Source organism: Fukomys damarensis, unplaced genomic scaffold (genome assembly GCF_012274545.1).
Source record: "Fukomys damarensis isolate Sample0158 unplaced genomic scaffold, DMR_v1.0_HiC HiC_scaffold_23, whole genome shotgun sequence".
In the NCBI taxonomy this organism is placed as follows: Eukaryota; Metazoa; Chordata; class Mammalia; order Rodentia; family Bathyergidae; genus Fukomys; species Fukomys damarensis.
The window spans coordinates 3,355,635-3,421,348 of record NW_022900935.1 but is presented as its reverse complement, the minus strand read 5'-3'; the positions used below and the strand labels follow the sequence as shown (position 1 = coordinate 3,421,348).

Below are 65,714 nucleotides of genomic sequence, written 5' to 3'. Positions count from 1 at the left end.
AAAAAAAAAAAAAAAAAAACCAAAAAAAAAATTCTGCTTGCTTGAGAAATATTCGGGTGTACAATACATTTTTATTAACTATCGTCACCATTGTACAGAGATCTTGTGACTGTATTTGATTTGCATCTCTTCCTGGCCCCGGCCCCCAGTCCCTGAGTTCAACTTTTCTAGCCCCCTCGTGTTAGCGGGAACACGTGGTGATCTTCGTTCTGTGCCTGGCTTCCTTCTCAGCATGTCGTCCTCCAGGTTCATCTGTGTTAACGCAAAGGACAAGATTCTGCCCCTTTTTCATGGCTGAATGGTATTCCATGGCGTAGATGTACTGCAGAGTCGTTCTCCATTTATCAGCTGGCGGACACTTAGGCTGTGCTCATTTTTTGGCACTGGGAATGGTGTTGCAAGGAACACGGGGTGCGGAAGTCTCTGGACATCTGGTTCTATTTCCTTCGGATCTGTACCCAGCAGTGGCCTTGCTGGGACTCACGGCGGTTTTCAGTTTCTAGTAATTCTCTGAGTTTCCCAGAGCAGGAGCCCCATCCTGTCCCCCTGCGCCCCTGGCCTTGAAGTAGGGCCTTGAGAGCGTTCCTACCCACAGTCTAACTACTGTCACCGCCTTTCAGGAATAAGTACCTTAGGGAAACTGAGGCCCGTTCCCTCCTGTCCCATAGGCCTGGTCTAGTTGCCACCTGTGTATATGCTGGGCCCTGAAGGAGGGTACAGGAGAGGAATCTGGAGGGGCTCAGGGGGCTCCGAATTTTCACACCTTGTTACCCTCCAACCAAGCCCTAAGCAGAAGCCTGGAGCCAGGAAAGGATACAGAGGTCTGACTCTGGGGACACCATCACACCCCTCCCACCAAGACCTGTTCGCAGACCCTGAGACTCCAGGGATAGGAAGCTGAGGCCCCCAACACTGGAGTGGCAAAGCAGTGCCTGGGCTGGCGGAACAAGCCAACACCTCAGGGCCTTTGCACAGCCCATTCCCTCCTGGTTGGCCTTGCTATTCATTGTCCACAGCAGGCATTTTGTAGGCTACCCATCCTTTTCCAGGGTCGCAGAGGGCCCTGGGGGTCAAGGTCCTGGCCCCACAGGCCCTTTAGCTGGCCATGACCTTGTCCTCCCAGAAGGCACAGGGGAAGACGAGGGGCTCCATAGGTGTGGGTGGGCGGAGGCCGGTGGACACCACTCTGCTGGCCTTGGAAGGCGTCAGTTCCCCGCATGTCCCAGGCAGGGTGTGGCATCCCTGGCAGGGCCAGGGAAGGAGCCTGTTCTGAGCTCGGGCTGAGTCACAGCAGTGCCTCTCCCAGGCTGTGGTGGAGTCGAACCTGGCTTCCCTGGGGCTCACAGGAAGCTGTGCGACGTCTGGGTCCCCACAAGCACACGGCCCTGATGACTGCGCCCAACTGCGATGAGGCTGGGTGGGGAGCAGCCCTCACCCCCAGGTGCGCCCTGGCACGCGTGCCTGCTGACTGGGGACTTGGCCTTCCCTGGGGCTGGCTTCCTCCCGCGAGGCTCGATGCGCTGGGCCACCGGTTTAAGAGGGGACGCCTGTCCTGGGTCCTGATTCGGATTTGCGAGGGACAGTGAGGCAGAGTGCTGACCCCGTAAAACACACAGGCAAGCCCACAGCGTGCTGGTCCCAGTCTAAGGGAGAGGCCGCCTGACTTCCAGGGCAAGTGAGCCTCGGCCCCAGGATGTCTGCCCAGACTGGGCACTCTGAGGCCCACAGGCCTGGGCGTCCTTCGAAGGGGGTCAGAGGTGAGGTGAATCCTTTCAAGCCAAATCACCCCAGAAAGGCAGCAGAGTCCCGCGGGGCTGGCGGAGGAGGTGTGTGCACAGGGTCTGGCCTGGACAGCCAGCCCCAAATGTGGCTCTGGCCTGTGACGCCTGGTATCGAATGCTGTGGGCTTGGGTCAGCTCTCTCTCCCTGTGGCCTGAGCCCTCAAGCTGCTGACTATAAAAAGAGTTTCTGGATCCTCACCTGAAAGGACTGGCGGAGTTGTGAACTCACCTAGTTTAACAAGGGCTTTACAAACTCTGTAGTTTACGGTGCTATTAAAAAGCAAGCTGATGCCGGGGATTTCGCTCAGCGGTTTGGTGGCCTGCCTTGCAAGAGCAAGGACCGCAGTTCAGTCCCTGGTACAATGGAAAAAAAAAAAAAAAAAAAAAGCAAGCTGTTTTTATTGTCTGCCACAGGCAGGCAGGCTTTCCCAAACCCTGAGTCCCCAGGAGTCCTGTGGGCCCTGTTATGCCCGGAGCTGGCGGGGCAGAGGGGCTGGTTGGCAGCCCTGGGAGGGCTATGAGGGCAACTCCACCCAGTCCTGGGGCACCTTCCTCCATCCCATGGTGCTCCAGCTGGGGAAATCACTCCGCAGCCATTGGGGGGTCACTCCTGGGACTGTTTTCTTATTGTGGTAGTGGGGATTGAACCCATGCTAGGCAAACTTTACAATGAGCTATGTACCCGCCCCCCTTTTTAAATTAAACTTTGTGTTATCGATGTGGTCCTGGGGTTTGAGCCCAGGGTCTTCCCTTTGCACTAAGCCACACACACACACACACACACACACACGCTCCCTTTGTTATTTTTTTATTTTCTGACATAGAGTCTCACTAATCATTAAATTGCCTGGACTGAGCTTGAACTCTGGACCTTCCTTCCTGCCTCAGCCTCCTGAGGCTCGGGGATTACAGCGCACCACCCTGCCCGGCCCAGCATCCTTGGGATGTCTTTAGGGAATGTCTGATGGAAGCCCTGAATCAGTCGGGCCTGGGTTGGCTTTGTGGCTCGGCCACCTGCTAGCTCCCATGAGCAAGGTGTCTGTGACAGTAGAAATGGCCCAGAGCAGTGAGAGCCCTGGTCGTGGGAGAGGCTGACCAGGTGGAGGGGCAGCGTGGCCTGGGGCCGGAGCCCGCGTGGGAAGGGGAGGTTCTTGGTGTGTGTGGGGGGTGGGGGTGGGGGTGCCGATTACATTGGTAAAACATTAAAGATGAGGGCGGTCAGGACCCACATCAGAGAAGGGAGTTCAATACAGAATGAAACTCAGTATAAGTGAAAGGAGTAAATACGGGTATGGCTAGGTGTGTTCGGTGCTTACCACACCCACACTGCACTCCAGGATCCCCTTGGTTTCCCACCCCTGCAGATGCTCAAGACCTCATGGTGTAGAGTATCTTCGTGAAAGCACGCATGTCCTCCTGGGTACTTTATCTTCACGTTGTTTAATGCACAAGGTAAATGCTCCACAAATGGTTGTTATGCTATATTCTTTGGGGAGTAGTAACAGGAAAAGTCTGTGCCCGGTCAGTGTGGATGGAATTGTTTTCCTCCCTATTTTCTGCGTGATGTTGATTGGTAGGGCGGGGACCCGCGGAGACAGAGGACCCTAATGTACGTGGCCCTACTTCCTGTCCTACCCCCGCCCTCTGCCTTCCCGGAGGGTCTCACAGAGCAACCTCCCCATATCCTAGCACAGGCTTTGGCTTCTAAACTCCATTCTCCACCAAAGGGACCGGGGATGCTGGGAGCTATGGCTGATGCTTGGGCACGGAAAGGACGGCATGGGCCTGGCATACACTTTGGTGGCAGAAGGTGGGGAGATACTAAAGAAATAATAGAGCCACGTCAGTATGCCCCAGGAGCCACCAGAGGGGCACCCACTGGTACCTCTGGGTCACAGCTGTCAATCTGAAAACAATGACAGCTTGCCGAATGCAATTAAAAAAATCACAAGTCCGCATTGCTGTAAAAAAACAGGTGAACGAATTGGAAGTTTGACAAGGGCTGGGCCATTTATGTAGTCTCAAATATTATACAGTGACAGAGGTAGAATAACTTTACAGTGGAGAAAGCTGGCAGCCACCGATCATCGTGACCAAGTCCCCGACAGGGCCACTATTGTGCAAGTTACGCAAAACAGCTGGTGCCACCTGGAACAGGAATCTTGCCACAAATGCATGAGGAGAATCTGGCTATGGGAAAACATCAGCCAAAACCACATTTCACGGAACAACCGTCCTGTAGTCTTCAAGGGTGTCAAGGCCAGAAAGTGTGAGCGCTTTGGCTGTGAAGGGCACTTTGGGGGCAGCTGGCAAAGCTGGTGTGAGGTCTGCGGAGTGGAAGGGAGTAAAACATCAGCGACTTCCCGCCTTGATGATTTCCCTGTGGCTGTGTAGGGCAACATCCTTGTTTGAAGAACATAAGCACCACAGTGTTGGAGTGTGGTAGGGCAGTAAGTTTGATTGTTCCAGAGTGGAAATCCTTACTACTGTATGCATACATTTTTTGTAGATTTGCGATTGCTTCAGAATTTCACACACAAAAATATATTGCTAGTATAAAAAAATAAATAAAATGAACAGCAACTAAAGAATTCCCTGAACAAGAGAATCTGAGTGTGGCGCTTGGGCAAGTCCAGACACAGTGTGTGCTCATCTAAAGTCATCTAACTATGTGGGTGACTGCCAAGCTCCTCAGATCTGCTGGCCTTGTCTCCTCTTTCTGCTGGCCTCTGCCATTTTCCTCAGAGCTGTAAGGAACCGCCTCAGAGAAGTCCTCATGAAAAAGTCCTGCGCGTCAGTGGCTCTAGTCACCCAGCGTCTTCCAGGTGCTGGGTCTGCAGCTTTAATTCACAAGCGCCGTGGCACAGGAAGCAAAGGAGAGCGCTGAACTGGACGATGCTCCTCCTGCTCTAACTTCCTGGCACCCTCTGATCTGGGTGTGCCCCCCTTTCCCCAGAGCAGGTGCCTTCTCAGAAACCACCGCCCCAGGCCGAGTGCGTCCAGAATCACAGCAGGGCTCGGCATTGGACACAGGCCCTGCTTCTCGGCTGGGCTTGGCGAGAGCGGCCTGGGCTTCCTCCTGCGTTTCCAGGGTACAGCGTTTCGAAAGCCATCCTTGCAGGCTGGGCTGCCTGCTCACACAGCTCGAGGAGGAGCAGCTGCGCTGCCGTCCACCGTGCGGACAGCAGACAGCGGCGCTCGCTCGGCACTGCCGGCTCCGCGTCCGCTTCGCAGGGTCTGCCCGTGCCGGTGTGGCTCACTTAACCTCGCAGTGGCTGTGAGATCCACGTGATTCTCCTTTTTTTTTAGGGGAGTTTAGAAATTTGGAGAAGGGAGCTCTTAAAGAAAAGGATACCCCCCCCAAAAAATATATATATATATATCTGGGCCAGGGCCTGCCTTGCAAGCGCAAGGACCCGAGTTCGATCCCCGGTACAAAAAAAAAAAAATCTTACTTTTCATATTGTACAAAAACACTTAGCAAGTAGGCACATTGTGAGACCCCTCTGAGAGCCCAGCAGAGTTCTTGCAGTTAAGCATCCACCCAACCTAATCCCCCTGTGTTCAGAGAGGTAATAGTAACCCGGCCTGGGTCCCTCAGATTGCCATATGTGGCCCCATTTCTGGGGTGAAACTTCCTCACCCTGAAAGCAGTGCTGCTGCCTATCTTGGACCCAAGTTGAGCCAGCATGGGGTTGGGGCTGAGACCCTCGGCCTGGGCTGGTGTTCCAAATCTCTGCAGCGTGTCAAGAACACCTGTTGTGCTAGGCGTGGTGGTCCACACTTGTAATCCTGGCGCTTGGGAGGCTGAGGCAGGACAACTGCAGCAAGTTCGAGGCCAGCCTGGGCTACATAGTGAGTTCAAGGCCAACCTGAACTACAGGGTGAGACTAAAACCAAAACCAAAACAACAACAACAAAAAGAAGAACTCGGTTGCTCAGAAATCAAAGATGAAAAGGCAACCCCAGGGACATTTAGCCCTCTGATCTTTGACAAAGAAGCCAAAACCAGACACTAGAGGAAAGTCAGCTTCTTTAACAAAAGGTGCCAGGAAAACTAGTTACACACATGCAGAAGATTCAATCTGTCACCCAGCACCAAAATAAAATCAAAATGATCAAATATACATTAAACTGGGTGTAGTGGTGCACGCCTATAATCCCAACTCTCGGGAGGTTGAAGCAGGAGGATCGCTGTGAGTTGGAGATCAGCCTGGGCTACACAGTGAGTTCCAGGTCTGTCTCAACTACACAGTGAGATCCTGTCTCAAAAAACTCCTGGGCTACACAGTGAGTTCCAGGTCAGCCTCAACTACACAGTGAGATCCTGTCTCAAAAAACACAAAACAAAACAAAACAAAACAAAACAAAAGACATATACATTGAAACAGAAACAATCTGCTGGAAGACAAAATAGGTAAAACTCTTCAAGAAATAAGCAAGAAAAGGTCTTTCTAAACAGAACCCCAGTGGCACAAAAAATAGCATCAAGAATCAATAAATGGGATCATATTAAATTAAAAACATCAGGGGCCGGGATTTAGCTCAGCGGTTCGGTAGCCTGCCTTGCAAGCACAAGGACCTGAGTTCAATCCCCGGTACAAAAAAAAAAAAAAAAATAAAAACATCAGCACAGCAGTCACTAGAGTGGAGAGGTAACCGACAGAGTGGAAAAATCTTTTTGCCAGCTACACCTGTGACAGAGGTCTAATATCTAGAATTCACAAAGAATTTAAAATCCAAGCACATAAAATAAAAGACACAAAAAAGGGGCTTCTGAAATGAACACACACTTCCCAGAGGAAGTACCAATAGCCAATAAATCCGTGCAAAACGTTCAGCAGCTCTGGCCATCAGGGAAATGTGAATTCAAACAACACTGAGTACCTTACTCCAGAAAGATTGGCTACCATTAAAAAACAAATAGCACCTGCCTTGCAAGTGCAAGGACCCGAATTCAATCTCCAGTACCCCCAAAAACAACAAAAACAACAACAAAAAAACCAAATAGCACAGGATTGCTGATAAGACTGCAGGGAAACATTAAAAAAAAAAAAAAAAAAAGACTTCAGGGGAAAAGGAACCCTTCTGTATTGTAAGTGGAAATGCTTCAAAAAACTAAACCTAGACATGCCTTTCGATGCAGCTGTTTCCTTTATTGGTATCTTCTCGGAACTGAGTTAAGGACGTTGCATTACGGCGATACATGCAGACCCGTGTTTACAGCAGCCCAATTCATGGTAACTAAATCTTGGAGGGAGCCTGTATGTTCATCACCAGATGCGTGGGTCAGACAACGCAGTATTTACACACAGTGGAGCAGTGCTGTGCCTTAAAGAAGGGCAAACTTGAACCCTTTGGAGGAGAACGGATGCATCCCGAGACCATATGTTAAGCAAAATAAATTAGACACAGAAGCATAAGTTACTGCATAGCTTCTGTGATATGAGAAATTTAAAGTATAAACAATTTTTAAAAAATAGCTGGGCAATAGGAAACAGGGAGACGGGTCTTTGGGGGATGGCGAGGGGATCCAGAGACAGAGGAAGGGTTAGGGAGGGAAGGGAAGGAGAAGAAACCAAAGTTAAGCTGTGTCAGTCACGTGTACCTTCCCCGAGAGGATGTAAGCATTGTGTACTGCAAACATGTTAATAATGGGTTGAAGACAGAAAGAAAGAGAAAGAGAAAGAGAAAGAATGTGTGTTCCTGGCACTCAGTGCCCCAGGTATGCAGTGGGGCTGGGGCAGGGTCTCCAGGCCCCCTTCCGGTCTCGGCTTTGACAAGGCTCCTGCAGCCCCAGCGCTTCCAGCCTCTAAGCTGTCAGTCTCCCTCCCGGGCTGGGCCTGGCCCTGCGGACAGAGTGTGCCTCCAGAACCAGCGCCTCACTCCTTAGGCATGCAATTAGCAGCCCCAGAACAATGCCCTTGTGTTAATCACTGCCTGGCAGGTAATTTGTTGCCTCTTTCACTGGAGCAACAAGCTCCAGCTTGGGAGCAGGGGAGGAGCTCTTGTCTCTCCCGGGGCGTTCTGAAACGCCTGCCCAGCTGGGGCTACAGGGGCCGAGGGAGCCGGGAGAGACGCCTGAGGTGACCTGGTGAGATCCTGAAAGACTTCCTGGAGCAGGTGTCTGCTGGCGAGACCAGAAGGGCTGGAATCAGGCCAGCTGCTGGGGCGCAGAGGTGTTCAGCACGGATCCCATCCCTGCCCTCGTGGGACCCAGAGTCTGTTGGAGACCAATAAATGGAGAAGCCACTGCACCCTGGGAGAGCCACGGGTGGCAGTAGACTTCCCGGCAGTGACGTGTCCACCGAGCACTGAGAAGTGAGCAGGAGTAGTGAAGGGACACAGCAGAAGGGAGGGACGGCACCGAGAAGAGAGGCCGAGGAGTAGGTGGGGATCCCGGCCCCCATCGGAAGGGTGACGTGTGGCAGGTTTGCTTTTCTGTGGGCGGCTGCAACACCATCTCCCCTCCGACTTGCTCTCCCTTCAGGGTGGCCTGGATCTATCCCCATCTGGTGCTGGGGCCTGTGTCCCCTGCCCTTGAATCAGCTGGAGCTTTGTCTGCATTTGATGCTGAGAGAGGGACACAGAGATGACAGAGATGTTTTGGGGCCTCCAAGCTCAGCGCAGAAGAATGACTTTCCTCCCGTCTCGTCAACTTGACATGGGCACCTTGGAACCTGCCCGCCATGCTGTCAGGAAGCCCAGATTCGCCTAAGAGTGACCTCAGTGTGTTCATCCATCAGCCCCGCTGGGACCTGCTGAGGGCCACATGGGAGCCAAGGCTTCTCCAGGATACTTGGGCTCTGGCTTCCCCGGTCACCAGTGTGCCCTGTCTGAGCTCCTGACCCCAGGCTGGGCACGGTCCAGTGGCTGTTTTATGCCACTGAGTTGGGGACGGTCCGGTAACCAGCAATGTATCCGCAGGGACAGCACAGAGGGAGGGGAGGAGTGCTTCAGGAAGAGGGTAGGAGGAGCCAAGACTGCAGCTCGTGTGTGTGTGTGTGTGTGTGTGTGTGTGTGTGTGTGTGTGTGTGTGTGTATGTGTGTGTGTGAAACACACCAATTTCAGAACCACAGCATCTCAGGGACAAAAGGGAGCCTCCAGCCCATTCATCCAGCAGTCCAGAGATCCTTGCTACATTGTTCAAAATAGTCTGGCAACAGAACTTTCAGGTCACACCTCCGGGCTGCCCTGGCCTTTGACCCACAGCTTCCAGCGTCCAGTGGGAATCTGCTCCTGGAAGCATCCCCAGGGGAGATATTTTCTGGCCTCCGAGTCCCATGGATCCTTCTGTCCCATTCCGTCCTGCAAGCCTCCATGGCCTCTCTCCCAGTGCCGTGGGCTTGGAGCTGCACTCAAGTTGGTGGTGGATCCCAGCTCTATCACTTGTGGCCGCAGGTGCCCTTGTGAGAGGGAGGGCGGGGACAACCATGCCCACCTTGCCCTAGCTGAGGACGAGACGCGTTAACACAGGCAGCCTTGAACACGAGGTCCGCTCACACGGCGGCGTGGTCCTCCCCGCTCGTGCCTTTCCTGGAGGTCGTGAGTCAGGGAGACCAGGGGCCGGGATGCTTTACTCGCTCTAAACTGCCAGAGCCACACGTGGGCACTATCCTATTATTAATTTGAAACAACTCAGTACCGGCCTCAACTGATCCGGGGACCAGTCAGTGACTAAGGGGACGAGGGCCAGCCTTCGGGGACACTGTGAGGGCATCGTTCCCTAGAGTCAAAGGCGGCTCTGCCATTCTGTCTCCCCCAGCCCGGCTCCTGGCCAAGTGGCCCACAGCAGCAACGACCCCCAACAGGTTCCCCTCAGGTTGAGGCCATGACAAGTGGCAGGGGCTACCTGACAGGGCTGAGGGTGCTGAGGGGCTGGGGAGAGGATGGGATCTGCGAAGTCCCCTCGATCTCCTCTGTAACAAGGCCTCAGTTGATACTCGATGTTGGGTTCCTTGGACATTACCTGCTCGGGGCAGAATCGTGTGCCAAGCACTGCTTAGGGCTCCACGCTCTCTCAGGTGACCCGCCCCTGCCAGACACAGAGGGGAAATGGAGGGTCGTGGGGCCCCTCAGAGAGGGGACAGGATCAGGGCCATCACCCCCAGTTCAGCCACAGCATCTTCCTCTTGAGTCTAATTTACATCTCAGAGTTGATGTAGTACCTCAAGCCTGAGAGAGGGCAAAACTGCCCATGTCACATAGCCAGGCAGTGGCAGACATGGAACCAAGGCTTGGTGGAATGAACGTTTATTTACTCTTTGTCTTCCCAGAGCACCAACCTGTTCTTTCCAGGGTCTCCATTCCCAGGTGGTGGGAGCAGGTAGAGCATGTGATCTAAACTCAGCCAATCAGTGTACACCATTCATCCAGACACAGGGATTGGCTCAACAGTGGCCATGTGACCAACGTGGGACTAATCCCAGTGAGGTTAGGACCTGGGCTGGGCATGCTGGGACAAAGCTGCTTTTCTTTTTTGCTGGAGGCGGAAGGGGTACTTATAGCCCCAGGAGCTACCTCGGTGTCCTGATGGGGAAGGCACCTCTCTGTTGCAGTTTCAGGAAGGTGGAGACAAATGTGGACGGTTGGTGATTTGTAACAACTGAATCCAGCTCAAGCCAAAACTGCTTATGGACTTTTTAAATAGAAAAATCTCTTTGTTACTGGGGTTAGTTTGAATCAGGTTTTTAGTTTATTGGAGTGGAATGCACCCTCCTGCTGACTAACAGGTCCAACCCCCAGACCTGGCTATTGCTGACTGGGTACTTCCAGGTTCTCAGTCCTTTGACCTTTGAGTCCCTCTCCCTCTTCTTTAATCCCCCACCCTCTAGAGATGCCATCACTGGGACCCCGTGGCCTGGCCTTGCAACTGCCTTTGACATTGGGGCCACCCACCACCCCAGAGTCATGAGCCCCAGGCTCCACAGCCCCTGAGTCACTCACCTTCAGAAGCTTCTGCACCTGTGCAACAAGGAAGATGCCTTTTGCACCAAATTCCCCTTAGCTCTGGCTTGGGCGGCATAGAGAAAGCTCAGAAGGGGCTGCCCCCTAGTTGGTCAGGACCCAGCTGTGCTGCAGGATTTGGAAGTCACCCAGGGGCTCTTATCACATCTCCTCTTGCTTCAGTCAAGCGCGGCAGCAAGGATTTACTGCATTCCTCTCGTAGTGTCAAACTTTCAGGAAGCCCTTCACTTATGCTTTGTGGCCACCCCGGGCTACCATTGTGGACCTGGGGTTTGAGTCCCAGATGTGCCGCACAATAGCTGTGCGACCTTGGCTAAGTTACTTCGCAGTATTTCAACTCTGTCCCCTATAAAGTGGAACACTGAGGCCGGGGATTTAGCTCAGTGGTTCCGCCGTCTGCCTCGCAAGCACAAGGACCCGAGTTCGATCCCCGGCACAAAAAACAAAACAAAACAAAAAATAAATAAATTGGAAAACTGAATGGTAGACTTTCTCCCCCCCTTGTGGTACTGAGGAATAAACTGAGGGCATTCACAGTGAGATACATTTCCAGCCCTATTTTTATTTTTTGTTTTGAGACAGGGTGTCATGAAGACAATGAGATGCCTAGCCTGAACTCAAACTTGGGATCCTTTACAGAGCGCTGGAATTACAAGCATGTGCCGCTACAACAGACCCCAGACTGAGGAGTTAATACACACGGAAGGCCGGGAACTGCACACCTGACCCCGAGTAAGTGCATTATAATGTTAACTCTTATTGTTTCCAACTTACAGGTGAGGAAACTGAGACTCACAAAGCATGAACAAGCTGCCTAGAACCCACAGCTAAGTAAGCCAGGTACGTTGGATTCTGGAATCAGTGACACATTGTATTACCATTTGAAGTGATTTCCCACACGTGCCGCCTGGCTGGGGCCAGACAGGGCCCAGGTATGACAGGAGTCAGACAGACGAGGGAATCCAGTTGTGAAATTTTAGGGGAAGCTCTAGAGATTGTCCAGTTTCTCTGTCTATCTAGAGATTGTCCAGAGGCTCTATGCTGTCCAGTTTGGTGGCCCCTGACCGCAGATGGCTTTTGAGCTGGGGATGTGTCACGAATCTAAACAGATTGTGGTGTCGAAGACGCTCTGATGTTCAGAGACTTGGTATGAAAAAAGAATGTAGATCTCAATAATATTTATACGCTGGTTAACACTGATAATATTCTGGACGTCTGGGTTAAACACTGTATCGTTAAAATCAACTACACTTGTTTTTGCCTTTGTATGTGGCTGCTAGGAGATGTACGACCTGCTTCGTATTTCTGTTGCACACGCTCACTTAAGCCATTGTTCCATTTTATGAATGAGACGTCAGGGGGAATGGGATGGGCCCCCAGAGTCCTCCCGGGGGCTCCCCCAGGCTGTCTGCGGCTGCGGGACATGAGGGGACTTGGCACGTGGAGTAGGAGGTGTGTGTCAGAGAGCTCCAGGCCTCGGTGGCTCTGTCCTGGCTCCTGCTGGGGGCTCCTCCCTCACACCTCCTCACTCTCACCCACACGGTCCTCTGCCCAGATCCAGCATCGGAGTGACCCGGGGATTTCTGAGGCCACCTGATACTGCAAGTCACTGCTCCACTTAAGGGAATCCCCGCCAGACACTAGACAGAAAGCCCAGTCCTGCTCGCAGAGACCTCTCGGCACTCGGGTGCCATCTTCCCTGTCACTTGGCACACGCCTGGCTCCAGCGCGCTCTTATTCGAGTCTTCCCGGTGTCTTAACCCTCGTCCATCCCACTGCTGCGTGGGCCTCCTTCTGGTTGGCTGGCTCCCCAGGGTTTTCTCAAGAACTGGCTGGGTGTGGAGGTTGTTTACCAACAACACGGAACCTTCTGGAAGGAGCTGCAGCTCACCGGTCTGGAGGAGTGATTGAGTAGGGCCGCCCTCACCCCGGGGTCTCCAGAGCCCTGGCTTCCAGGTGCTCCATCCAGTCCCCGGGGAGAGAGGAGCCGCTTTCTAAGAGCACCTTGGAGATGACGGTGGAGGCCGTTCTTTAAAATGCTTTCTGTGCCTCGTTTCTGCCCGTGAGATGCACGATCCTCGGCGTGTGGGGCTGTTTGTGAGTGGGGAACGGCGGCAGGAAAGCTCCTGGGCCAGGACGGGCACCGGGAAGGGCAGCTGCCGTTACTGCTGCACGGATGCATCCATGGAGGGGGGACAGCCCCTCTGAGGAATGACAGGGCGACACCTTCTTCTGCCCAGCAGGACCTCAGGGTCACTGTAGACCTTCAGACCTTTGCCCCGAGCGTTGGTCACTTGTGCAGCCCCTCATATGTGGTGCCTCTTGTCGGAGGATGACTTGGGTCCCCAGGAGTGAGGACTAATACGTTTGTCTGAGGGGGGGGACACTTGGGGGAAAAATGCAGATGCTGAGGAGTTGGTGGGAGACTGGGGGAGGTCTCTGTGGATGCCTGAAGATGACCCCTGGATAGGGCCACTGGCCGTGGGCCGAGCCCCCTCTCTGCCACAACCAGCCTGAGGCGCTAAGTCCCCCTCTACCGCGTGGGCTGCACGGGCTTGGTTGTACCTGTTCCTTCTCTGAGCCTCAGTTTCCCCATCTGCAATACTGTAATTGCATTCCGTCTCACTGGGCCAAGAGTGAAAGACTTCAAAGAAACAGTACACATGGAGTTTCAAAAACCATTGCTGGCACCAACCCAAAGCGTTTGAGTCTCCCTCCCAACACATGTCCTCTGCCTGCACACTACCTAAAAACCAGCGTTTTGGGAAACATCTGCCTTTGTGGTAGTGAGTTCCCCGTCTACTGTAAGTATTCAGGAAAAAGCTGAAAAAAACCCAACAGATTATGAAGCCGATTTCAGGCATGGATAGGTGCTTTATGCATGTCTGTTGAGTGAATAAATAACCATGGTTTCTGTACACAGGAGGTCGTTCTAGAACATGGCTGAAACTTGGCAAAACATTAGAATCATCCGGGAAGTAAAAACTATAGCTGCCTGCCTCCCACTCCCTGGAATCCAATTTAGGCAGTGTGAAGGCAACCAGAACATGGAATTTTTTTTTTTTTCCCGAGACAGGGTTTCACTATGTAGTCCAGGGTATCGCTGAACTCATGGTGATACTCCTGCCTCAGCCTCCCAAGTGCTGAGATTACAGGTGTGCGTCACCACCCAGCTTGAACACTGATATATATATTTTTTTGTTTTTGCTTTTGGTCCAGGGATCGAACTCAGGACCTTGCGCTTGTGAGGCAGGCAGTGGCACCACTGAGCTAAATATCTGGCCCAACACTGATATTTTTAAAGTTTGCCGGGTACTCGCTGTTGGCCGAGTTTGAGAACCCAGAGCACTAGATTTTTTTCTAACTTTGAGATAAGATCTTGTTACAGTGCAACGTGGTGACTGTAGTCAATAACAGTGTATCTTGGATACACTAAGAGATATACACACACAAAATAAATCTGCAGGATAATACACAGGGGAATTACCTCGATTTAACCACCCTGTGTATACCCCCTGTGTATGCGTAGACCCAAACATCGTACTGTACACCATAAAAACAGACCTTGTGAAGTTGTCTACACTTCAGCGTGCAGTTGCACGGAAGTCCCTCACACACTAAATGGCAGTTAATAAATGGCTAAATAGCGTGGCCTCAGATGTCAGGTTCAGAGAGGGTTTTCTCTGTACCAGGCAGTGTTCAGGAGTGTCAGCCCGGCCGTGACACCTCAGGCGGATGATCTGTCAGTACCCACATTAAGTGGGGCAAGAGGGTGCCTCAGGCACACCCTGGGTCCAGAACTTTTGGGACCACAGCATGAAGGCAGGAGCCTCCAATGTGATGGAGGTGGTCTGGCCCCCTGGTGCGTGGAGCTCCTGGTCAGATGGGGAGGCAACTTCCTCAGCAGGGTGACTATCTCTGCGTGCAAGCTCCCCGCCTCACCCAGTGTTTCCAGCTCACGGCGAGCTTTTGTACCCCCATGGGCATTGGGGAATTGGTCTAAAGAGGGGAGGTGTGGCCTAGCATGCACAAACTCACTTGGGCCCGTCTCGCGGAACTGTCTGGAGAAGCCCTCTCCCTGGGGTTTTGCGGGGAGATGGAAGAGGCGCCACTACAGAGCCTCTTCAGGGAGGCCTTCCTCTGACCCTTCCGGGGCCCCCACCCTCCAGTGCCTGGGTGGGGACAGGGAAGCTTGGTCCCCGTTCCCTGGGGACCTCCTGGGCTACTGTGAGGGTCTACAGGGCCTTTAGCGCGCCGTCATAGTCACGGCTTGAGCTGTCCGTCTCTTCTCTACAGTGAGCACGCCTGGGTGGGCTGACTCTGTTTTACTCTTCCGTGGCTCCCCAGAAGGTGTCTTGACTGACTGTCACACCACCCAAGTGAGTGGCAGGGGAGGAGGTGCCGCATAACACACGCGTGAAGCCGCGTGCTCGTTCCCCCAGACAGCCTGGAAGCTCTCCTGCCCGCCTTCCGCAGTCCCCACGCCCCCAGGAGGACAGCAGGCCCTGGTCCAGGTGTGGCCTGCCATCAGCCTTGTGACAGTGCCTGGAGACTAGGGGGAGCCCTGAAGCCTGCAAGAGCTCAGTGGGAGTCTTGTGGGGCAGAGGATGGCGTTTCCGGGGTGTCCTCTCCTCTCCCCTCTGCAGAAAGCCACACCTGGCCAGAGCTGGGAGGAAACGCACCCGGGTAGAACCGCAGTTACCTCGGAAAAGGGGGAGGAAGTGGCATGTTTTTGCTTCGTTACTCTTTCCCAAATTCCCAGGCATGACCTTGGCAGTGAAGCAAACCGGAGCACTTGGAGTCCTGCGCACTCTCCTGTGATGCCCCTCGAGGCCCTGCCCATTCTGTCTGGCTTAGCTTAGTGTCTTGAGACTCCGTGGACCTTGTTCCGGGCCCTGCCAGCAAGCAGCCTCTGCTTTCCTGTTGGTTTGAGCGTTGCTGGGGGGTCAGGGTGCAAGCGCAATGCCTGTTGCTTCCCCTGGGTGCTAACACAGAAGTTACGCGGTGTCACTGTCTGACTCTGTCCCCAGAGTTCTGCGTGGTGCCAATCGCTGAAATCCCAGACTGGCAGAGGGCGGAAGCTGCCGCTCACCTGCAGCCTGCAGGCCTCTCACCACTGCCGGAAGGACTCTGAGCTCGTGTCTCCACTGGGTGCCAATTCTTTCTTTGCTTCATGAGTCCATTCGTTCCTTTCTCCATCCGTGTGCCTGACCTCTGCTGTGCCCCTCAGGCCGACGGTAACAGCCCAATGCAGCCATTGCCATCTCCTGCCTGGCCCTCTCCCTGCTTTTCCAGTTTACTTTGTGGCCTTCCCAGAGTGCTGCCCTCCCCAGAAGATTTGGTCCACACCTCTTCCACTGTGACTGGGGCCGAACATTAAATCAGAAAGGCTGTAGCCGGGCTCATGCCTGTCATCCCAGCACTCGGGAGGCTGAGGCAGGAGGATCGCTGTGAGTTCGAGACCAGCCTGGGCTACATAGTGAGTTTCAGGTCAGTCTCAACTACAAGTGAGACCCTGTCTCAAAAAAAAAGGCTCTGGGCTGAAGGGACACATCACCTGGCCCAGGAGGAAGATGGGGAACAGGTTATCCTGGTAAAATGTGCAGCACCTCTTTAAGGAAGAGAGCAAGAACACGGACGGGGTTGTCCTAGCCTTGGGGCCACAGGGCAGGCGCCCAGAGAAGAGATGCCTGCTGGAGTCTTCACTGGAGTGAGGGAAGGAAATCAGGCTGGGTGGGGTCATCACAACTGTCTTTGAGCGGTGTCCATCCTGTCTGTCCATTCTTCCTTCTGCAGCCACTGAACCAGGCCACCAGACGTGGACAGAGGCACAGGGAGCTGTCTACAGCAAGTGGATGCTGTGCTGAAACGCGCAAGCTAAAGCCAGATTTCGGGGTCATCTGCGGCCTCAGTTATCCTGGCTTTCTTTTATCTCTCCCATCTCGCTCTGGCTTTGTAGCGGGAGTTAACTCGAGTATCCACCACGCTGCACTTGGCGGGGCCTTGGCCGCGGAGAGATGGCCCCGCCGTCCTTGCCTCCTTCTTTTCCCTCCCTGGACTCCCTCTGGCTGCCCGGTCAAGGTAGAGGAGCCAGCTCACCCAGGATGGGTGTGAGAGACAAGACAGCCGTCTCCAGAGGCCGCCTCTCAGGGCGGTTTGTTTGGTTTTGAGAGTAAATAAATAGCAACCGATTCTTTCACCCTATGGCAGGCTCCCACAAGGTGTTGACAAAGTGTTCTGTGCAGACAGGTGGAGCTCAAAGCTGGGATGGGATCTGAACAGCACAAAGGAGAGGAAAGACCCCGGTGGCTGAGGGGTGGGGCTCCGGAAGGCGTGGTGAGGCTCCTGACTCCTGGTGACCACCCACTTCGCAAACTAGTGTTTCGCTGGCTCTGGGCTTGAGTTGAGAGGATTTGGGATCTGTGGGGCGTCCTGAGTCCTGTTTAGGGCCGCGGTGATCAGGTATCAGATATTGAGGTGTCAGGTGACCTGATTGGGTATTGAGGCAGCTGGAGGCCAAGGCAGACCCGGGACCTGGCCATACCGGGGCGGCTCCAGCTGTGCTGGGCCCTGGTGACCCAGGAGACAGCTCTGCCAGGGGTGTCTGAAAGCACGGCGGGCCGCAGACTCAGCCAGCCGGCCAGAGGCAAAACGAAAACCTCGGCCTTGTTTGAAAGTTAGTAAGAATTTCAGGCTTGCTCTTTTCTCTTCCCTGCACTATGAAGCCCACTTCCAATCTGCCGGTGTCTCCCTTTCCCCTCCCGCTGCCTGGTCACAAGCAGACACGCACTTGTCTACAGTAGAGAAAGGCTTCTGCACTCCATTTTATCTGATGGGTAATTGAGTTTTCACTTTATTTTGCTCCATTTCATGATAACTTATTCTTCTCAGATTACTTGAAAGTATAATTTTGTTGATTTTGTAGAAATAGCAACAAGTATCCCCTTGCCCAGCGCACATATATATTTAAACAGTTCTGAAAATAAAATGCATATTACAATTTGGAGGGTCATGATCTATTTTACAGCTTTTTTTTTTATGGAACATAATTTAAATTTACACAGCATAAGGCTGGGGATTTAGGTCAGTGGTTCTGCCGCCTGCCTCTCAAGTGTAAGGTCTCAAGTTCAAGCAACAGTACCCCCCACAAAAAAAAATACATATATAAAACAACAACAAAAATAATAATGATTCAAAATTTAAAAATAAAAACTATATTTACACAGCATCTTTAGCAACACATTTTTTCAGAATCTATATGAAAGGATCCAGGATTTTCTAATCTTAAGGCAGAGGGCTGCCTGACACTTGAGAGGATTACTGTTTCCCAGAGTGGCGATCGGGCCTCAGAGCGCTCTTTGGTGTGAATCCTTATGCTTTGTGAGACCCTTCCTTATTTTAGGGTTGGATTATAAAAGTCATCACTAGACTGTTAGATAAAACCGGAGGACCTCAAGGGCTCAGCCTATGGTTGCATGTATTTCAGTAAGTGGAAACCGACTTCCTCTTTTAGAACCCTCGGGTTGGTTTGTTTGTTTGTTGAGACAGGGTCTCACTATGTAGTTGAGACTGACCTGGAACTCACTATGTAGCCCAGGCTGGTCTCGAACTCACAGTGACCCTCCTGCCTCAGCCTCCCGAGTGCTGAGATTACAGGCGTGCGCCACCACACCCGGTTTAGAATCCTGTTTTGAAAGTTATAAAGCAGATAATACAGAACATTTTTCCACATCAGAACCATCAGAACGATGGTGTGTTCTAATGCTTTTATCCATAGACTTTCTTCCTTTGAAGAAAAAATAACAAAGACATGTTCACTATTGACTCTCTTTGTTTCATAGTATGGGGAGGATTCTTCTTCACCCAGAAATGAAGGTTAAGTCTGTTTACAGGGGAAGAACCTGGTCTTGTCTTGCCACTCACTATCAAAGAAATGTATTCTGGTGCCTTTTAAATTATTTTCCTGTGGATTATCCCCCTTCCCCCCTTTATTTCTTTTGCCTTAGAAGAAATTTGTCCCAACAATTACGTACATGTACCAGTGCCCAGCAATGAATGTAATCATGTGCTAATAAAAATGTGATATGGTCGAAAGGAAAAAAGAATTTCAGGATGGTGAACACTGAGCATGAAAGCAAACGCAGGCCCTTCTGAGCCCAGTGGGACGGTGGGGGTCACAACCATGAAGTCGGCCGCTCCGGTTTGCTAGGGAGTGGCTGAAACCAGTCCGTCACGGCCGACATCGTGGGTGGGCAGCTCGAAGTAACAAGATTCCTGTGCCCTGGTTCTGGAGGCCACAGGCCTGCGGTCAGGTGTCAGCAGATTGGCACCTTGAGGTGCCGAGAGGGAGCAGCGCCGGGGCTCTGTCCGGGCCTCCAGTAACTGCTGGTGCTCCTGGCTCGTAGATGCTCCACCCGTCTCTGCCCGGTCATCTCATCGCCTTGGCTCTCAGCAGGCCTGCCTGTGCCCGGGTCCCCTCCCTGGAAGGACCCCAGTCTTATTGGATTCGAGGCCACCCAGATGAATTCACTTGAGCTCGATCGTCTCTCTCTGTAAAGATTCTGCAGTCCGGGGTTCGGACCCCAGCAGATCTTGGCTCTCAGCAGGCCTGCCTGTGCCCGGGTCCCCTCCCTGGAAGGACCCCAGTCTTATTGGATTTGAGGCCACTCAGATGAATTCACTTGAGCTCGATCGCCTCTGTAAAGATTCTGCAGTCCGGGGTTCGGACCCCAGCAGATCGTTTTAGGGGCACACCCTCCACCCCACAAGACGGAACCTGTCAAGACACCTCTGTTGGTCCTGTCCTGCATGGTGGACGTGAACACACCTGCCCTGTGCCCAGCTCCCTCCTGAGGTAGGCAAACTTGTCGAGGAGCAGCCTTGTGTCCCCACAAAACAGGAGGCAGGGTGGGTGCTCAGGACCAGGTGACCAGCAGACCCTCGTCCTGCCTTAGAGCCTGGAGGTCCCCAGTGTGATTTTGGGAGGGTACAGACCCCCGTGACCTCCCAGCTGGTCATAGCACAGCCTACCTGACGGCTCAGCTCTGTGGCTGTGGCCCTGCCCTTCCCACCCTCCCTGGGGACCCCGGAGCTGCCACGCCCGGGATTGACGGCCACAGTGTCCCCTTCTCCAGCAAGAAGCTGCGGAGGAATTGCGTCACGCATCTGTCTCCTGGCCCTGCCACGCACTCGCGCTGGCTCTTCCTCTGCAGAACGAAGGCTCTGCTGTGACCTCCGGGAGTCGTGCTTCCTACGCACCCAGCAGGGTCTAGAGCTCTGTGTAAGTCAGGAGGAGGCAGAGTCTCGGCGCTCAGTCTCCTGGCTCTTGGCGGAGACACCAAGGCCCCCTCTCCGTGCCGGGCGGATGTGTTTGGGGCCGGAAGGTTGGGGCAAGGCACCACCTCGGGGCACGGTAGTCCTTTGGCCCTCAGGAGGAGCAGGCAGGGTCCTGGTCCCCACCGGGCTCATGCCTGGGGCTCCCGTGCTTTGGCTCACGCCAAGGCTGGGGTCACCATTCTTTCTGGATGAGCATTAATTACCTCCGAGAAAAGTGCCAGCTACGGGATTTAAGCCGCCCCCCACTCTGCTTTCCCGGTTTTCTGAGGGATGTGCTCAGCAGGGACAGGTGAGAGGGAGGCTGCTGCCTTCTAAGGGCAAGGCGGCTTCCTCCCTGACTCACCCCCTTGCTTTTCGGTGGCACAGGAGCAGGCACCCTGCCCGTGGGAGCTGTCCCCTTGAGCGGGTGCCGCCCCTCCCCGCCCTTCGTGTTTGGGAGGCTGACTCAGCCCTGAGGTCACCCTTGGCTTGGTTCTCACACAAGCATCTTCTTGCCCAGCCTGCTGGGTTCCCACTGACACCCGGGCTCCACCCGGGGTGGCACGTGGGCTGGTGCCCCGACAGGGTGGTCCGTGCGCGGTGCTGGTCCCGGCCCCATCTGGGATCCTGGCTTTGTGGGGTCGCACGTGGAACCTCTGCGGGCTGTGGGTACCAGGCAACAAAGACAAGGAAGACCAGCCCCGCTGGGCCAGAGCAAATGGTGCCCTGGACTCTGCCCAAAGCCACCGGGACAGTGGGGAGGGACAGCCCAAGGGTCAGGGACAGCTTCCCTAGAAGGCAGTGCTTGGAACTGGTCTGGATGGTTCACCGGGAGCGATGAGGGAAGGGAAAGGCGAGGCGAGGCTGGGCAGCGTGCGCCGTTCCCCATTCTCGGATCCGGACTCTGGGGCCACGGAAAGGCTCGAACCAGAGAGTGACATGGCTGGGTTTCAGATTTTAGGTCAGTGATGCTGGCAGCAGGGGGGAGGCCACACAGAAGCCAGTTGTCACCGTAGTCCACGGGAGGCGTGGGGGTCCAGGACCAGGCCAGGGCAAGGGACCAAGAGGAGGGCTTGGATTTCGAAAGCTCAGGGCTCCCAACCACAAAGCGAAACAGCTGTCCTTTGAGCCGTGGGCCCTCCCCTGTGTCTGGCCTCAGTGCCTCTTCTCCAGGATTTTTGGCCCATCCAGTGCATCATCTGCGCCCCACCACCCACCTTGCGTTCCTGTCCACGCTCTGTGTGCCCCGCCCGTCCCCTGATGGCTGACAAACCATGGCTCCAAGAGAGTGCCGCTCCCAGGCCTGGTGACCCTACCCTAGCTGTCCAGTTTCAGCAGGGTGGGACGGCTCGGACCCGGGAGCTTGAAACCTCTCCTGTAGTCCCCATCCATGGGCGTCATCATTGGCGGGGTCAGCCCCAGGTTTCCTATCTCCCCCAGGGGCCTCGGGCACGTGGTTGGACCACTGCGCTCTTGGCTCTCACCATTGTCCCTGGGCAGGTGCCAAATGCACACGAGGCCGGGCGGAGGCGTTTGATCCCGAGATCTGACTGGGAGCAAAGCCCCTGCTCCCTTTGCCTGTCAGTTACTGGGCACCAGAGGATGTGGGACACAGACTCCTGACCTCCCACGCCTGTCTGCTGGGACGCCTCCACCCCAAAAGTGAGGCGCCCTCTTCCCGTGTCTAACTGGCAGTTGCTTGACGGCACCCGTATGTGTGGCTGGCCTGGAAGGCTGTGCGCAGCCACGGGCTCCCTGTTCCCCTGACGCCCCTGGGGCCACAGCAGGCACCGGCCTGTGCTTCCGCCTCTGCCCCATCTGCCCTTGCTGGAAAGCAGTGATGACAATAAATACAAAACAAAGCCACACAAAGCACGAGACCTATGTGTCGGCCGTGGGAGTAGCTCTGTGTTCCTGGCTCAGAGCTCCGTCCACGCAGTCACCCTCTTGGTCTCTGAATGAACAGAGCAGGCAGGGGGAGGCTGGAACTCTTTCACCCTCGAGGATTGTGCCAAAGAAATCGTTAGGCTCACATCACGAGCACTACCTGTCCCTAGAGGCGACGTCCTAGACCCATGCACAGTAGCAGGAGGTCCATGTTGTTCCGTGCATGCAGAAGCCGGTTACTGGTGAGGGAGGGTGTGAGGCTGCCCTGGAGGGCACCACGCTATCCACACCGGGAGAGCCGGGAGAGAAACCCTCTGTTGCACGTGTTGGCTATTTCTGGTTCACTGGCGTCCTTACCTTGTCGTCTGTGTCCTCCTCGGTTGTTTAACTCCAGGCTGCTGCACGTAGCCCATGAGCCGAGCAAGGATATGCTACAGCAAGCATGTGACCCACAAAACCTAAATTATTTAGGCCCTTCACAGGAAAAAATTCTGCCAGCCTTTAGTCGAGGAAAAAAAAAAAAAAAACGAGTGTTGGCATATGTTACTGCTCTAATAATAAAAGAGGCAAAATTTATCATTCCTGGAAGGTCATTAATTTGTCCTTAGCTGAAAAGGGGCAGCTAGAATTGTTTCTCCCCATCGACACCACATCTATGGGCTGGATGCTCTGCTGACTTCCTTCCTTCCGTCCCCTCTAGCACCTCATTTTTGGGGGTCTCCCCTCGCCCAGAGATGGTGGATGGCCCCAGGCTCTCTATGCCTGCTCACTCCCACCTCTCATCCATCTCCACAGACTCCTGAGCACCTTCCTGTGCCAGAGGCTGGCACTCCAGTGGGGAGTCAGCCCCAGGAGCGAGCCACCACGAGTCCTTGTTCCAAGCGCGTCACTGCACCTGTTTAAGCCGGGTGGTCACAGAGTGGAAGCCCTGGCTTTGCCAACCAGCCCGGGAGGACTTACATGGGGCTCCTGCAACCACCTGGGGGCCAGGAGGTCCCAGAAAGGTGATTCAAAATACCAGGTAACCTTGGGGCCAGAGATTTAGCTCAGCGGGTCGGTGGCCTGCCTTGTAAGCGCAAGGACCCAAGTTCAATCCCCAGTACCAAAAAGCAAACAAAACCCAGGTAACCTAGGCTGGGTCCCAGTCACCTGGAGTGCCCCTGACTGGGGCCACTGGGGGATGCTTTGGTGACCACCAAGGGCCTTGTTGGGAGGCTTTAAGAGCTTCATATCAACGTGTGGAAAACAGGAACTGAAACCGGAAGGAGGCCACGGGCCAAGTGAGGCTGGATCGGAAGACAGGGAAGGCAGGAGGCCAGGGAAGTGTGGTTGGTGGGATGAGTCTGGAGGTCAAGGCATGGAGGGCCAGGATGAGGGTCTGGGCCTCAACCTTGGGGCTCCAGAACTTACAGGGGTCTGAGTGGCAATGACAGGTGCCTATGCAGCCTCCATGGGCCAGGAGGGATGGGGTGAGGTAGACACCGGAGGAGGTGAGGCCATTTCAGTGTGCAGGCCATACCTCCTTCCCCAAATTCTGTCAGGCCAGTGGAGGAATTGGGAAACAACATGTGGGACTGAGCTGGGGAGGATGGGGGACACCCCTTCCTGCTTCTGAGTCACTGGATCTAACTTTCAGTGCATCTTGTAGGCATGAGTCAATGCCCGAGATAATCTGACTTTCCTAGCACCCAGGACAACTGAGGCAGCCAGCCAGGTAGGGAAGGAGGCACCTAGCTCAGGCTGCCTAACACCCACCCCCTCACTCCCTTGCTGGTGCTGAGACTTAGGAAATGAGGAGAAAGAGCAGGCAGGTCCCACCGTGCCCTCCCTCCCCGGAGTTTCTGAGCTGGAGTTTTTGGCAAAATGGTTCGTGCTTCAAATCCCAGCCCTGCTGCTGTGTGACGCTGGGCAAGTCACATCACCTCTCTGGACCTCAGTTTCCTCATCGTAAAATCGGGGCAGTGAAAGAAGTCCCCATACATACAGGAGGACTGAACGCATACAGAATGGCTGGAAAGGACACAGTGGGTTTGCGATGAACCTGGACAGCCTCCTTTCCAGGCATAGAAGAGAACTCTGTCTGGTCAGACTTTGCCCTCCAGGGTTTGCTGAGGTCGCTGGGATGCAGTGACGCCCTTGAGACAATTAGACATTCCCAGGGAGCTGTGTAACCAGAGACTTCGCCCTGCCCTTGGAAGTGGGAGTTCACACCCCACACCTCAGCTCATCGCTCTGGTCGGATGGGGCATCCAGACAGCTCTTTATTCTGGTCCCATACGGGGCCTTAGCAGGGTGGTCACTTCCACTAGGAGCCCTTGTCCCCCCTCACAGTGACGTCAGTCGGCCTAGAGCCACCTTCAGAGTTAACCTAATTTTTGCAACCCTCCAGGGAGATGCTAATTATTCCAAAAGGCATCCAGAAACTCTCTAGGCAAGTTCGAATTTGATTCACTTTAATTAAAAAAGAAGCGACTGCCACCTGGTACTTCGGCAGGTAGGAAGAGGAGGAAGAAAGTGACGGAGCCCGGTGTCCCTGTGGCTTCAGCTCCCGGGAGGCTGACCGCCCTCCAGCATCTGGGCTCTCCGAGAAGGGTGCAGGGCTCCCTGTTCAGCGCCTGGGGAACTCGGAGCTCCAGGGATGCCTCTCAGAGCTGCTTGGTGGTGACTGTCACGGGCCTTGCCACCGCAGTGGACTGGGCCGGCTGTCTCTGCCGTGACCCATTTTCCCGGTTCCCAGCTAGTCTTGCCCAGAAGGCCAGCAGTCGGTAGCACAAGACACCGGACCAGACCCGGGATGTAGGGCAGAGCATCCAGTCTTCTGTTCAAAATTTCCTGCTCGCCAACAGTCTCATTTTCCCCCAGTTTTCTTCCTTGCTTTGCTGAGATATAATTCACATTCCACAAAAATCTTCCTGCCTCCCTCCCTCCTGCCCTTCCTCCCTCCCTCTCCCTCTCTCTCTGTTTTTTTTGTTTTGTTTTGTTTTGGTATCGGGGATTGAACTCAGGTCCTTGCACTTGCCAGGCAGGCCACCAAACCGCTGAGCTAAATCCCCGACCCTCTCTGGTTTTTTTGACAGGTGTCACCGTGCAGTTCAGGCCGGCCTCCGGCCCGCCGCGTAGCTGAGCTGGTCCTCTAACTTGCAGTGCTCCTCCCTCCCTGGTGGCAGCCCACAGTCGCGCACAACTTTGCCCGAAAGTCACCAACTTTGAGCACGCGGATCAGCGAGCTCTGGGGCAGTATTCAGTGTGCAGCACATCAACTCTCACACTTCGGTGTGCTGGCACCTCAAGTCCCACCCTGTCCCTTGGCAGTCTGTCTCCAGCCCCTGGAGCTGCGAATCAGATGTCCTTCCTCTCTAGCTTTCCTAGAACGTCCTATCAATGAAATCGGAGAGTTTGGGTATTTGGATCTGCCTTCTTTCACTTAGTATTAGTATGTTTTTATTTGTTTATTTTCGCAGCACCGGAGATTGAACCCAGGGCCTTTACGCTGAGCTATGCGCTACCCAACCCTGATCAAATTTAAGATAGGGTGTCACTGAGTTGCTAAATTGCCCAGGCTGGGCTGGAATTTGCCATCCTCTTGTCTCAGCCTCCCAGAGTGCTGGAACTACACAGTCGCCATCCTACTCAGCCAATATTAACGTTTTTTTGTTTTTGGTTATTGGTTTTGGTTTTGGAGACAGGTCTTGCTATGTAGTTAGGGCCATCTTTGAACTCATTATGTGGCCCAGACTGGTCTTGAACTCACAGCGATCTGCCTGCCTCAGCCTCCCAACTGCTAGGAGTACAGACGTGCGCCCCCACACCCCATATGTTTTTGAGATTTATCCACACTGTAGCATGTACCAGCAGTGTCTTGCTTTTCGTTATTGAGTGGGATTCCAATATATGAATGTATCGCTCTTACCCAACATTCACCCGCAGAAAGACATTTAGATTTTATCAGTTTCTCTTCGATATTATAAATAATGCTGCTCCAATTACTGGTGGAAAAGACTTTGTGCAGACACGTTTTCAGTTCACTTAGGTAGATACAGTTCAAACATCCTTACTCCCTGAATTCAAAAGTCCAAAATTTGAAACTTGGAGTGTCTGTATGATGTCCCAGGTGGAAAATTCCAGAGCTGGTCTCATGTGATATGTGATGGTCAAAAACTAGCTCATAAAAATATTGTATCAAATTGCCTTTAGGCTGTGCATATGTGGAACCTAAATAATTTTGTGATGAGACCTCCTAAGATACCTTGTTCTCAGTATGCAAATATTTTTTTAAAAATTACAAAACCCAAACACACTTCTGGTCCCATATAAGGGGTCCTCAAGTTGTATTTAGGACTAAGATTCCTGGATCATTTCATAAAATGCTTTGTAGAAAGCCTACCGTGCTGTCTTTCTTTTATTGTTGTTGTTTTGGGGGGTACCAGGGATCGAACTCAGGTCCTTGCACTTGCGAGGCAGGCAGCAGAACCACTGAGCTAAATCCCTGGCTGCCACGCTGTTTCTCTAAGTGGCGGTCTCAGTTTTCACTCCACCAGCTGTGGGAAGGTTCCCGGCATCCCACCAGCGTTTGTACAGCCATATTTCATTCTGTTTCTCTTGGCCATTCTAGTGGGTGTTGCGTGGACGTGGTGTGAGTATACCTCCTTGCCTTGTTCCCTATTTTAGGTAGGAAACAGTCTCGCCATGAAGTGTGATGCTGTCTGTAGGGTCTTCACAGATGGCTTGTACTGGATTGAGGAAGGTGCTTTCTGTTCCTGGTTAACAGAGTTTTTGTTGTGAAGAATTGTGTTTCATCGAATGACTTTCTGGGGAGAGGACTATGCGATGTCTTCCTTTATCTGCTAGTATGGTTTGGTGCATGTTGACCGTTGGCTGTCACACCACTGCTGGGTTGGACGTCGCACGGCCAGGAGGTGTCATTCTTTGTGGACATTGCTGAGTTTGATTTGCTACTGTCTGTCAAAGTTTTGTGTGTCCTTGTTCAGGAAGAACACTGATCCATCATCTTCTTGTAACCTCTTTTTCTGACTTTGGAATCACCAGCCTCCTAGAATGAACAGAGAAAATGCTTCTTCCTCCTGTATTTTCTAAGTTTCTCTAGAAATGGAAGCATTGCCCCTGTATTGGTTGGGTAGGATTTAACAACAAAGCGATTGGACCTGGCCTTTTCCTTGTGGAAAAGTTTTTAGATGCCAGCTCAATGTATTTATTTATTTTTGGTATCGGGGATCGAACTTGGGTCCTTGTGCTTGTGACGCAGGCGCCGGAATGTCAAGACAATTCAATAGGTGTCTTTAGGTCATCTAGGTCTTATTTTAGTACGTTTATCTTTGGAGATATTTGTCCGGTTCTTCTACGTTTTCATGATGGTGGGTATAAGGTTGTTTATAATATTCTCAACTGAGTTTTATCTTCTCTTATATATATTTATTTTGGAATAGTTGACATACGTAATTGACACAGTGTTCGGAGTGGACTTCAAGTGTACAGTTTTATGGTTTCGGCACTCCCACGGTGAGGAGGAGAGTGGAGCCACAGTCTGATGAACTGTTAAAGCTTAGACCAAAAGTGTCCCCACCACGTTCCCGGAGGTTTTCTCCATCACATCCCTGCGGAGCTCCTTTCGGGATGGATCCAGCAGAGCACCCCCCGGATGGTGGAGTTCACAGCCATCTATGCTCAGTGGGCGGATCACATGCTTGCACTGTGCAGGCTGAGGGTCTCGGGGTCCTCCCCTCATGGAGTGAGGTGGTCTAGCGAGCCGGGCTGGAGCTGTGCTCAGGGTCAGAACTTGAGCACCACGGTCACGATCAGCTTCCTCAATAATGCTATTCAAGGGTTCTGGTTTCCTAATTTTTCTATCAATTACTTCGAGAAGAATATTAAAAGCTTCATGTATCTGGGGACATTGCTATTACTCTCATATGCATGTACACTTAGAATTATTATGTATTTATTGCCACGTTACCTCTATGCTATTTTTATGAAATGTTCTTCTTTTTCCATAGTGACACTGTTTAAAAGTGTATTTTGTTTGTTATTAATATGTCCAGTCTTTCGCATGGTGTATTTTTTCCCCATCCTTTTATTTTCTTATAGACAACATATAGTCGAGCTTTTTGGCTTTGTATTGAGCTACATTCCCCAGCCCTTTTTAATTTTTCATTTTGAGACAGGGTCTCACCAAGTCACTAAGTTGCCCAGGCTGAGCTCAAAATTGTGATCCTTCTGCCTTAGAGTCCCAGAGTGCCAGACTACAGACCGGCTGGAACTAGCTTTTAATTCTCTGAAATATCTCTGCTTTTTGATGAGAGATGTGGTCTATTCACATTTTATATAATTATTGGCATGGTTAAAGTTGGTCTGAATTTTTGCTGTTTCCTCTTGGTTGTTTTCAGTTATTTTTATAGTGCCTTTTGGAGGGGAGGCGGGACGCTCAGAAAGTCTCGTGTAGTGCAGGCTGGCCTTAAACTCACTGTGTAGCCCAGACTAGCCTCAAACTCCCAGCGATCCTCCTGCCTCAGCCTCCCAAGTGCTGGGATTACAGGCGTGCACCACCATGCCCGGCTCTGTTGTCTGATTTCTTTTTTTGGGGGCGGTACTGGGGATTGAACTCGGGTCCTTGCGCTTGCAAGGCAGGCCCCCGAACCGCTGAGCTAAATCCCCGGCCCTTGTCTAATTTCTTAATGACGGCTGTTCTTCCTGGAAAGTTCAGTGTGGTTTTAATTTGCATCCCTCTAATGGCCGGTGATGTTGAACATTTGTTCATGTATATTGGCCATTTGTATTTCTTCTTTTGAGAAGTGTTTGTTCATTTCAGTACCCATTTTTTATTAGATCTTTTATTTGAGGAGGTCTAACTTTTTTGAGTTCTGCATGTACTCTAGACGTTAGTCCTCTGTCTGAGGAACAGCTGGCAACATTGTTTTTTCTTGTTTTGTAGGTTGTCTCTTCACTTTGTGGGTTGTTTCCTTTGCTGCGCAGATGTTTTTAATTTGATATAATCCCATTCATTGATACTCAGTACTATTTCTTGTGCCGTTGGGGTTCTGTTCAGAAAGTTTTCTCCTATGTCTTCAAGAGTTTTATCTATTTTATCTCACAGCAGGTTAAGTGTTTCTGTTTTAATGTCTGTATGCTTAACCCATTTTGACTAATTTAGTACATGATGAGAGATAGGAATCTAGATTCAATCCTCTGCACGTGGGTAGCCAGTTTTCCTAGCACCGTTTATTAAAGAGACTTATCTTTTTTGCAGTGTATATTTTTGGCTCCTTTTATCACAGATCAGATAGCTGAATTGCCCGGTGTTGTTTCTGCTCTCTCTATTCTGTTCCGTTGATGGACGTGTCTTCTTTTTTTCCCACAGAACCGTGCTATTTTTATTTTTAAAATTTTTTCAGTACCGGCGTCGAACTCAGGACCTTGTGCTTCTGAGGCGGGTGCGGCACCACTGAGCTGCATCCCCGGCCCTGCCATGCTATTTATATCACTGCAGCTTTATAGCTTCAGATCTGGGATTGTGATGCTTCTGGCTTTGCTTTTGTTGCCCAGGATTGCTTTTGCTATTCTGCGTCTCTTCCGGTTTCCTATGAATTTTAAGATTGTCTTCTCTAGGTCTGTGAGGAATGCTATTGGTTATATCGATGGGGTTGCGTTACATCTGTGTATCTATCAGTTTTGAAAGTGTGGCCATTTTGACTATATTGGTTCTGCCTATCCAGGAATATGGGATGTTGTTCCATTTTATGATGTCCTCTTCAATCTCCTTTTTCAGAATGATGTAATTTTTATTGTAGAGGTGTTTCACTTCCTTGGTTAGATTAATTCTTATAATTTAATTTGTTGAAGCTATTGTGAGTGGTGTTGTTTTCTTTCTCAATGAGTTCATTATGAGTGTATAAAAACACTTGATTTTTTTTTTCTCAGTTCCAGGGATCAAACTCAGGACCTTGCACTTGCCAGGCAGGTGCGGCACCACTGAGCTAAATCCCCAGACCACTTTGATTTCTTTAATGTTGATTTTGTGTCCCGCTACATTGCTGGATTTGGTTATTGTTGTAGGAATTTTTGGATCGTATCATCTGCAAATGATGATAATTTGATTTCTTCCTTTGCTATGCATATCACATTTATTTATTTATTTACTTATTTATTTATTTTGAGACAGGGTCTCACTATGTAGTTGAGTCTCACTATGTGGTCTCGAACTCACAGCGATCCTCCTGCCTCAGCCCTGAGTGTGCTTTTATTTTGAGACAGGGTCTCACTATGTAGTTGAGTCTCACTATGTGGTCTCGAACTCACAGCGATCCTCCTGCCTCAGCCTCCTGAGTGCTGGGATTACAGGCGTGCGCCACCACGCCCGACTTCCCTTTTCTTTCTTTCTCTTGCCTGACGGCTCTGACTAACATTTCAAGACTATGTTGAACAGAGTGATGACACTGGGCAGCCTTGTCTAGTTGTTATTTTTAGAGAGAAAGCTTTCAGTGTTTCCTCATTTATTTAGTTATTTGTTGGTACTGGGGATTGGACTCAGGACCTTGCGCTTGCCAGGCAGGTATGGTGCCACTGAGCTGCATCTCCAGCCCTTCCCATTTATTTTTAAGAGCATTTACTTATTTTTAGTAGTACATAATGCTCACACTCATCATAGGGCTTTGTACTTGTATACAATATGTCTTAATTCTTCTTTTCCTGTTCCGCTCCCCTCCCTCCAACCCTTTTTACCCTCCCGATTAACAAAAGCTTTGCTTCTACTTTTCCCATTCCGTTCTCTTCTTTAAAATCCTCTTTCTCTCCCCCTTCCCCTCTCCCTTGTTCCCTTTCCATCGGAACATGTTTTTCCTACTTTCCCATATCTATTGGTTTTTCCCTACTTAATAAGATATCAACAGTAGGTTGGTCATAAATAGCTTTTATTAGATCGAGATAAGGTCCTTCTATATCTATTTTCTTCAGTGCTTTTGTCATGAATGGGTGTTGAGTTTTGTCGAAGGCTTTTTCTGTGTCTACTGAGATAATCCTGTGATTTCTGGCCTATGTATGTGATGTATTACATTTATTGATTTGCATATGTCGAACCATCCTTGCATCCCTGGGATGAAGCCTAATGGGTGGTGGTGTATGATATTTTTCATGATTTGTTGCATTCTGTTTGCTAGTGTGTTGTTGAGAACTGTATCGATGGTCATTAGAGATTGGCCTATTGGCTCTTATTTGATGGGCCCCTTTCCTAGGTTTGGAATCAGGATAATGCTTGCCTCCAGGAATGACTCTGGAGTACCCCTCCCCTTTCAATTTCATTAAACAGGAGTATTGGCTTTCGATCTTCCCTGAAGTTCTTGTATAACTTGGCAGTTAATCCATCAGATACTAGGTTTTTCTTAGTTGATAGATTTTTTTCCTGCTTCAATTTCGTTGCCTGGTACTGGATTATTGAGGCCTCATGCATGCTAGGCAAGTGCGCCTACCACGGCGACACATCCTCAACCCCACACAGTGCTCAGTCTTACTTACGAAATGGGCACGAGAAGGAAATGTTAAAATCATTTTGTTGTATTTTTCTAGTTTACAGGTGAAAAACCAAAGCCTTCAAAAGGGAAGGGGTCTGTGGATGGCCTTGCACCCCACGGGGCTGGGTGAGAATCCGGCTCTGCTGCTAGTCAGCTAGACCGGTTTATCCTTAGACCACAGCCATGACTACCCTTCACTAGCACAGCAGTCAGAACCCTTCACTATGGAGTCCGTGACAGGCTTGGAGCCCAGCCTGAAAATAGGCACCCAACAAATGCCGCTCCCTCCCCTTAGTCTGCCTGGAAGGAGAACCCCAGGGTCTGTGCTCACCTAGTTCATGTTATTCCTGCAACCCAGCCTGAGGCGCTTTCTAATTCCACAGGCTTGCTCCGAGGGAGAGAAAAATGAAAGGCTTTCTCCACCGTTTATCTGTCTAACCACACCCCTTATTACTTTAATAAATTAATTCATGTTCATGTCAACTATAACATGATATAATGCCATGGCTTTTATTTATATTACTCTATATTTTATATAACATCAAATTATAGTTTATTTTAATTGTTTGCCGGGCACTGGGCTAAGCACTTTAGGAACATGAACTCATCTAACACCTTCTAGATGAGAAGGTAAAGATTAACTTAGGCTGCGAAAGTGCCGGTGTGGGCAGCCACTGGTCCTCTGGAGTGAGAGGGGTGGGAGGTAAGAATGAAGCCTCCCACACTTGCTCTGAGGAACAAGGTCACTTTGACGAGAAGCAGCCGATTTCTAATCCTAGCCCCGAGGAAGTTCAGTTAAGGGCCTTCTGGATACCACATTCCACATTTATCTTAACTCTGTCATTCACAGGCTCGCTACAGCAGCAAGCATGATGTCAAAGAAAACCTTTGCAGTTCACAAGGAAATGCAAAGTTGGATTCACTTTGCTGTCCAGATGATGTTGATCTCTTTACACTGAGCTCTGCTCTCAGACAATCAAAACATTGCTTTGGTTAACTTTTACCCAAATTCTAGTCTTCTTCAAAATTCTAGTCAGGTGCTCGCCTATAATCACAGCCCTCGGGAGGCTGAGGCAGGAGGATCGCTGTGAATTTGAGGCCAGCCTGGGCTACATGGTGAGTTCCAGGCTACTGTGAACTACATAGCAAGACAAACAAAAGCAAAAATTTATAACAACGCTATGTTTTCCTCTTTGCTTTTCCAGTACATATTCTCTCTAACAGCACTTACCCCAGTGATGCTGTTGCTGCCAGTGCCAGAGCCTGCCCTTTAGGGGCAAGGCCTTAAGCACCCTACATCCTCCTAGCTGGCGTGATGAAGCGACCACTGTGTGAAGACTCAGTTCAGACCTTGGCATGCGCTAAACACTCATGGATGTAAGCAGTTGCTATTATTTTTAAATGAACTGCTTTGATTCCCTAATTCCCCACTTTGATCCCCTAATTCCATGCCTTCTTTCTGCTGTGGTTCCTCACCCCCACCCCATGTCAGGTTCACGTTTTGGGATCTTGGTTTCTGTGGAGAGAAGTTTTATGATGGGCCCCGGTGGGAGGCCCTAGGCCATAGTGGGCGCTGCCCTGGGAAGGGATTAAGGTAGCGCTCATGGGGCCTTGAGTTCTTGCAAAAGGGTTGTTATTAAAGGAGCAAGCTTGGCCCCTCCGTCCCCCTCAGCTTTCTGATTTGTCATGTGACATCTCCGTCCCACAACTCCCTGCCACGTTGCCCTGCTCCATTGGATCCTCACCGAACCCCAAACCAGCGTGGTTTTCCAGGCTTGCACTTACAGAAGCATCAGCTTCTGGTGTTCTTTAGAGTAACAAAAATTGGACTAATGTACTTTATTTCAATACAATGACAAATGGTGTGACCCTTCGAGAGCTTGCGTTGAGAGAGAGAGAGAGAGAGAGAGAGAGAGAGAGAGAGAGAGAGAAACAACTCGATCCACACAAGGCAGAGTAAAATATACATCTCGTATCAATGGTGAAAGCTATGCATTCGGACTCATAGTGTCAGTGTGTGGTTTTGTGAACTTGCCCGCGTTGAATGTTGTCACCAGCATTTACCAAGTCTTTATTAGAAAGCCACCCCAAGCAGAAATATTAGGTGTGCCCGTGCTGAATTGTTCACCCATTCTACTATTGCATTAACCATCTTCCGGTACTACTGATAGGAATAACTCGCTCGTGCAGATCCTTGCACCCAAGCTGTTTGTCAAAAGCACAGAAGATGTGTTTGAGAGGGTGGGCGTGAGACTTGGTTTCGGCAACCGACAGGAGGAAAGAGCAGACAGTCACAAACAAGGAGTGTGCTCACAGAGGAATGAAATTGTTAAAACTGCTTGGAAAAATACATACTGGAAAGGCTAAATGTGTGGGAAAATAGTTCAGGGGTTTTGGGATACAAGCGTGAGGAGTTTGAATTTGATTCGGTAGGCAAAGAAAAACCAGTAAAGGTTTTCTGCTTGGAAAAAAAAAAAATCATGGATGAGATTCCCCGCTAGCTGTAGCGAAACTCCTTCCGTCTTGGAACAGAGAGGTCGTTGATCAAAGTGTCCAGCCGGTGACATCTGTGGCCACGCAGTTCCCTGGCTCCACGCACCAGGGGAGGCTAACAGGCTCCCTGGCAACTGGCCGAGTGTATATTCAGGGTCAGTCTTCACCTTTCGCTGTGTCGTGTGGCTGCATTAACAGGGGCCCTGGCGTTCCCCTGCCGCCTGTCTACCCTTGCTCCCTCGGTGTCTTGGTGGTGTTCGCGGTTCAGTGACAGCCTTCTTTGGGCTTCCTCGAACCCATCCCTGATGGCCCGTGAGTGGCTTTACGGATTTCCAGTGGAGTGTGAGGCCGTCACTTCCTGGAGAACTTTCTTTCACCCAAACTTGTCAGCGGCTTGAGTTGGCTGAGGTAGGTGGATAGGAACAGAGCATGAAGGGCAGTGTGTGGCCAGCCCTCACTTAAAAATAAATCGCCTTGAGGCCAGGATTTAGTATGGTGGTGCCACCGCCTGCCTCGCAAGGGGAGGGTCACGAGTTCTATCACCGGTACGAAAAATTAAACAAATTGCTTTAAAAAGCCCAGTCCACATCCTGCACCACCAGCAAGAGCAAGTGAGGCTTACCTGTGCCGAGAGCACCTGCTGCGGGCATGCGTGTGCCTCCCTGCCCTTCCCTTACCCTGTATGGTCCGACCCTGGGTCTAGGGACTCTGGGCACCCTGCCCATCCCTACAACGGGGGTGAGTTCTTTATACTTCTTGTTTCACTCAGTACTCTCACAGCCCTGCTGATCCTCCGCGGCCCCATTTCATAGCCAAGAGAACCAAGGCTCTGAACAGAGAGAACTTGCCCAAAGGCGAAAGCTGCTCAGCCAGGACTGGAAACTGAGTCCCTTATCTCCAGAGGCCGATTGTCTGCCCGGGCCTGTCCCCAAGGGTTGACCGTGTATCACATGCACTGCGCAGCCTCCTTTCCTGCTGCCGATTGCCTGTATTTCTTTAGAGACCTTGTTCACGGATCCCTTGTCTGTCTCATTCGATTATTATCCAACATCTCTATCACTTTGATTGCTATTGCTGTTCTCTGGCTAAGTCAAGCCTAGTGTGGGACTGGGCACAGCAGGAGTTCAGATGCTTGGGGTTACCCTCCTCCTTTTCTTTTCCTCTGTGCCCAGAAGGGATGCTTTGGGATATCCACACTTGTTGCAAGGAATTAAATTCAGAAGGGAGAAAGGTTTTCACTCCACCTTTGTAGTTCTACTTTTTTTTTTTTTTTTGAGACCTGAGTTGTCTGAATCCTTTTCCCCTAAACTATAATCTTAAAAAAAGCACTAGAAAAAATATAGGTAGTTCAGGCTGGCCTTGAACTCACTATGTAGCCAAGGGCGGCCTTGAACTCCTCCTGCCTCAGCCTCCGAAGTGCTGGGATTATATCATGTGCCACTCAATATTTAATATTCAGGAAAGTCGATATCATAATTTAAACGGCAACACAACACACAAAGAGCATCGTGCAAGGAGTTCCAGGTAACAAGCAAGCCCTACTCTTCCCTGTTTTCTTTTTTCTTTCCTTACATATTCTGTGTAAAGACACGGGCACAGGAGGGCGGGGAGACAGTCTTGGAGCTTAGTGTTGCTGCTGGGTCCCTGACAGATGACTGTCTGGTGGGAGGTCGCTGCTCTGCACGTTCCTTGTGACACAGTACTGGCTGCATCTGGGACCTGAATTCTCCCCTTTTCCTGGAACGAAGGTACAGGAACCACGGCCCAGTGGTTACCCTCCAGCAGCCACCCAGGGGCCGCAGTCTCCCCTACTCTTGCCCCTACCTGGGGCCCCCTCAATGCTGTGTCTTGGGAAAGGTGAGTGCTGGGTTGAGCGGGGCTCAGACTGGCTTCCCATGGAAATCTGCTGCCCTGTGCCTTGGTCAAAGTGTTTGGGTTTTTTTTGGTACCTGGGATCGAACTCGGGACCTTGCACTTGCGAGGCAGGCGGCGGCACCACTGAGCTAAATCTCCAGCCAGTTGAAGTGTTTCAAATCACTAAATCCAAACCATGGGAGAGGTTTAACAAATCATAGTAAAATAAAACGAATGGATAGGATATTGTCAGTTACCAGGTTCTTGAACTTTTTGATCTACACTGTGCCTGGATTATATAATAGGATCTCATTTAGTCCCTAACCCGAATCAATCCACTGACGTTTCCTAATGTTCTGTGAAGCCACTTCATCACACCGGGGAACTGCAGATCTGGATCTTGGGGCTGGAAACTGCCCTTGAGGGTTGCTAGCTCAGCGCACATCCCAGCCTTTCTGCGTCTGCAGCCCCGTCCCAGCCACGCTCCCTGGCACTCCTAGGCCATGAGCTCTGGTGGGCTGACCTGCCCGGCCAGGGACAAGCTGAGGTTCTTCATCAGGTCCGTTCACAGCTTCTCTCTGCCCGATGACACCTGCACTCACCCTTCCTGTCTGCCGCTTGGGTGGTCACTGCTTGGGTCGTCTGCTGTGTCCCGCTCCTGCCTACCCATAGAGGTGTGTGCACGCTGAATGAGTGTGTATGCGTGAGACTGTGTGTGTGTGTGTGTGTTTCATTAACATAATTTCCACAGCACCAGCATGTACTCATCACATTCAAACCACTGAATATACACATGTGGATTGAACAACAGCTTGGTGCTCTGTATCTCTTTAGAATCCTCCCAGTAGTGGTGACTTCCTTTTACAAACAGAGAAACTGAGGCTCTGAGACAGGTCTTATATGGGTCTGATTCTAGCAGCTAGAAAGGGGCAGAGCTGGGATTTGAACCCGGGCCTCTGACTCAGCCAGTGACAGTGACACTACTCTGGGCTGCTGGCTCCCCTGGGAGTTTTTTTTTCCGGGGGGAGGGTTAAACAGAAAAGCAAAAAGTTCAGAGGAAACTTACCACAAGGCACAGTGTTTAGAAGCCGATGATGTCACCTCTGTGGCAGTAAATGGCTTTGCCAAAAAGGGCTGAAAAGAAAATACCTTTGCAGTGAATGAACAGGGCCTGCTGGCTCCCGCTGACTCACCGAGAAGTTTTCACTTTATAAGGGTTTCCTGGGGCCTCCTGGGAGTGCCCGGTGCCCTGTGTTGAGGCCTGAGACAGCAAGCAGGGCGAGTCCAGGCTGGACACCGGGCTCTGCCGGCTGCGCGGCGGCCCTTCCTGCCCTCCTTGGGCACACTTCCTCCTACACAGAGCTGCATCTCCAGCCAGCACTGAGTGCAGGCGCAGAAACTGAGTCGCCTTTACAGCACCTGCCCATGTATCTGTGGCTCAGGCTGCTGCTGGCATCTACAAAGCACCAGTGGCTTAGATCGGTGTGGACCCAGTCTCTCGGGTCCGGATGCTCGGGACCTCCGGTTCCATCCACCAGCAGCACCCTCAGCAGCGTTTTTTTCCTCTCCCTTGGAGTCACCAAGGCAGGCCTGGCCACAGCAGCCAGTGTCCTCTTCAGGAAGGTGGAGATTAAAGCCCGGGGGCTGCCTCCTTGGCCCTGGCAGAGGTTCCTCTTCGGGCAGCATGCCTGCCCAGGCTGGGCCCTTCGGAGCCTGCATCCTCACGGGCGCACGCTCCTGTGCCTGAGGCTCCGCTCCCTTCTCCCTCTCTTGCAAGCCCTCTCTACCCCGAGCCTACGGGCTTCCCACTCGCTACCGCCAACCCATCAGTCTCGGGTTCTGTTGGGATTTCTGGCGACCAGAAGGGCGGAGATCCCAGCCGTGCACTTCGTGTGCTCACAGGAAGCCAGGTCGCTACCCACCCATTTCAGAGACGGGGAGGCTGGGTCGTGGAGAAGTGAATTCTGCAGGGGTCTCACAGCTGGAAGGGACAGAGGCTGCAGGGGACCAGCATCCCTGACCCCTCTCCCCTGTGTCTGTCAGCAGCTGTAAAGGGTTTCACCTGTGACCCCAGCCTTCCCAGCGGTCCACGTGCAGGGGGTGGGTTTGGGGAAGGGACTCTGAGGGGAGTCTTCTTCGGAATGCAGGGAGGGACCCTGAGGCATCTCAGGGATTCTTGGCATCTGCCTGATAGTGGCCGAAATCGTTGGGGGGTGACATCAGACTTTAGGAACCTCTTGGCCCGCGTTTGTGCACCTTCAGAACCCGATAATGACCAGGCTAGGGGGAAAAAGGAAAGGAAGTGTGACCCAAGGCCCCTGGCTCTCTCAGGCGCCAGAGAGTAGCGGGTGTCTGTCAGCAGCAGGCGCCCACCGCAGGGCTGGGGACACTCTCGGCATCAGGTGGTCAGCCAGGTTCCTTTTGTGCCTTTTCCTAGCTCTGGGCCCTGGGCAAATCCCCTCCCCACCTGAGCCTCCTGTTTATGTCTGTATAGAATGAGAAAGCAGACTCCCTGCTTCCTGAGAGGGCTGGGAAGAGCAAACGAGATAAAGCAGGCAAGGGCTTTGCACCTCGGGGCTACCTGGGAAGCACAGGGTTCCCGATAGGTGAGAAAATCGGTGCTCACTTTGGAGAGAGGCGGATCCCGGGTCTGAATCTGTCTGAGGCCTGTCCTTGCCACCTGCCCTTGATGGGCTCTTTGCCCTCCCTGACCCAGTGCATCAGCAGCAGCGGGTGACAGTGAGGCCAGGACAGCACAGCACCCAGGGACCCCTACCGAGTTCCAGGCTCTCACCCAAGAGTAGCTCTGAGAGGGCCCGGAGTTTCTGTGTCAGAGCTGAATTATTTGACAATTAATTAATCGACACATTTTTTTCTATCAACAACTACATCTGCGCTGGGACCGAGGTGTGTCCTGTCCTCCCAGACCCCCTATGCAGAGGTGGGAATTGATGAGGGCTATTTTCGCCTCAAACTGTACAAGCTGTGCTGGTCCCGGCACAAGTCACGGCCTTGCCCAGCCCGGTTCAGGGGAGACCAGCTGAGAGGGGTGGAGGGGCTGAAGTTCCTCCTGGGTGAATCCCAGGGCCAGCAGATGTCATTTAGGTACAGAAGGCACAAAAGTATGGTATGGGATGCGGGGGTCACACAGTGACACATCGATAACAAGCTCTATCTCCGTGTCCTTGTGTTGCAGCCGCACGCAGAGAACAATCCCAGGCTTTAAAGGCAGGGGAGTTGGGGCAGAAGCTCTGCCACTGACACGCTGCGTCACCTGTGTGGTGGGACCTCACCAGGGCTGTCCTCCGAGAGCCCTAAAGTCCTCTTCTGAGACATACAGTGGCAAGTCTTGGTTCCAGTGCTTTGGAGTGGGGAAGGGTCATAAAAGGCCACAGCAGTGTGAGTCGATGGTCAGTACCAGCGTCCTCCCCTGCATCAGGGAACCGATGGTCAGTACCAGCGTCCTCCCCTGCATCAGGGAACCGAGTCCAAGCCTGGAGGTCTGGTCTCCTATGGACCTCTGAGGTCAGTTTGCCTCAGGCTTCAACACCCCCGCCCACCGCTGTTTGGTCGGAGTCTCAGAGGTTCTACTGTGTATCACTGCTGTGTATCACTGCCTGGCAGGAAACCGGAGACCTGGCAGATAACAGGGCTGTCTGGGTAAACAGTCTCCTCCCGGGATGGAGACAGAAGTGCAGGAGAATAAGGCCCTGTTTGTCCTCCCCTGGCAGGAAACCCTGGCCTTTTAGCCCCAGACTGCGCCGCTGTGGTGGCTCAGGCCGATCTGTTTCTCCCTCCCAAGTTCATCTGTTTACGAGTGGACAGCAGGATGAGGCAGAAAGGTCCTGGGGATCAGCACTGGATCTGGGTGCGATCTTGGGGTCCAGTGCCACTTTGCCTGGCTGCCTGAGATACTGGCTTCCGGTGTCAAGACGGTGGCAACCCCAGGACAGTTGGGATGGGACCATCGCCTGCTTTACCTCTCTGAGCCTCAATTTGCCTGTCTCTCCTAGGAGCACAGCTCCCCTTCCTTGTAGGATTCAACAGGACAGAGCACGGAAGCCCCTAGTGGAGAGCCTTCAGTGACAGCTTCCGTTATTGATTTCGCTGCCTGGAGTGAATCATGGGGCTTTGATGGAATTTTCACCTCCTTATTCCCAGGGCCTTTTCACACGAACAGTTTGCCTTTGAGAAACCATTAAACCCATCTGCTGTGCTTTTGCCCCAAGTGCCTCTGATCGCCAGGGCCCGGATAATAGAGATGCGTTCGTAAAGGGGGATGGATTGGAAACGGGAGGCTGGGCCCGCGCCTGACTGCCGAGAATTTGCTGTGTGACCTTGGTCAAGTTGCTCTGCCTCTTTGGCCCTCCGTTTTCCCGCCTATGTATAAAGTGGAGGGTTGGACGGACAGTCTCTGAGTGTTCTTCCAGCCCTAACACTCAGCCATCCCTTGGTACTGACGCTTCGTTACACTGAGATCAGTTAGAGAGGACCGCTGGGGGAGAGAAGGCTTCCCCACTGCTGGTGTAAGGGTGAGGAGGGGAAGGGGCTACCTCCAGACTCCTCCCTCCCTAAGCACCAAATAAAATCTGAAAATGGTATCTGACGGAAAAGCATTTGGGCATCTTACGATGAAACAGCTCATGGGGCCGGGAATTTAGCTCAGTATGTCACGCCTGCCTCTCAAGCGTAAGGTCCTGAGTTCAATCCCTGGTGCGGGGGGCGGTGGAGGAGCTCATTGAAATCTGCAAAACAGACCACACGCTACCTCGTGACGTTCCTGGACGTTTATTTGTCCCATTTGCCTGTCTGTTCATTCCTCTCTCTCTCTCTTTTGCTTCATTTGTTCAATCATTTATCCCTTCAGCCTTTCGCTGACAGCTGCGGTGGCTGATGATGTGGACTCTGCAGCCAGTCTGCCTGGGTTTAAATCCCAGTTTGGCCACTCATTTGCTGTGTGACCTTGGCAAGCACCCTGAGCTCTCTGTGCCTCTGCTTCCTCACCTATCAAGCGCAGACAACAAAAGCGCCAGCCTCGTGGTTAGTTTTCGTATGACGTGAGATTGTGTAGGTGAAGTGCTTACCGCATTGCCTGGCGGGTACAGGGTGCTAATGCATGTTTACTATCGCTGTTCATTTCCTTATCACCCAAGAGACCAGCTATTTGAACACGGCGCTCAGAAGTCACCAGAGCCTCAGACCTGAAGGGCGGTGGGGAAGGACTCAGCCATGTCCGTGAGGAGGAGGGAAAGGAATCAGCGTAGGAGAGCGACTCCACAGGGCCGGGCGGTAGAGACTAAAGGAGAGGGGAATCCAGGGTGCTCCAAATTCCTCGGCGGTGCACCCACAGAGAGGGGGCTGTTTGGAGGAGGGGTGAAGGTGGGCACACACCGTCACCCCGAGCAGTGACCATGGCCCACAATCGTGTAGAAAGTCCCTCCTTTCTGTCCTTTAGCTGCAAGAGCTCGTGATCCCCAACTTCCATCCTGTTCCCGGTCAGTGCACCGACTGCGTGCAGAGACTTCTTCCTGCCCGGCGCGGGCTTTGCTGGGTCCGGTGAATGTTCGTGCATCCCTGGAGAAAAAGTGTGCTGTGTGGGAAGGTGGGGCCTTCTGTAAATGCAGGAAGGCAAAGCTGGTGGACAGTGTTCAAGTCTTCCAGATCCCAGCCGACTTTCTGTCTATCTGTTCTGCCAGCTGCGGGAGTGTGATACGCATTTAGTCCCTCCAACTTTCCAGTATTCCTGTTTCCCCAGTATACATTTTCCAATTTAACTTATATGTGTCTTTATATTTAAAGTGATTTTTTTTTTGGTAGACAGTGTAGACTTGGGTCTTTTAAAATCCAATCTGAGAGCCAGGCAATGGTGGCACACGTCTGTAATCCTAGCACTCAGGAGGCTGAGTCAGGAGGATCACTGTGAATTCAAGACCAGCCTGGGGTACATAGCAAGTTCCAGGTTAGTCTCAACTACATAGTGAGACCCTGTCTCAAAAAACCAAAAAAATTTAAAAAAAAAAAAAAAAAAAAAAAAAAAAAAAAATCCAATCTGAGAATCTCTATCTTCAAATGGCCATTTAGACAATTCACATTTAATGTCATTATCGATATGATTGGGTTTAAATCTCCCATCTGTTATTTGCTCTCTGTCCCATGTCTCCTCTGCTTCTTAACTTCTCTTTGCCTGGCATTTTTTGAATTATGTAAAAAAATTATCCCACCTTACTTTGATTTATTAAAAAATATTAAGCACTTGCTTTAGGGCTAATGATATGCATCTTTAAATCGCGCTGCTTTATTTTAGTCAAGGTTTAATGAGAGAAACAGAACTATGGAATGTGATATAAGATAAGGGACTTAATGTAGGAGTTTGATCTTATATAATCATATGGAGTTGGCTAAATGGCGCCTGAGAGGTTCTTTTTCATGTGTCTGGCGCTGTTGCACTAACAGGGCAGGGAAGGTAGTTGGGAAGGGAGATGGATCTGAAGAGGAGAAAGGTCGGGAGAGCAGGAACACAGCCCTCACGCGCCTTATCCTCCCCACTGCCAACTTCAGCGACTTAGAAGAACTTGGCGCCTTTCTTTATGAGGCTAAACGCACACCCAGCCCGGGTCAGGACAACTTAAGGAAAGCGTGGCTGGGGCGGAGGAGCTGGGTCCCAGCTGCGGCTTCCAACAGCAGCGTGACCCAGACGCCGAGGGCGGCGCGTGTGAGCTGCCGTGACGGCTGCTGTGTCCCTGCACCAGCTTTCTGAGTGAACAAACAGAGAGACAGAAAAGCAAGTACCCACTGTGCTACTCTCCCTACCAAGCACCAAGCAAATCACCTTCTGTAATTCATGCCAGTTTAAATCTCTACGGAGAGAGGAAACTGAAGGCACAGAGGGGCCGGGGATTTAGCTCAGTGGTTCCGCCGCCTGCCTCACAAGCACAAGGTCCTGAGTTCCATCCCCGGTACTAAAAAAAAAAAGAAGAAGAAGACACAGAGGTCCTGATTAGTTTAGTTGGTCCCAATTCTACTGCAACACATCACGTAAGGAGCTTACCGCTATGGATAATCATATGCCAACAAATTGGAAAACTCAGAGGCGGTCACATTTCTAGACACACATAATCTATCAAAACCGAGCTAAAAGAACACAGAAAACCCGAACAGATCAGTATCAAGCAAATACATTGAATCGGTAATAAAAAGCCTCCCACAAAAGAAAACCCTAGGACTGGACAACCTCACCACTAAGTTTTACCAAATCCTTAAAGAAATTTAGAACAGTATTCTTCCACGCCTTATTCTGTTCTTTTTGCGCTGTTGTGGTAATTTTGCTTTTTATATACATTAAAAACCCCACCATATACTTTTATCACCTTTGCTTTAAATATTAATGAAAAATGAAAAAAAGCAAGAGCAAACTGTTATATTAACTCACACACGTACCATCTCCGCCTCGGCAAATCCTTTGTATACATTCAAGTCTCCACCCAATACCAGTTTTCTTTCACCATTTCTTGCCTTGCAGGTCTGCTGGTGACAGATACTCTCAGCTTTTGTTTGTCTGGAAAAGTTTTTATTTTTTCCTTCATTACTTACAAGGCATTGTTGCTGGATGTACAACTTTGTTGACAGTTTCTTTCGTACTTTGAGAGGTTCCACTGTCTTCTGGCTTGCATAGTTTTTGAGGAGAAGTCTGAATTCTCATGGTTGTTATCTGCATGAAATATGTCTTTCCTCTGCTTTTACAAATGTCTTGTCATTGTTCTTTACAGTTTGGCCATGGTAGACCTTGGTATGAGGTTTTCATGATTACCTTTCTTGGGATTTGTTGAGGTTTTTTTTTTTGTTTTTTGAGACAGGGTCTTACTATGTAGTTGAGACTGACCTGGAGCTCACTACGGAGCCCAGGCTGGTCTTGAACTCACAGCAATCCTCCTGCCTCAGCCTCCCAAGTGCTGGGATTACAGGCATGCACTACCACGCCTGGCCAATTTGTTTAATTTTTGCATCTATGATAATTTTTTGTTATCAAATTAAGAATATTTCCAACCATTACCTCTTCTCTCTCTCTCTCTCTCCTTCCACTTACATACATGTTAAACTATTTGATTCTTATCAGAGATCACTAAGCTCTGTTCATTTTCCCCCAGGCTTTTCTCTTTGCCTTTATTTCTGCCTCCCTCCCACTGCTGCTTTGCTTTAGATAAATTCTATTGGTATAACTTAGGGCCTATAATCTTTTCTGCTGCTAATCCTACTATTATATATATTTCATCTCTAGAAATTCAGTTTGATATTTTTTTTTCAGGATTAGGGATTGAACCTCTACTGTTGAGCTACAACCCCATCCCTTTTCAAAATTTTTGAGTCAGGCTGTTGCTAAGTTGTCCGGGCTGTCCTCAGACTTGCAATCCTCTTGCCTTATCTTCTAGAGTAGCTTAAATTACAATCATGTGTCACCATGCATGGCTTGATTTTCTTTTTAATCTTCCATTTCGCTCATTATGATTTATTTTTGTGTTTCAATACTTTAGCTTAGTTAAGAAGCTTTATAAACATCTCTGCATGTTACTTTTGTCATCTCTATGACTTCTGGATCTGCTCCCATTGACTGATCTTTCTTCTGGTACTGGTGACAGAGAGAACTTTTGTGAATAATCTAAAAAACCTACACAACGTTAGGAAAATGTAAAATGACTTTTGCTGTCTCTAACAGCAATCCGCTTCAATTTAGTTCAAAATTAACAGACACTGGAGGCGCTGACCATGAAGTGGGACATCTGGCCTCACCCCGGACCTTACCACCTGCTTCCTGTGCACTAGGATAGTTAGCTCGATGGATCTTACGGTAAACTCCCTAACTACCGGGAATTGTCAGGTCTGGGTTAAAGTGAACCGTCTGGTTACTGTAACTTGTACATGGGTAATGTAAAGTGAAGAAATGAAATGTAACCACTGCTGTGGAACCTATAAAAGGGAAGCTGCAACCCAAGAGGAGGTCGATCGGCCACTGGCACTGCCTTTTGGAGTGCGGTCGACCCTTTTCTGACAAAATAACTTTTTTATTTTACTTCCATTCTGCTGCCTCTCTGTGGGTCACTTGCAAATTCCTTCTGCAACATTTGGTGCGTTGGCCAGGGAGGAAGGTTAACTGACATGGGCCATGCTGGGCTTTAATCTGAATCCCACCAGAGGGAGCAGCAGTCCACCTCCTCCAAAGGGAAGAGGCGCCCCCCAGGATTTCCTGGGTTCCCTTCCTAGGACTCGGAGGCCAGCTCACCGGCAGAGGATCACTTGAACCCAGAACAGAGACAGAAGAAGGAAGGCAAGTGAGTGAAATCATCTGCTGGATGGTGAGATTCCCCGGACGGCCCTAGTTTGTCTTGTTTTGCTTTGGCTCTTAATTGATCTTTTGGGCAGAGTACAGATTGGAGGCCCGATTACCCTCCCTTCTCTGCCATTTGTGAGAATTTATATCCTCAGTTTGGGCAAAATATAGAGTGCAGGCCTAATCACCCTACACTCTTTGCCATTTGTGAGGGTTTCGATTGCCCTCAATTTGTTATTGTGCTTTGTAAGAGGTGCCAGAGAGGAAATGTGTTAACTTCTTGTGTGCTTGTGTGTGTGGAAGAGATTCGGTTAGGAGAGTGAGTGCAGCAAGCTGTGAAAGCCATCAGCAGCCTCGACTGCACCAAGACAAAGGGAGGGGGCACTTGTGCTTAAAGATCCCTCCCAAGGGCCATGAATCTAGCTCAGTGGTTCCGTTGCCTGCCTTGCAAGCACAAGGACCTGAGTTCAATCCTCGGTACCAAAAAAAAAAAAAATAAAAAAAAAAAAAAAAAAAAAAAAAAAAAAGATCCCTCCTGAGTCGTGGAGCTTGTGTGTGACCTTCCCCAGTTCCGTGGCTAACATCTAATATTGAGCAAAAAAGTTATCTTCCTCTGTCTTTACCCGAGACTTTGACAACTTGGTGCTCTGTTTTGGGGCCTGAACAACCCATCCTGGGAGCCGCTCAAGCTTCTGCTCTGCAGCAATCAGCTGCTGGTGAGAACTGTTTAGTTTTGGTCTTAGAACAACTTCTTGCCACATCTGCTGTTTTTCCTGCCGTGAACTTGCCTCTCTCAGAAAACGTGACATCATTACAGGCAAATCCCAGCGCTCCCCCTTTGGAGGGGTTCGCGCTGCCTCCCCTTGACTTGAGTTGCTAAAATCACAGGGGTGGAGGAGGTGGGATAAAAACATGAGGAGAACTGCGCGGCCTTCCTGCCCTGGAGGGTGCAGATGGGAAACCACGGTCCGTCCGACGCAGAGAGAATGGAACAGGACTTGCTCTCAGATTAGAAAGAACTGAAATGAGAAAAACCTTTGATGGATTGAAAACAGCCAGGAAAGCTCTGAAAAGCATACAGCAAAATAGAGAGAAAAAACACTCCAGACTTTAAGAGCCCAAAGGCCAGCACTGTTATAAGCCTGATGCTACCCACAAAAGTCTGGAATCCAAAACAAAGCCAGAGAAACTGCAACTATGTTTTACCAGACATCAAGAGATTTTACAAGAGAAATAAAGTTACAAATTTTAGCTATTTGATAAATATATCTTTGTTTCAATTTGAGTTAAGTTTAATTGGTGTACGTAAAACACTTCTGGTTCACTGCAAATTCTTGAAATGTGACTCTGGGGTTAACTTGCTCTTTTCTATGCTTTGTTGCTGAAAAACTCAAAGTTAATACTGTTCTATTGGCAGCCAGTCAAATTTTAAAATGTAACAATCTGAAAACAGAAAAAAAAAAGAGACACTTTAAAATTTTAACAGCTGAAGACAAGTTTATTATATATATTTATTTATTTTCATTGTTTTGAGACAGGGTCTCACTATGTAGTTGAGACTGACCTGGGACTCATTATGTAGGCTGGTCTCGAACTCACAGTGATCCTGCTGCCTTAGCCTTCCGAGTGCTGGGATTACAGGCATGCTCCACCTTGCCTAAGTTTGTTATATATAGAAAAATATTAAGAAAGCTGTAAGTAAAAGAGACATACTTTGATATGAAAGGGTTTTGTATGTTTGTCTTGTTAGAAGGATGAAGAGGTATACAAGACCAGGAGGCCAAGGTACATTGAGAAAGTGTGCGCAAGTAATTTATTAAGAAAATATGCATGTTTGCTTGTTGGTTTCCAGCTTGTTATAGAAGTTTTGCATTTACAAGCATAAAGAGACTTACATCAATGAATATTGCTTAAATATGCTGTTATAAAATGTTTTTAACAATGTTTACATTGGTTTTCATCAAAGGGTTGAATTCTAAATATGTTATTGTGATATGTTTATAATGGTCATTTTAAAAATATAATATTTTATGTGGAAAAACAAAGAGTTATTAAAAGAGATGGTCCCCTGTTTATAAGCTCTGGTAGCTGCAGTTATGCTAATTAAGGAGGCTGACAAGCTAACTTTAGGACAAGAATTGACTGTTGGTTCCCCATGCCTTTCTAGAACTGTTGAATAATAGAGGACATCAGTGGCTTTCGAATAGCAGAGTCACACAATATCAGGCCCTCATCTGTGAGGACATCCGTCTCTGTTTAGATCCAGGTAAAACCTTAAATCCCACTCCCTTTTTGCCCTGGGAACTCGGCGCCCCCGGCCACGACTGCCTCAGCGTCCCTGATGAGTTGTTCTCCAGTCATCCGGATCTGCAGAAAACCCCACTGCCTGATGCTAATTTCGTCCTGTTCATGGGTGGGAGCAGCTTTACGGAAAATGGTGCACACTGTGCTGGCTACGCAGCGACGATTCAAGAGGAAGTGGTCCAAGTGGGACCCTGCCCCACCGGATGGTCAGCTCAGCGAGTAGAACTTTGGGCGCTCACACAGGCTCTCCGACGGGCAAAGGGAAAGAGGGTGAATGTTTACACAGACTCCTCTTGTGCCTTTGCTACCCTATATATTGATGGCATAATATATAAAGGCCATGGTCTTCTCACAGCAGAGGGCAAACAGATTAAAAATAAACAGGAAATAATGCAGTTATTGGAAACAGTGTAGGAACCTGATAAAGTAGCAGGAACGTATTGTTCCGGACACCAAAAAGGAAAAGATACAACAGCAAAGGCAATGCTAAGGCAGATATAGAAGCCCAAAAGGCAGCTAAACAGGAACTTCAGGTAGAGATACAAAGGCCCTAGCTGCTATAAAGTACTCAGATAAAGAGGCCCTCCCTGGGCTAACCCCTGCCCATTTGATAAAGCCGGGGGACTGAGTTTAGGTCACAGATTGGAAAAAGACTCCCTTGCAACCTATATGGAAAAGACCATATGAGGCACTTATAGTTACTCCACATCCGTCAAGGTGGCTGAAGCCCAAGCACGAATCCACCCCTTCAGAGAGAAACAACCGAGTACTCCATGCGCTGCAATTCCAGGAGACAGCGAATTCAAGGCCCTGCCTTCACCACACCAGGAGCTGATGAATTTATACACGACTGGGGAATGAGGACCGCAATCAAGATTTTATGGACTCTTTTAGTGTGTCACATGGTTATGAGTGATTTTGTTTTTGTTTTTTTGGTACCGGGGATTGAACTCAGGTCCTTGCGCGTGTGAGGCAGGAGGCGGCACCACTGAGCTAAACCCCTGGCCTGTCATTTTGTTTTTGAATTAAGCATTTATAAGCCTGCAGATGATAAATTTGATAAAAATATATGACCTTTCAAACTGTTAAGTGGGAACCGGAGGGACATCTCCTCATGCTTTTTTTTGAGACCTGTCCAAAAGAACGTTATGGAAACCCTGGTGCCATACTTGACTGTGAGGATTTACACAGAAAAAGATGCATTGTTCCGATAAAACTCCAATATGGTGAAACAGTTCTACTGTGACCAGAGGTACTGGCAATTGTGTTAACTGTAAAAAGTGACAGTGTAACCCTTTAAAATTATGTATAGCTTGTTCTTGAAAAATAAGCTGGCTACAGGGAAGAGTTTTTTCACGTTTATATTGGGTATCAGTGAACTGCTAGACATGGGCCTCAGAGGTTAAAAAGATGGATTCTACAGATTAAAAAGGTCTGGAATTGCTTCTTGGCCTTTTGGCTAAGATCAAGTGTAAAAAGATCTGGAATGGCTAAGATCAAGTGTAAAAAGATCTGGAAGAGCCCCCCCCCCCCGGATATATAAAAAGAAACTCCTGTGCTGCAGGAATACAAAATATCTTAAAAGGGCATCCAAAGAATTATACAGGAACAGATATGATGGATTTAATTGGTGGATCTCATTCACTGCTGCTACAGGCAGACCAGGAATCAGCCTCTGATGGCTGGATTTGCGTACCACTCACCATGATGACTTCTCAGGCAACTGGCATCATGAATGACCTGCCCTTAGAGCCAATAAAGCTACTATGTACCCTTAATCAGCTACTCATTAGATATAATTGATATAAATTCAACGAGGGGTAAGGAGTTACCCCAAAACAAAGGGAGGAATGACACAGAGGACTTCTGTAAATAAACTAAAAACCTACAAAATGTTAGGGAAATGTAAAATGACCTCTGCTGTCTCTAATGGCAACCTGCTCTGTTTAGTTCAAAATTAACAGACACTGGAGGCGCTGACCAGGAAGTGGGACATCTGGCCTCGTCCCTGACCTTGACCACCCGCTTTCTGTGCACTGGGATAGACAGCCAGAGGAATCTTGAGGTGACTCCCTAACTACAATGAATTGTTAGGTCTGGGTTAAAGTGAACCGTCTTGTTACTGTAACTTGTTCATGGGTGATGTGAACTGAGGGAATGAAATGTAACCGCCTGAATGAGATCACTGCTGTAGAACTTATAAAAGGGGAGCGGCAACCCAGTAGGAGGTTGATCGATCAATGGCACTGCCTTTTTTTAGTGCGATCGACCCTTTTCTGACAAAATAAACTTTTTTTTTTACTTCCCCTTTAACTCGTCTCTGTGTGTGTGTCACCTGCCAATTCCTTCTGCAACAATGGGTCACATTTCCCTATTGTTGGCGCATGCAGTCATTCCCGACTGAATGTTTGTCATCGTGCATGTCTCACTCTGGAAGGTCTCCACTTTGGTGTCTTCCTTTATAGAATGTCACCCTTTGCTTTAACAGAAGGTTACTTGCTAATCGGCCTGATCCATTTGAAGCGTGCTGTTACGCTCAACCAGGACTAATACGAACTACTCCTTCACTCTAGGGGTGGCCCAGCTTACTGCCCAAGCCTGACTTCTATGAGTCTGCACTGAATGGGTTTTCGGTGAATTCTCACCCCTCTTGATAGTTACACCTCCGGTGCCTCCTATCGTGGATAAACTCCAGAGATTTTTCAGCTTGAAACTCTCCAGTTGCTGTTTGCCCCTTGTCATGGGGATTCCAGCCTATGCATGTGTGATCCAGCAACAACCTGAGAAGCTCCACGAAGATTTCCAGCAATCTCTCTGCGCACTTCTCCCTTCCTGGAACATTGCCACACGACTCTAATCTGTATCCCTGACCTCTAGCCTCCACATCCTCAGCAAGATTCTTCTATGCTGCTTGGGATAACGGTCCCTGCACCCTGGTCTGGAATAGGGCTTCAGGCAGTCGTCGTCAGGGGTCTTTCCCCACCTTTGTTTCTTTTAGGGATCATGTCCTGCCATTTCCGTTTTTCAGTGTTTGGAAACAGTTGTTTCACAGAGTTCATGCTTTTTTTCTACTGCTCAGGGTGGGAAGGTAATTCCAACCCTTGTAACTCCATCAGAGCCCAAAGCAGAAGTCGGGGAATTATATAGAGAAAAGCTCTTTGATGGCCCAGTTTAAACGCTACCCCTTCTTCATAAAGCTTTCCTTATTTTCTGTCTCTTTTGTGTGTATGACTACCTCTCTGTCTTGCCTTATAATTACACACATATGTGGCTTGGAGGTGGGAGCGGGATCTCGCAGCAACCTCTCCAAGCCTAGCATGGACCTAGGAAAGTGAATCTGGATTTCCTGTGTGTCCTGGGAGTGACCTAAAGTGACCTGGATGAGGCTATGGGTGCCCATGGCAACAACCCAGGAGGACTGGTTCACTCTCCTGTGTGGTCACCAGTAAGCAGACTCCCAGATAAAATCATGAAGGTGTTTGATTCTCCCTTATTAGGCAGAGGAACAGAGGTTTGGCTAAAGAATCCAGGCCTGTCTGGACCTGCCCAACACCTCATCCTGACGTTGGTGCTCACAAAGCTTCAGATTTCAACACAATGGAAGGGCTTGACCACAGGTGCTCCAGCAGTGCCCGTTGATCCTCAGAGGGGTGGTTCCCTGGCTGGAGATCTGGGGGCTCAGGCTGCTGCTCATGCCCACCTTGTCTAGGAGTAGAAAGAGGATGGACAGCGGCAAGGTCTGGTCACTCGCCCAAGCTTTGGGACCATAACTGCAACAGTTTCCCTCAGGCAGGACAATCTCTAAGGCGCTTTCTTCTTTTATTTATTTTTTATTACTAATTTCATCGGTACAATTCCGATATACATGATGATCACATTCATCATAGGGAAGTTGTACCTGTACATGGTACATCTTGATTCCTCTTTTTCTTTCTTCTTTGAAGAAGCAGAGCTTTAGCACCCGCTGCTTAGCGTTCCTGACAGTCAGTGGTTTCTTGGACTCGTGATTCTAGGATTTTAATAAGTGACTGTTCTGTGACACCAGCTGTCTGTGGTTCTGCGTTTCCAGCAAACTGTGGTACCGTGACTCCATTCTTCTATTCGGTGGCCCAGCCGGTGTAATTCTGTGGTTCTCTTGCGTGGCTCCGTGGCCCTGGAGGATCCACGCCTGTCCCAGCGGCAGCAGCGAAGCAGGTGTCCCCTCCCATGCAGCCTTCTGTCTGCTCAGAAGATCCTGAACCTGCTCCATATTCATTGTTCTCAGGGTCATTAACTCGAGTGATTCATTTACAGGAGCCAGAGGGAAGTAAAGGGGCAGGGAATGCAGCCTGGCTGCCCTGGTCTTGAAAGGGCTGGATTGTCTGCCACCTGACAGGGCCTTTGTCTTGGCTGTCTGCTGACGGCCTGGTGGGCTGTGCTGGGCTAAGCTGGCAGGCGGCAGGGGCAGGGCTCTGCAGCCCTGTGCCCACTCTACAGAGTTCTGCCCTTCCAGCCCATGACCCCGCACCTGTTCCCAGGTGACACTGTGCCCTACCAGGAGGGTGAGCAGGAGGGCAAGGCCTTGGTGATTCCGCCTCCCAGCTCCTGGGGCTGCCTTTCCTTGGGCTTGTGCTGGCTTTGACAATGCTGGGGGACACCCTTGATTCTGCCTGGTCCCTGGCCCAACCCCTCTGGGGTGTGCTGTGCAGCTCCTGGAAACTCTCTGGGCCAGGGGTGCTAGGACCCCTTGGAATGTCTTTGCTTCTGTTTCCTTTCCCTCTGTATAAGTAAGGACTAAGATGCTGCTTCCTAGCTTGTAGGCCCGAAGACTTGGGACAAATCCCCCACAATCCCGTCCAGCACCTGTGGCTGCATCCGGATCGGGACTGTCCGGAGAAGTGACGTAAACAGATGAGACCTGTACATCAACACCTGTTTCCCGTGTAGCCTCGAGCGGCTTTGCTTCCCTGTCTGTGCTGCAGGTCTTAGACCCGAGACGTGGAGGGTGGTATCTGCCTCAAGGGTGCTCTGGAACACAGATGGTGAGCCAGGCCCTCCACCACTCCCAGAGGCTCCCCCAGACCCTGAGGAGGATATTGAGTTGCTCCCCAGGTCGGCTCCTCATGCTGGAGATCGTAGACTGGCTCTTTCTGAGAGAAGGAATGCGAAATTCATGAATCCATCCCTCTATCCATTCACCGATTCACTCTTTCCTTCATCCAAGCTCAGACTGTGCCAGTCACGGTTTGGGGGCACTGGTTTGTGTCTTGGGAATTCAACCTAGAAGGACTTCACGGCGGATGGCCATGCCAGCCTGGCCTCAGCCCCCTGCGGAAGCCAGTTCCCAGCATGGGGTAGAGCTTATACCTTTGCTTACCTCACCATACGACCTTGGGCGCACTGCTTGGCTTCTCTAGGTCCCCGCACATCTGTATATTTGGGAAAGCAGTGCTGATCCCTTGGCTAAGGCTGCTGTAAGAACTGGAAGTCATCCAGAGTAATCCAATGTGGCTTCGTCTTCCCTGCCACCGTTTCCTCCTCTACCGAACACAGATACTGTGAGGATTAAACTCTTAAAAACACTACCAGGTGCAATGCTACCTGTTTGTAATTCCAACTATTCAGGGGGCTGAAGCAGGAGAGCCCCAAGTTTGAGGCCAGCCTGGGCAACTTAGCAAGACCCTGTCACAAAATAAAAAATAAAAGGGGGGAAATGTAGCTCAACGGTTGAGTGTTGCTGGGTTCCATCCCTTGTCCTACCACCAAAAAAATAAAATAAAAACAAATAAGTAAAGCTCACGTAGCGTGAGGCCCGGCCCTCGCAGACCAGGAGCCAACAGTATAAAATATTCTGAGTTGGGCTTCAGGTGACTTCTCAGGGAGGTGCGCCCCGCGGTGGAGGTGAGGGTGCAGCTTCCGTACATTTAAAAACCTTATCCTTTCAAATTTTCTATTTTGTATATCAATATATATTTTAAAATGCACGTACTAGTATAATTTATCTACAGCTTGTAAATCTATATACTTTGGGAACGGAAGGGTGGTGGAGCTGAGCCGAAGACCTCACTCCGCAGCCGGCAGGGAGGACTGGGCCGGCCGTGACCTGATGCAAAGGGTCTGCCGCAGGGCAGGAGCGGAGATTTCTTTCTTTGGAATGAGGCCTGGTGTCCTGCACCAGAGGCCCAGTTGGCCCCACCGGAATTTCTAGATTCCTAAGCCAATGGCATAGGAGGCTCCCTCCTTGCCTCTTGGGTTTCCTGGGAGGGCTCCGTCTGTTTTGGTGCCTTGTTGTGGGGTTTCCATGGGGCCGCCCAAGCTTGGTGATGGCGCTGATTTCAGCTACAACACCCCTGTTCCACAGGCGAGAGAGCCCCACCTGCAGCCTTCCTCCCTTCTGGGGCGAGGCAGAGGGAGGAGGCCGGGAAGGTGGGCTTGTCCTGCAGTGTCACTGGGCCGGAATGGACACCGTACCAGTCCCCAGAGCCGGGCTTACGATGGCAAGAGGAGCCCCGCTTAGCGTTCCTGGCTCCGAGGCCTATTTCCGTTCCCCGTCTGTTCCCAAATCGTTCATTCCTTCTCTCCTTCACGCACTCACTGAGGCTCGGCTATTTTGCATGGGTCAGGCACGGTGATAGTGTTCTGGGAAACAGCGGTGAACTCGGCAGCTTCTAGCCCTCAAGCTGCCCGGTCTGGAAGATCTGGTGCATACAGCCCAGCTGGGAGACAGGAGCGTCCTGAAGTCTTTTGTGAGTTCGTGTCAAAAACCCCCTGTGAAGAAAATTTAAGAACTGTTGGCCCCAGAAAGTGTCCAAGCCTGGTGGCCGGGGAGTGCAGATTTAGGGAGTGTTTCTTGGTCTAGGAATTCGGGGAAGATGTCACATCTATTCACAGACATTGACTGAGTTCCTACTGAATGCCACCCCTTTGGGCTGGACCACTGAACAAGCAAGGTGACCTTCCCACACTCCAGGCCTGTGGTCTACTGGGAGAAGACAAGAAACAAGCAAGCAAGACAGTGTCTGGAGGTGAAGGGGAGGCTTTGGCGAAAGATCAAGTTGAAGGTCTGGGCAGAGGCACTAAGGTTACACGGAGGCCTGAAATTCGTGAGTGGCCTGGAACAGAGGTAGAGTCGGGCAAGGGCCAGTCCTTCCTCCCAGGGAAGGAAACTAGAAGTTTACCCTGAGGGTCACAAAGTCATTTTCCTTTTCAAGTTTAGAGTTTTCAATTTTTACAGGTATATACATCTTTTTTCTGTGGTCCTCTTTTCTCTCTCTCTCTTTAAAAAAAAATTTTTTTTTGAGTCGGGGTCTCATTATGCAGTCCAGGCCAGCCTGAGATCCTCCTGCCTCAGCTTCCCAAGGGCTGAGATTACAGGTGTGTACCGAAGAAACAGGTGACTACATAAATATGCCTGGTTTATGGCCTTTTTTTAATCTGATAATGTTTGACAGATATGGGTTTCAATTAGTTTCTTTTTAACTGCTGTAGAGAAGGTTCTTGACTTAGGATGGTTGGATTTAGGATCTTTCAACTTTACGATGACTTGAAAGCAAAGTGGATTCAGTAGAAATCATGCTTCAAAATCTGCCTCCCCCATACCGGGAATCAAACTCTGGACCCTGCTCTTGCAAGGCAGGTGTGGTGCTGCTGAGCTAAATCCCTTATCCTTCTTTTTTTTGAGACAGGATCTTGCTAGGTAGTCCAGGCTGGCCTTGAACTCGAAGCAACCCTCCTGCCTCAGCCTCCCAAGTGCTGGGATTACAGGCGTGAGCCGCCTCATCCTGGCATGCTTGAAATTTTGAGTTGATCATTTCTGTGCTATGGCTGGGTGGTGCAGCCCTCTCCTGTGACACTGGTAGCGGCTGCAACCTGTAGCTCCTCAGCCAGATCGTGAGGAGAAACAGCTAAGTGCCCACTACGCACGGTGCTGCCAAGTGTTTTTTGGATGCAAGGGTCTATAAATGACAGGCATGCTGACCTTTACTATTTACACTCTTTCTGCAACGGGGCACAAGTAGGTGCCGGTCAGTGTGCGTTTCCAGCACTAGTGTACGGCCCCGTGCCTCCCGAGGTCATCACACGCACTCATATTCGCACCGGCAGTGTCTGAAAGGTCTCATTTCTTCATACCCTTCCCAGCAGTCGGTCCCGCCAGCCTTTTAAAATGTTGACAGTGTTTTGGGTGTGAAATGGTAACTCTTTTTCATTCGCGTTTCCCTGATTCATGAGGGAAGTTCCACAGGTAATTTTATATTTATTGGCTCCTGGAATTCCTTTGCTGGGGAATTGTCCACTCGTGGCCCTGCTCATTTTCCGACAAGGCTGTCTTTGGCTAATTGATCGCGGGAGTTGTTTATATATCCGACTTGCTAACCCACTGTATTTACAAACGCAGCAAATATCTTTTCCCACGCTGATGACTGGAGGGCTTTCCAGGCAGGACTGATCCCACTGCACTTTTAACAGGTGGCTCTGGCCGTGGTATGAAGGGTGGGTGCGGGCGATGAGCTCGAACTGACGCCGTGGGAGGGGAATCGGGAAAGTGCACCGCTTCCGGGCACTCGGGCGAGGTGGGGCCGCGGATCTTTCTGAATGACTGAAATCCAGTGAGAAGAGAAGCTGGGAATCAGGAGGGCGCTAGGTTTGGGGCCCGAGCAACCGGGTGGATTGTGGCACTGCCACTGATGGACATGGAAAATGATAGGCGGAGCAACAAGTGTAGGCTCGGAGTGGGGCATCGATATTTCTGTTCCCAGCGATGGCCACTCGAGAGCCCAGTGGCCGCGTCGCGTAGTTCAGAGGGCTCAGCCAGGGCTACGGCCGGATTCTTTGGGGACAATGACACGTGGATGGAGCTCAAAGCTGTGAAACAAGATGAGCAAAGGTGTTTCTCCTGGAGCCGTAGCACACACCAACCTTTAGTGTTTGAGCAGCAGTAAGAAATCAACCAAGATTTCCCCTAGACTGTGATTCCACAAGGCAGAGATTTTGTTCTGGTGATTGCCTACTGCATAGCCTAGGACCTAGTGCTAAGTAAGTATTTGTTGAAAGTATACAGGAAAGGGCCGGACAGGGTGGCCCATGCCTGTAATCCTAGTGCTAGGGAGGCTGAGGCAGGAGGATCTCAGTGAGTTTGAGGCCAGTCTGGGGTACATAGTGATTTCAACAGGGAGATCCTGTCTCAAACAAAACAAAGCAAAACAAAACAAACACATGAAAGAATAAAGAAAAGAAGCAAAATGCGGGAAGGGAGTGAAAAGTTTTACAACAGTGAAAAGTTCTTTTCCCCCTCTGCCTCACCGGCATTTGTTGTTGACTGGCTTCTTGATGACGGCCATTCTTTATGGTGTAAGATGAAAATCTCAGTGTTGTTTTTATTTGCATTCCTCTAATGCCAGAAATGTTGAACATTTTTTCATGTATTTACTGGCCATTTGTATTTCTTCGTTGGAGAAGTGTCTGTTCATTGAATTTGGGTCTTTTATTTTGGGAAGGCTAATTTTTAAAAGTTCTGTATATATTCTAGATATTCGTCTTCTGCCTGAGGAATAGCTGGATTTTTTTTTTTGCATTCTGTAGGCTGTTTCTTTACTGTGTTGGTTGTTTCCTTTGCTGTGCAGAATCTTTTGAATTTGATACGATCCCTTTTGTTGGTTCTTGGTGTTATCCCTATGCTCTAACGTCTATGTCTTTGATCCACTCTGGTTTTGTTTTGGTGCAAAGGTCTAGATTCAATCTTCTGCAAGTGAATAGCCCGTTTTGCCAGCACCATTTGTTAAACAGGCTGTCTTTCCTCCAGGGTAAAATGTTTGATTCCTTTGTCAAAGACGGCATAGCTGAATATGCTTGGAGTTGTTCCTGCATCCCCTGTTCTGTTCCACTGATCCACATGGCTGTTTTCCGCCAGTGCCACCCTGTTTCTCTCTCTCTGTCGCTTTGTGGCATAATTTGAAGTCCAGAATTGTGATTCTACCAGTCTCACTCTTTTTTTGTTGTTGTTGTTGCTGCTTTATTTTTTCTTTTGTGTTTTTGTTTGTTTTTTGAGATCGGGTCTTGCCATATAGTTCAGGCTGGCCTTGAGCTCATTTGTAACTCAGGCTGCCCTGAAACTTGTAACAGTCCTCCTGCCTCAGCCTCCCAAGTGTTGGGATTTCAGGCGTGTGCCACCACGCCTGGCCTCCTGCCTTGCTTTTGTTGCCCAGGCTTGCTTTTTTCTAGGTCTCTTCTGGGTCCTTATGGATTTTAGGATTGTTTTCTCTAGTTCTATAAAGAATGCTACTGGTAATTTGATTGTGATTGTGTTAAATCTGTATGTCAGTTTCGGAAGCATGGTCATTTTAACCACATTGGTTCTACCTATCCAAAAGTGGGATATCTTTCTATTTTCCGACATCCTCTTCAATCTTCTTTTTCAGAGTATGGTAGTTTTCACTGTAGAGGGCTTTCAGTTCCTTAATTCCTAAGCATTTGATTTAATTCCTAAATTAAGTTAATTCCCAAGTATTTAATTTTTTCGATGCTATTGTACAAGGTGTTATTGCCCTGATTTCTTTCTCAGTGAACTTATTACTGCTGTGCAGGAACCCTATTGATTTTTGTGGGTTGACTTTGTATACTGCTATACTACTACATTTGATTATTTTATATATTTTTTGTACTGGGGATCAAACTCACGACCTTGTGCTTATGAGACAGGAATGGTGTCACTGACCTACATCCTGGGCCTACATTTGATTATTAATTCTAGGAATCTTTTGATGGGAGATTTTGGGGACTTCTATGGTATCTAGAGGATCATGTCAGCTGCAAATAATGATAATGCGAGTTCTTCCTTTCTTATACAAGTATTTTAAGAACTCTGCTGAGCAGTTACAGTGGTAGTGGAGATCCTGTGTTGTTTCTGATTTTGGAGGGAAAGCTTTCAGCATGTCCCCAGTTAATATGATGTTGGTTGTTGGTTTGTCATAAGTGGCTTTCATCAGATTGAGATAAGGTCCTATATGTAGTTCTTCAGGTTTTTTTTTTTTTGTACCTGGGATCGAATTCAGGACCTTGTGCTTTCAAGGCAGGTGGTGGAACCACTGAGCTAAATCTGCCCCCTGCCCCAGTTTTTTGTTTAAATCACGAATGGATGTTGAATTTTTTCAGTCTTTTTCTGCCTCAATTGAGATGATCATGTGATTTTGTTCTTGCTTCTGTGTATGCAGTGTATTACATCTATTGACTGTTTGTTTGTTTGTTTTTTGAGACCCGGTCTCACTATGTAGCTGAGACTGACCTGGAACTCACTATGTAGCCCAAGCTGGTCTCGAACTCACAGAGATCCTCCTGCCTCAGCCTCCTGAGTACTGAGATTACCGGCATGTGCCACCATGCCTGGCTTACATCTTTTGATTTGTATTTGTTGAACCATCCTTTCAAACCTTGGTCATGATGTATCATCCTTTTAAAAATATTTTTTGCATTCTGTTTGCCAGTATCTCGTGGAGGATTTGTGTGTCAATGTTCATGAAAGAGATTGGCCTATAGGGTTCTTTTTTTGTTAAGCCCTTTTCTGATTTTGGAATCAGAGTAATGCTAGCTTCCAGGAATGCCTTTGGGAATACTCATTACCTTTTGACTTCATTAAAGAGTTTGAGGAGTTTTGGTATTAGATCTTCTGTAAAGTTTTTGTAGAATTTGGCAGTGAGTCAACTGGATCTGGGCTTTTCTTAGGTGGTAGAGTTTTTTTCAATTCCCTTTTCAATCTCATTGCCTGATATTGTATTATTTGGGGTTTTTGTGTCTTCTTGGTTCATGCATATCTGGGAATCTCTCCATTTCTTCTGAATTTTCCAAAGTAGTTACTAATAATCTGGATTTTGGCAGAGTCTGTTCATTTTACCTTTTTCATTTCTAATTGCATCACTTTGAGTCTTTTTCCTTTTTTTTTTTTTTAGTAGGATTGGCTAAGGGTTTGTCTATTTTGTTTGTTCTTTCAAAGAACCAGTTCTCCGATTCATTGATTGTGCATTTTTTAGTCTCAATTTCACTAACTTCTGTCATTTCCTTCTTGGTACTAGCTTTGCATCTGGATTGTTCTTGTTTTCTGGGACCCTGAGGTGTGTCATTAGGTTATTTATTTGGGCTTGCTGTGTTTTTCTGATGTGGGCATTCACAGCTATAAACTCCCTTCTTAGGGCTGTTTTTATTGTGTCCCATAGGCTCTGGCACGTTGCCCAGGCATTATTGTTTGATTTAAGGAGCTGTCTAATTTCTCCTGAGGCCTACTGATTATTCAAGCGGGTATTGTTTGGTTGCTGCGGTTTCTTTTGCCACCGATTTCTAGTTTCACTGCACTATGATCTGGTGATATGCACGGGATAACTTCCGATAGTTTTCCACTTAGTTAAGTATGCTTTAGGGGCTCTGCTGGCCGTACTGGCAGCCAGAGACTGGTGGAGTGAGGTCCAGGAGGGTCGCTGAGCTGAGGTGGAGGGGACCCAGGTTCTGTGCTCCAGGTTGTTCTCCTTTGCGGCCTGCCCAGTTTTCAGCCGGAGGAAGAGGGCTATAGCTGCAGAAGCAGCAGCTTGGGAAGCAGCGCCAGAGAGAGCATCTTCCCTTACCTGGCCCTTCTCCGGGCAGCAGGGTCCCAGCCAACTTGGTAAGAGTCCCAAACTTGCTGAGTTCAAATTACTCCTCAGAGAGTAAGCTTCCAAGCATTCTTTTATCTTATATTCATTTTGCCTGCGTCTACCAATCTCTACCAATCTCTTATCTGTGCATAAGAAAACTTTCACCAAGCTGGGAGAGGTGGCACAAGCCTGTAATCTTAGCACTAAGGGAGGCTGAGGCAAGAGGGTTGCAAGTTTGAGCCCAGCCTGGGTAATTAACGGTTTAGTGGGACCTGTCTCAAAATAAAAAGGGCTGGGGATGTGCTCGGGATGTGTTAAGACCCTCGGCTCAATCCTCAGAATGGGGTCGAAGCTGGAGGTGGGGTGCTGGGGGAGGGGGACGTTTACACTATTGTGTTCTCAGTCTGGCACCTGCCTTTTGGCCACCCCTGTTCTCAAGGGGCTCACCCTTGGCCTAGGTGAACGCATCACCTAGGGCGGGCACAGGGTACCAGTGATGGGCTCATCACAGAACCATGGGGAAAGCCTTGTGGGAGGGAGGAGATCACGTGCCTGGCATATGGAAACCACCAGCAGACAGCCTTCCGGGCTGATTGAACAGCTCAAGAGCTGGACCAGACCTTGGGAAAATTTCTGGGGAGCCCACACCTAACATTGCTAGTGTTAGGCCTTGGCCTGTGGGTGTGGGGGTGTTTGGATAACAGCCCAAAGGCTGGGAGGAGTTGCTTTTGTTGTTGATGTTTGGAATTTAGAGGGGCTATTGTTGGGTGAAGTCTCAGCTCGTTGGTGTGTGGGGTTGGCTCAGGACCACGGGGTGGGAACCGGCTGGGTGCTGGGGCGTTAATTAGCATCCCTCGCCAGCAGTAGCACCCATTTCTGTCTCCTCTCTGTTTCTGTCTCTCTCTCTCTCACACACACGCAGATAATTTAGTCTCTGAGTCCAATGCAGAATGAAAGCGTAGGATCCTTCGTTCAGAAGTTAAGCATTTCAGGATGGCGGAGCCATGCCCAGCACCTGAGCCTGCGGAGCGCGCCCTGTGCGGCTGCATGGGTCGCCCACCCAGGAAACTGGCCTTGCACACATGCAGATGTACCAGCTCCCACTGCTGGCACTGGCCTGCGTCTTCCCCGCTGTCTGCCCACTGCACATCAGCCTGTGCCAAGTGCTTCCCAGACCTTATCTCACCTCATCTCTGAGATCCGGACCCCGCAGGCAGCTGCCAGCCCCGCTCTGCATCTGGGGAAACGGAACTGCGGAGGAAGCCTGGGGACCCGAACCCAAACTGCATCTGCCTCCAAAGCGCAGGCTGGACCCACGCAGGCTCTGCGTCTCCCACGGAGGGAGTGAGCCCCCTGTTCTGTGTGTTCCCTCAGATTGTTCCCCAACATTCTTTGCCTCTGGAGTTTTAGGTGGTGAGTCCGGTAGAAAATGGGACCATCCCATTCCGCAGCCTGGCGAGGTCACCTTGGTTGTCCAGGCGTCCCCACCAGCGGGACCGTCCTGTCTGCACTGGACTCACATTACCAAGGGCTCTTGGACGCTCGCGTTTCTCCACGTTGCCTCAGCCTCCTGTAGCTGTCCGCTTGTCCCCCACCCCCAGGGATTTGTGAGCAGCCCTATTTCCCTTCAAGTCCGTCTTGTGGTGTCGCTCACCTGAGCAGCACGGGGTTTTCTGAGACTTGGGCTCACAGGAGCGCAGCGAACACTTTGAAGGGGGCGTTGGCTACTCACCCTATTCTCCGGGTACCAAGCCTGCCTCTCCTCCCTCTTTCTGGAGAGGGCTCACTCGTTTATTTATCCATTCATTCATCAGTACTCCCTGAGCATCTAGGATGTGGTGTTTGGTTCAGGACACACAGAGAACAAAATGGCTAAGTCCCCGCTGACCCGGGCTCCCACGCTGGTGCCAAGAGACACCTGAGCCAACCACTGGCTTAGCGGGCGAGTTTCAGTTCTGGTGGGCGCTCCGGAGGCGGCTGGGAGGCCAGAACAGGACGGGGAGACTCAGTTTCCATTGCATGGCGTGCAGGGCCAGTGTAGGAAGAAGGTCCTTCCCGGAGGCAACCCCAAAGGCAAGGACGGAGGCAGGACGGGGTCTGTGTGTGATAGAAAGGACGCAGGGTCCCTGGAGCACGGGGGAGGCGGTGGCGGGCTCTGTGGCCAGGGCGAGGGTCTGGGGAGAAATCCCTAGGCCAACAGGCAGCGACGGGAGCTCCGTCTGTGTGCAGCAGAGCCGTGTGATTAGAGTTACATCTCGGGACGAGTTCTCTGGCTGTCGGGTGGAGCATGGACGAGAGTGGACGGAGATCGTTGTAGACGACGGCAGGGCTCCTGTGTCTGCAGTGGTGGCTCACGGAGGCAGAAGGGCCCGAGAATTTCACATTTATTTCGGAGGCGGAGCCAAGAGGGCTCCAATGAGGCTTTGGGGGTTGGGGGGAGGGAGGGCTTCTGTGCCACACGCCCTAGAGGCTCTGCACTCGCCCTGGGTCAACAGCCTGCAACACAAGCCACCCAGTGTCCTGGGTCTGAGGCTGTGTTTCCGAATGTTCAAAGTGGGCAAAGAAGGTTTCTGAACCACATGCTGCATGTTAAGGATCCAGTCAGGCATTGGGCAACCATCAGTGACCTTCGATAACCTTATTTTCATTATTATTTACTACGTTTTTTATAGGGTGCTGAAGATTAAACCTAAGGGAGTGTTGAGCCACATCCCCAGTCCTTAATTTGTTTTGTGACAGAGTCTCACTAAGTTGCCCAGTCTGGCCTTGAACTGGACATCTTCTGCTGTCAATTAAAACGATGGAGGGAGATCTCATTCAGATCCAGGTCTATGAGTAAAAGAAAAAGCAAGTTACCTATTGGTACACTGTATCATTATGATACCAGTTGTGTAAAGAATAGAAAACCCCTAAAAGTTTCTGTACATCTCTAATGTACACATACACCCATACAAGAAGAATAGAAGTTGGCTAAAAAATACCATTTAGTTCCTAACAGTGTCACCCATGGAGGGGACAGGCACTTGATAGATGGCAGCACTTGTGGTTAAGGATGAGAAGCCTTATAGGTTTTGTTCAGACATTTCACCATGGATCTGTCTTTGTGTGTTACTTGCATAATTAAAAAGTTAAAGAGCTGGGGTTGTAGCTCAGTAGTACAATGCTTTCCTGTCCATATGCAAGGCCCTAGGTTTGATCCCCAGTACCAAACACCCACAAAAATGAGAACTAACACACACACACACACACACACACACACACACACATACACATATACAACATTCAACATAGAACATATTATAATGTATCATTAAAAATGTGGCATTGCAAAGTTAAGGGAGCCACAATACCTTACCCAAAGAAGATGACAGTTATTAAGGCTTTACTGTATTTCCAAATAGTCTGTGCTTAGAAAGTAAAAATGTGACTATACAAAGCATACTACTTTAGCCAGGCGTGGTAGCACACGCCTGTCATCCCAGAACTCCGGAGGCTGAGGCAGGAGGATCACTGTGAGTTTGAGACCAGCCTGGGCTACATAGTGAGTTCCAGGCCAGACTCAACTACATAGTGAGACCCTGTCTCAAAAAAACAAAACAAAAAAACACTACTTTATGGTTTTCTTTTAAAATATTTTATGCTCTGTGGTGAGTGTCTCTACATGCCATTAACTATTCTCCCAAGCCAAGTTTTCTCTTACTGGGTGCATTGTGTTGTGCTGCTAGAATTCACCGTCATGTATTTAAATCCCGTGAGATCGGTGCACAGCTTGTTTCTCAGTTTTCCTTATTTCCCAGCTCTGAGGTGCGTCTTTATACAGTTGTCCCTTTTCTGAAGTAGGGTATTTCGATCAGGCATCTCCGCTGGCTAAAGCGATTTCACGATTATCGCTGCCTCGCACAACGGGAAGCTCACTGTGGGCTGGACGGGGAGAAGGGTGCCCACCAGGCCCCTGGGTCTCCAGCCTCCCCGAGAGGAACTTCCCATCCACACGGAGGAAACGTCCCCGAGGGAGCCAGTGGCATCTCCCTCACAGGGACCCATCAGAGAAGGAAGAGGTGGAAGGCTGTCAGCCTTGGCCCTCAGAGGCAGAGCTGCCTGGGTGACCTTTTGAAGCCCCTTCCAGAACGATTTGAGGTTCCAGTGACAGCAAGACAAACTGCAGCGCCAAGGTCAAGGTTCAACTTGACCTTTGGCTGTGAATGCCAGGGTCGCTGGGTGAATCTCCTGAGACTTTGCCCTGAGAGGGCTCAGGCCCGAGTGAGGTTCTGCAGAGGTCCGCAGACGCCCGGCCCCTGAGTGTTGTGGGTTAGCTGTATCTTCCGACTGCAGCCGTGTGATGAGGCTGTCTGCGCCTCTTACACGCAGGTGCTGGGCGTCTAAGAGGCTGGAGAAAGCGTATGCTAGAAAGGCTCTGTAGTAGCCAAAAAGGTGAGTGGCAGACTCTCTCAAGTTGGCAGGGTTACCGCTGCTGTGCCAGGGGCTACAGAGTCTACCTGTGGCCCCAAGGCCGGCCTGGGGACTGCTCCTCCGGAGAATACAGGCTCCTCCACCCGCGTCTCCATCTAACTCCGTCCATCTCTGCTTCCTACTAGTGCACGCAACACTGAAAAAAAAGAAAAAATAGGCCACGTCACCCAAACACTGGTCAGAAACCTCCCCGTCCCTGCTGCCCCCAGCTGCTTCTCACTATGCCCCTGCTTGGTTTTCTGCAAATACAAAATGGACGAATAAATGCGATGAAATGGTAATGTCACCGTGGACCCTCTCATCCACAGTTCAGTCCCTCTAAGCTGCAGAGATCTTTCAAATATCCTTCTTTTCCTTATACCCGCTGTCAAACCCTCATCGGCCCAGTACGAGCGGACACTAATCACGAATGGGGTAGGCATTGTTTTAAACACTTTACGCGCCTGATTTCATTTTAATGCTTGGTAATTCTCCTCTCTTCTTTTTTTTTTTTGGTCTTGTTTCTTTGAGACAGGATGTCACTATGCAGTTTAGATGGTGCTTGAGCTCACTATGTAGCCCAGCAATTTTTACTCACTGGCAGCGGCTTTCCTGCCTCAGCCTCCTGAGTGCCGGGGTCACAGGTGTGTGCCACCACTAGTCTATGTGTTTACCTCTGAGCCGATACCGCACCATCCCGATTACTCTCCCTTTTGAGTCTGTAGTCCACACAATCTTTGTGGGTGTGTCCGTGTGGGATTAACATTTCTGTTTTAAAATTAAGGACATCGCCTCTGTGTAAAACATGTTTGTGACACTGTCATCGCCCTGATCTGTGTACCCGCCAGCAAATTTAGGAAAGCGGAGAGATGCTGGGTAGTAAGGGACGTGCATTTGAACTTGTCTGGACAGTGCCAAGATTCTTTCCAAAACTTACATCAGTTTATCCCCCTCCAGGAAGAGTATAAGAGCTTGCGTGGTCCTACAGCCCTGATGTCAGCTGGTGTTGTCAGAATCTAACATTTTGCCAATCTTGTGGGCGTGATTGACGCATTAGGGAAGTTCTAGGCTTGCATTTCTTTGAGTCCTAATGAGGCTGGGCATCTTCTCACGTTTATTGAGTATACTTGTTTTCTCGTCTGTGTAGTACTTGGTTGTTTTTAGTCCTTTTTTTCTATTGTGTTTTCATTTTCTTATTGGTCCTGTAGAAGCTCTTTATATATTCAAATC

General features: G+C 50.1%; 1 long non-coding RNA gene across 1 annotated transcript; it reads left to right on the top strand.

Annotated features, from left to right (window-relative positions):
- Positions 1-10,238: 10,238 nt before the first annotated feature.
- LOC104855379 lies at positions 10,239-17,797 on the top strand. Its single transcript, XR_778393.2, has 3 exons — positions 10,239-10,369; positions 11,332-11,481; positions 16,546-17,797. It is a non-coding gene; the product is annotated as an uncharacterized LOC104855379 (long non-coding RNA).
- The last annotated feature ends 47,917 nt before the right edge of the window (positions 17,798-65,714 follow it).